At 37.6% G+C, this 72,089-nt stretch overlaps 1 protein-coding gene across 1 annotated transcript; it reads right to left on the reverse strand.

Annotated features, from left to right (window-relative positions):
• Window positions 1–29,668: 29,668 nt before the first annotated feature.
• On the reverse strand, window positions 29,669–52,462 carry CXXC4 (CXXC finger protein 4). Its single transcript, XM_047092161.1, has 3 exons — window positions 52,255–52,462; window positions 48,427–49,763; window positions 29,669–30,251 (listed from the first exon to the last, which is right to left on the reverse strand). The coding sequence occupies exons 2-3, from the start codon at window positions 49,504–49,506 to the stop codon at window positions 30,207–30,209; spliced, it is 1,125 nt and encodes a 374-aa protein (XP_046948117.1). The 5' UTR covers window positions 49,507–49,763; window positions 52,255–52,462; the 3' UTR covers window positions 29,669–30,206.
• Between the last annotated feature and the right edge of the window lie 19,627 nt (window positions 52,463–72,089).

A 72,089-nucleotide genomic window follows, 5' to 3' on the forward strand; every position in this document is an offset into this window, starting at 1 on the left:
CCAGGTGGCTCAATGGGTTAAGCCTCTGACTCTTGATTTTGGTTTAGGTCATGATCTCACAGTTCATGGGTTCAAGCCCCACATTAGGCTCTGTGCTGACAGTATGGTGTCAGCTTGGGATTCTCTCTTTCACTCTCACTCTTCCCCTTCCTTGCTCATGCACACATGCATGTCTGAACTATCTCTCTCTCTCTCTCTCTCTGTCTCTCTCTCTGTCTCTCAAGAATAAGTAAATAAATTAAAAAAAAAATTACTTCATGGGGCCTATGGCAGATTATTCAACCTACCTGAATCTCTATTTTCTCATACACAGAACGGGAATAATAATGCTTATAGTGCACAAATTCTTATGACATTTGAATGACTACATATAAATTAAAACACATATGCCAAAAACCTTAAATAATCAGGTTAAAAACAAACAAAAGTTGGACAAGTATTTGCCAAAAAATTAAAGACTTAATATTATATTTAAATTTTATAAGCTGTTAAGAAATAGACTGAATGCTCACTAGAAAACCATAAGAAAGAACTTGATAACTAACTAAATTTAAGAGGCTAAAATTAGGGAAAGATTTTAATCATACTAATAACCAAACACATGCCAATTAAAGTATCTATAAGATACTGTTTTATCATAAAATTAGTGAAGAATAAAATAATAAAACCCAATATTGAGAAAAAGATGTATTAAACAGAGACATTAACTGTTAGGAGTTTAATTAGTACACACTGAAACCATTTTTGTAAAATTTATCAGAGCCTTCACTTTTTTATAATTTTGACTTAGTAAATTTACCTCTCCAGAAAGCTCATACAATTGGTATTCTTAGAACTCTCCTTTCCTAGGAGAAAATATAAAATAAAACATAGGGCAATCTTGCAAAGAAATTATGATATATGGGATTATATAGCTAAAATAATTTCTTGGCTAGCACCCTTTGAAAATGAGAGCCTTTTAAACAGACACTTAGCATGCCTTAGTCTCACTTTATGTGATAGGTTTACTATGTACAAATCAATTAGAATCTAACTGTGAGATGTTCACGCATTTATATGCATGAAACAAACTCACTTTGTTTAGCAGATAATCAAGAGAATACTGTTCAAATATGTACTTTTAGCTAGGTTACCAGATGTGTAGCAAAAGGAGAAAATGTCCCTTATGTCTACCCTCACACCTTTTTACTGCAATATTCTCAGACAAACTTTTAACATCTAGAATATTTGCTGTTCTTTTAGTTGTTTTTCTTTCAATTTCTCATTCAGTGATTTAAAATTTTAAGACAATTATCTTTCTAATCTATCTAATTCCCTAGGGTAGTCCCATTCCAACAATTTTTTGAATCCATCACCAGTTTGATCTACTCAATTTTGACTACCCATAATCTATTCATGTTCCCTTTCCCCGCAATGAGCTTAGACTCTGTTACATAATTAAAATCATTATATCACAGGGGTGCCTGGGTAGCTCAGTTGGTTAAGTGTCTGATTTTTTATTTTGGCTCAGGCCATGATCTCACAGTTTTCGAGTTTCTTGCTCCATGCTGACAGGCAAAGCCTGCTTGGGATTCTCTCTTTCTACTTCTTTCTCTGCTCCTCCTGTGCTCACGAGCTCTCTCTCTCTCTCTCAAAATAAATAAATAAACTTAAAAAAAAATAAAATAAAATCACTATATTACATAAACTCCCTTGCTTCTTCTATCTCTTCACAGTTCTTTCTTGCTAAATTTCTCTATTTATATCAGATTACACACCTCTGGTGAACATGGATGGTGGAAAAGTCACAGCCACCTTGACAGGTTTTCCTTCTAACAATAACCACAGACTTCAAGAGAGCCTTCACCTGGCCTGATAAACTTGCCACATTCAGGCAGTCAATTTACATTCTTCTTCCCCTAAACCTCTACTCATCTGCATTTTCCCTTCCTTTCTCTTCCAATCATCAATACCTTCTCACTCCTTGAATTTCAGTTATGACTTTGTTCCCTATTAAGAAAATAGAAGCAGTTGGAAAAGGCTTCCTTACCCTCTTCTCTCCAAATCTGCATCCAATTTGATGATGGAAGCATTCTATTGGATTCATTTTTTTTTCTCATCTGCAGAGTGAAGCAGGCCCACATGATGGGTCTACTTTTATTCAACCTGTTTTCTTAAAGGTAACTTTGAGTCTTCAGCAAAATACTCAGAGATTAGCATTAGGATATGGCATTAGTGTAAGGGTTTTTCTGATTCAATCTCTTCCTTTAGTAAATCATGAATCTATCCAGTGGTTTCTGTGAAAGTCAGCAATAAATTACTATATCATGGTATCATCTGTCTAATACGAATATTCTAGTTTATGGGTCATGTTGCATAATGCATAGCATTAACATTAATCTAAGGACTCTTATCTTTGCATTTTTCCTTCACAAAGCATTTCCAATTCATTGCCTTAGATTGTGAGTCAGGAAACTACTACAGAAATGTGAAGCAGGAACATGGCACAAATGCCCTCTCTGTTTCCAAATTAGTTTCAAGATCTGTAATGCTGAAGTATAAGTGGAAGCTGTGGCAGTTCTGAAAGAATATGCCAGTCTTTAGAACCCCGGCTCTTTTAACTCAGCCACAACATGCTGTGTATGTGAGACAATCAAAGGATGGTGAGTCAAGGCTGCAGTGGCAGTCAGGGTGAACAGAGAAAATATAAAGTAAGTTGAGGTTAAGAAAATAAAAGCATAAAAAGGTTAAATGAAATTGGAAACAGTTTCAAACATGTAAAATAAATAAGGTTGCATTCTTCAAAATAAAATGTTTTAAGTAAGGGTACCTTATAAAGTCCAGACAGACATTTCTATCACTAGAGCCATTTTTGATGGCTCCCAATAGCTCTTTGTCTATTTTTTCCTGTTTTTTTTTTAATTCCTTGCCTTATGTTTATAAACATTGCTAAAATAAATCCATAAGAAGGCGGTATGACATATTCGAAAAGAGGTAAAAGATCTGAATTCTAGCCGCCTGTGCCCTGGTTTATGGTGTTGTGACCTTAGCTTAACTCTCTAAAGCAGAGTTTCTTCATTTGTGAAATTAGGAAAATAAGATGTCTATAACCTAGCTATATGGCACACATCTAGTAAGTTGTGTAAGAAATTGACTACGGATATGCTTGGCATACTCTGAATGCTAAATACCTTTATTTTTTAAATCATTACATAAACGTTGCTGGTTCTGTTATTAAGTGAAACACCCTTCCTGAACAATCCTAATCATGTCTATAGCAGCAGCTCCCTTTATTTCGTGTTGACGCTTAAATCTATGTCATTGGTCCAGAGGTCTCCTCTGCACACTGCAGTTGCTACATGTGAGTGTCCCACAAAAAACAACCCCAAAGCTAACTCTTTCCTTAGTATTTTATCCCAAAACATACCCTTCCCTTGCACTGCAAGTCTCATGAAACAGTGATATCAACATCAAGCCAGAAGCCCGGGACCATCCTACAGCTCTCTTTTTCTTTCACCTCCATTTCCAATCCATGGGCCACTTTTAGTAGCTCTACCTCTCTAACATTTCTTTGTGTTATTAGTGCTTGAATTAGTCTCTGTCTTCTTCCCTGTTTCTTTTCCTCTCCGTGTCTCCAGTTGTGTTCTTCAGATGAGTTTCACTGTCATCGAAGAGCTCTTAATCTAAAGACAAAATTCATTTTTCCACTTTTTAGCATACAAACTTCCGTGGCTCCCCGTGACATACAGAATGGGGTCCAGATTCCTTAGTGTGATATATTGGCCCCTCTAAGACCCTCAGACTCTTCCAGACTCTCATGCTCCTTCTCTCCTGTGAGCTCTGGTGATGAGGAATTTGCAGTTGTCTGCACACGATAATGTTCCAGGCTTTCCTGCTTCACTAGGTCTGTTCCCTCATCCGAGAATGGCCTTTCTGCCCCTGCTGCAGCCCAGCCCTTTCATCAACCCATTGATAACCAGCTCATCTTTCCAGGTACCACTCAAGCATTACTCCAAAAAGCCCTTTCTGATACCCTCTTCCCAGATAGTACCAATCACTTTCTCGTCTGTATCTTATATTGGCTTCTATCTGTCACATGTCCCATAATTCGCAATTCATAGGTTTGCACGGCTGGCTCCATTGCTACAGTTCAAGTTCCTTAAAGGCAACGATTAAATCTAATTCCTTATACTGTACTCGAAGTCCATGTCAGTTCAGAAGACAGATGCTACACTCAAAGTGTGTAATTTGAGGAATGCCCAATAATGAGCCTTATTTTAAGGACTGTGGCAGGAACTTGGGGGGACCAATAATGGGTACCTCAGAACTTGGAAGCTAACATAGAGGAAATCCATATCGAAGGATGAGGTTGCGGCGTACCCAGATTGGGTGGAGAGGTTTTCCTGTGGCCCAAGAGCTGTGGCCTTTTCTGCAGGGATCCCACCAGCCGGAAGTAAACTCCATACGGAGAGAGCTAAGATAATCAATACATCCTCTTCACTGTCCTTCCTACCTGCTAGTGTCTCCCATATTCTGAACCTGATTCAGAAGCCAGGGGGAATTGCAGCCCATTGATGTAGTCCATATAGTTAGCTTTTGCAGGGGCTCGGAGCACACTAGAACAATAAAGAATAATATGCAGTGCAGGATTTAAAGAGGTTGACGAGTCCTAATTGCTTAAAAAGTGTATGTTGAGTGCAAATTCATGTACCTTTGTACAACTGGTACAAAACGGACAGTAAAGAGTTAAACACGAATGCTCTGAAATAGCATTTCTGCCAGCTTTATACAGGATTATGTTGTGCAGCCACTTAGCTGCTTCAGCAGAGACATGCTTTAAAAGGAAAGAACAGGAAGCACTGGAGAGAAAGGTTTTGTCATATTTCCTGGGGGAGAAATGTATTCCTGGTGGTGTTACCCAGAAGGTGGTCCTTTCTGACAAAATGGTGATGTTTACGGAGGATAGATGCAAAAAATTAGGAAGGCCTGCATGTAACCACAAATAAGCGAGCAGACATAACAAGAGTGATGTCTAAATGAGAATGCCAACAGCACAGGGATAAAGAGAAGTGAGTTTTGGTGATAGGTGAAAAGAAGCAGCAGCCGGGTGACTAGAAAGAAAGGAGAAAATGGAGAAATAAAGTGAGATAATAAGGATTTACGGCAAGGAAAGCAGGCAGTGGTATCAGCAGGAAAATGAGGTATCTGCCGAAGGAATCTGTAAATCTCCCACAAAACTCATAACAACTGTGAGAGTCTTGGAATAGCATGTCTGCCAGCTTGGAAAGATTGTCCAAGAAATGACAGCCTGCTCAGCCAGCAGGATCTGCAAGGACAATGTAGGCTCTCAAGAAAGACAAGGAAATAAGACCAAAAGGAGAAAAGACCCGGACCCAGGCCATCCAAATATAAACTGACGCCTTTTCAAGAATGAGTTACAGCTAGTTTTCATTGATTGTACGTGTACAAATCAATTCTTTGTTTAACTGGCTATCATTTTGACATTCTGTGTATATGGAACTGGTTTCAAACAAATCAAACAGTTGATTAAGGTTCTAATCATATGATGTCAAAATTTCCTAACCAGGTATTGTCTATGAAAGAAATAAATGACTTGATGCATTCTATGAGGCATGTGACGCAACGCTTATAAATGTGGACTTCACAGAAGGCAGATCTTGATGTCAGTTCTTCCTCTACCAACAAGCAGTTACGTTAACTTGGTTTCTTCAGTCTTAGTTTCTTCTTCTGTACAATGAGGATAGTAATAGATGCTCCCTCACAGGTTTCTTATGAAGATTAGAATAATTAAGGCATTTTGAACTATACATAGTTGATGCACGGTAAAGTAATGCCTGGAACATATGAGGTTGAAAGGAAACTTGTGAAAATCATTACATTGCAAAGACTGTAAAATATTACACAAGTTTAAGATACCATCATTATTACATTTGATTGTTTATGGTCTAGGGAAACTGCTCTAAAATAGATTTCGAAAGTAGCAATTCGTAGTACATCAAAATGCCACATCCATATTGCATTGTTAGATCATAATATAGCATTATGGTTATAATGATAGATTAACACAAAATGTTATTTTATGAATTAACTATATATTAATCATCACAATGTCGTAAAGTGTCCAATTTTTTAAATCATATTTTCCTTGATTCTCAGGGTTTTAACAAATAAAGTAGAGAAGCATACCATATTTGTGTCATCTAAGTCCTAGTTTCAAGAGTTATTCCACTTTACAGGGGTGCCTGGGTGGCTCTGTCGGTTGGGTGTCTGACTTCAGCTCAGGTCATGATCTCACTACTCCTGGGTCCTGGCCCTACATTGGACTTTGCACTGACAGTGCAGAGCCTGCTTCAGAGTCTCTCTGTCTCCGTCTCTCTCTGCCCCGACCCCACTCGCTGTCTCTCTGCCTGTCTCTCTGTCTCTGTCTCTGTCTCAAAAATAAATAAACATAAAAAATTTTTTTAAAAGAGTTATTCTACTTTACAAATAAAGCAAATATGTGTGTTAACACATAGTAGGTGTTTCACATTGAAATTTTCTGATTAAATAGGTGAGCCTGTTTTGATCAAAATTTTGGTATAAGTCAGGAGTCAAACACATGAAATAAAATCTTAATGTTTAATCACTTTTAGCTAAGTGAAAGTCTTTATAAATATAACCAATGTATCCAGCTAAAAACTGAACAGGTTTTAATTAATGAGTTTGAGCCAAGGAAAACATTGTAGCACACTCCTTATTCCCACACCACCCTTCCCAGCTACTTCCTCCAGCAAATGAAAATCGCAGGGAAGCCAAAGCCCATTCTTGCAAGTAATATTTATCATTGTGGAATTTCTTTGCCATAACTGAAAAATTACGATTTGGGGGTTAAGACATTGGATTTTTCCATTCATTTCTATTTTCTCTTGATCCATTGTAGGAAAACGTTAAGAAAATATAGTCTTTTTCATTGTAAAAATCCCAGAGGAATGGATTGATTATGGTGTCTTTACCGGAAGTCATCGAGACCATAGCGTACCCAGAACAAGTGTACCCCCTTGGCCTTTTCTGAGTCCTTGCAACACGACAAACTGGTAAAACAAGAAACCTGAGGTCAGGTATATCAGCTATTTTAATCTACAACTAAACTACCCATTCTGTATCCAGAACATCTCTAAGGTTAAATTCAAAGTCTTTTTTTTTTTTTCTGTCCCAACATCCCTGAATAAAATGTCACACTACACTTTCCGCCACTGATGGTGATTCACTAAAGCAGTAACAATACTTCTGAAATTGGGGGGAAGGAGGGAAGCCAAATGGACGTGTGATTTTATTTTTTTAGTGTTTATTTATTGAGAGAAAGAGAGAGAGAGAGAATGAGTGGGGAAGGGGCAAAGAGAGGGGGAGAGAGAATACCAAGAAGGCTCTGTGCTGGCAGCAGAGAGAGGCTCCATCTTGTGAACCACCGTGAGATCATAACCTGAGCCAAAATCAAGAGTTTGACGCTTAACTGAGCCACCTAGCTGCCCCTGGATACGTGATTTTAGAAGATCCTCCAAATGATTGTGCTGAGTGTCCTAGGACAGTGGACCTTCTTCCTATTGTCTCCCTATCATCAATCTCTGGATGGAAGCAAGGATCTCAGTGATGTTCAGTGAGAACTAGTTCTTATGAAAAGTTGTAAAAAGAGAAAATGGCATTTAATCTTCGTTACCTAAAATTTGCTGAGCACTTACTGTGTTAGATATTTTTGAATGCTTTACATGTATGGCTTTATTTGAAGCTCAAAGACATTTCTAACCTTATAGGGTGAAGTGCCTAGGCACAAAAAGGATGAAAACCTTGACCAGGATCATAATGCAAGTTAATAAGTGATACACCCGAGATTTACACCTGAGCTGTCTGGCTCCAGATTTCACACTCTAAATCATAATCCTATGTTGCACAGAAAACGTATTCCAGCTAAAATATAGATATATTTTTTTATTTTTTATTAAACTGTATTTTCTTGTATTAAATTTTATGAAGTTTTATTTTTTTAAACCTAAAGTACATAATTCTATTAATTTACATCACCATGTTCTTGCTTATGCTGCAAGTCTGCCCCTCCCTTTTCTTTCTTTGACTGTTGTCAATCCTCTGAGACTCAGCTTGGTCACAGCCTCCTTTAAGACTTCCTTGGGACAAACCAAAGGCCTATGCTCTATGCTCTCAAGTAAACCATGCATAACCTTATCAGAATTCCTTATTCATTGCATCCCTAACAGTTCTCATGACTGCCTTGTGTCAAGCTCTGTTCTGGGTATGCATTTCATTGAAATTGCTTGTTTTAAGAATATCTTTGATGGCAAGCCTCATTCAGTTTTACATCTCACAAGTCTGGTGAAATGGATGGCACATAGAGTGCTTAATATTTTTTTTTTATTATTTATTTTTTATTTAAAAATGTTTTTAAATCTTTATTTGATAGAGAGAGAGAGAGAGAGAGAGAATGTGAGCAGGAGAGGGGCAGAGAGGGAGACACAGAATCCGAAGCAGGCTCTAGGCTCTGAACTGTCAGCACAAAGCCCGACACAGGGCTCAAACTCACCAAGTACAAGATCATGACCTGAGCCGAAGTGGGACGCTTAACTGACTGAGCCACCCAGATGCCCCAATATATTTTTTTAACCAAAATCATGATTAATATGCTGTAGTTAGTTACATCAATATCAATGATGCATAACAACAGATAAGGCCTATTGAAGACCAAGAAATTATAAGGAGAGATTCAAACAAAATTGTAAAGCTTCGCCATAACCAGCTTCCTGTAGTTTGTTCAATTAATATGTTCAACATTTTTAAGTACTTCTATGTGTCAGGCCCTATGTTAGGGACCGAAGAGAATATACATACCAAAAATGAGTAAGGTTTCTTGCCAGTTCGTTCACAAGAAGCATGTGGTTAGTGGAAGAGAATAGAGTATGTACCAGGCCATTTGAAATGAATGTGGTAATGACTGCTTTAAAAAACTTAGAAGAAGAAAGCACTTTGGAGTGGAGTGATAGAGTGTTTCCAACAAGAGAAGGCATTCAAAGTGCAACTTGAATATATAGAATTCCAATTAGTAGCAAGAAGAGCCTAACCAGAAACATTGTAGAGAATAATATTGTGAGATATTAACTAAGATTTGCCTCTTGTAATGTATTTCCTTTTACTCTTTGATCCCTCTGGCATTAGAGGAGAGATAGGATATCACAATATACAAAGAAATACCTTCTGATTTAAAAAAAAAAAAACCAACAAAAACAAAACTTTTAAGTCTCAAAAGGCAAGGCTTTTTGCAGTGAAAGAAACTAAGCCCTGAACATTTTAAGGCATAAAGTTTATGCCATAAACAAGGAATAAAGAACCAGGCCTCCTGCCTCAGACTACATGAAGATTCCACAGAGTGAGGAAAATGGAAGATAACCCAAGAGGAAAGTAGAGCTCAGATTTTGTTACCTTCCTGGAAAGGGCCCTGTACTCGGCCACTCCCCACCCCCCCAACTTTGGAAGGTAAAATTAAACACTTAGGACTTAGATACCAAAAACAAGATTGGCCGTAATCAAATCCAAGTATAGGAAGAGTAACAGCCAGCCTTGATCAAGCACTTAACAAGGCCAGGCATTACTCTTACCAAATTTTGAATCACAATCAGATTAAAAGAGATATGCCATTATAGTATCACCATTTTATAGATGGCACACCTAGGTCATAGAGAGTTTACGTTTTTTATCCAAGGTCATCTAATTAGAAATGGCAGAGTTGGTATTTGAATCTCAGGAGTATAATTCTAAATAGTGCTTATAATCATCGTGCTGTCTAGGAAGACACAGAATTACCCAAAATTTAGTGTCTAACACCAGCTAGGATTAGGGATGGACATGAAAACAACAAGTTCAGTTATAGAAAAAGAAAGAAAGTTGCATTTTTTTTTTGGAATGACTGAACTGTGAACATAATCGTCATAATAATGGCAACTTTTATGTGAACGATCTCTTGTAATCCCTCCCATGGCTCATTGAGTGCAAGCATTATTACCAAGTTAAAGACGAACAAGTGGAAGATTATATATTTTAATTTGGCCACCTTACCATGGTAAGTAGGTGGCCCAGCAGAGTTTGAACTCAGGCTATCTGACTCCCAGATCCATGTTCCCAATCATGATTATGCCATCCATTTATTCAGGACGTGGCTACTGTGATGTCCATGAACATGCACTCCTTACATCTCCTGCTATAGGGCACATAGTTGACTGATGGCCCCAACTATGTCCCTCTAGGTCTACTTAATGTTACATCTGCTACTTGTTCTCCCCCAATTACTGAGCATGGCAATGCAACACGTGGGACCCTCCAATGTGGACTTTGGCTCAAGGACTACCATCGGCCTAAGCAAATCTTTATTAGAACTGCGCTATGGGCTGAGATTCTTTCTACTTAATTCCCCTTCCTGCCTCTCTTCTACCACAGCTGTTAAACCTATATCATGATCTGAAGCTCACCCTCACCTGCTGCTGCTCCTTTCCCCAATAAACCTCTTGCATCCTTAACCCTCTTTTGGCACCTGCTTCTCTGCAGATTCCAACTAATGCAAGTGGTGCTGATAAAACAAGTGGTGGTCTGATAAAACAAGTGGTAAGATGAGGATTTACCTAATGGTTCATCTTAACCCCTCAGTCTGATTGGAAGGTGGGTAACAGACAGTTCCTTGTATAAGGCCCAATTGCTAAAAATTTCAGTGGGTGATGATTTGTCTTTCAGGTATAATGGTTCAGAAATTCGAAAGATGATACAGTTGGTTGGTTACTGCTAAACCGTATTGACATTGACACCCTATAAGTGGTGACGCATTAAGGACAATTAATAAGTAGTTAATAAATGTGAAAGCCAGAGGGACTCTTGGTAACCTACAAAAAGCTCTTGTCTCCTGGAATGGAAGAACAGAACAGCTAAGCAGCAGATCAAGATCTGATGGAGTCACAGAGTTCCAGAGACCATGGAATGCTCAGAAAAAGCAGATCTGTTATGCCAAATTCAGGGTCCTAGTTGGGAAAACCAGGGATTTTGAAATACGGGATGAGAGCACACAGATGGATATTGTTGAGAATATTGGCTTTGCACTGACCCCTTGCAGAGTTTGCCTACAGCTTTCTCCCCATGTTAGAAGATGATGCAGAGGCCACTATTCTGCAACATTAGCAGGTGTCTCCTAAAGACTTATCGTCGTCACCACCTCTCCTGGCTTTTGGGACCATGACTAAAGTTAAATCCCAGAATTGCCCACCAGAGTCCTCCTGGGCTTGATAAGGGAGGAAAAAGACCACATTCAAATGTACTTGTAAGAATTAGCTGGCATGTACCAGGGAGAGCCTGGAAAGCAGCCCTGGGGGTGCATTTAGAAAGTGTTTAATCAAGAAGGTGAGAATGTAAGACTGAATAAGGAAGAATTCATTGACTTGGGGGAAGGGAGGCTTTCTTCATACTTAACTTTCTCCAGATTTAGCATTCCAACAAGGTCCCTTAGGGCATGGGCAAATCTGCTGCTTGTGTGGTTCAGCCTAAGCAGATCTTTCCTGGAACTGTGTTGCAGGCCAACACATTCCACCCAATTTTCAGTCCTATACTGTCTCACACAAACCTCACACCCCTCTGTGTTCTGAAGGTTGTCCCGCCTTCTCCTGCTCCTCCCCATGATAAATATCTTGTACCTCTCTAATCCTGTTGTATTGTCTGCTCCTGGATAGATCTATGCTAATACAAAAAGGAAACGCGCCCATAGATTTTATAGAATCAAACATAGAAAATAAGGTTGAAACTGAAATCTGGATCTGATCATGCACCTCAAAAGCCAGGCTGAGAAATTACGTCTTAATTCCCCAGTGAAGTGTCATAGTGAGAAAACTGATGAAGATTTACAGTAAGCATTTAACATAAACAAATGTCAGTATGAGTATAATTATTTGGGAGTTAGGGTGAGAAAAGAAAAATTTTCGGGAAAAATCAAAGAAAATGTTTGATTAGAAATCAAACATTTGAAAATCATTTAATTTTTCTTTTTTTTTTTTAATTTGAGGTAATGTTTGTAAGCTTTGTGTGAATGGGTGAGGTAATTACATTAAAATGCTTAATTAAGAAATGGCAAATAATGGATCAATAGTTCCCCTGTTCACAATGCCTTGGAGTTATCCTAGAAACTCAAAGGCCTGGTTAGGAGGCCTGTGGTATACCATTAGCAGACCTCTGGTAAAGTAGAGACTAAGAGATGGACAAGGGTCCATTTAAGAAAATGTTACCTTATTAAATATGAAAGGTAACTACATTTACAGATTAATGTATTTCATTTGCAAATGAATCACCACACACGTTGACATCTGACAAAAAAAATTAAGTTATAATTAATCAGGGTTTGCCACCAGATGAAAGAGTGCTTCCGGGGTTACAGGTGGGGGAGGGGAGGAGACCTCAACAGAGTAGGCTTCTGTCAAAGTTGCTAAAGATTGTTTAGTTTTCTTTTGTGTTGAGTACTTTCCACTTTTTGAAACATTTTCTTGCTTCAAAAATAAAAAGTAAGTTATAAGGATATCAACTATTCCTTTTAAAAAAGCAAAATGAACTAAAATAAATGTGCTGATAATGCCAGCATCTAATATACATAAGACTTACTAAAATGTATGTTTGTTTGGAGTCTACTTTAGTTGTACACTTTTTGTCAGCTGGGAGCTTCTGAGAAATGTAATATTTCATGTAATTACATACGTTTGTGAGCTATTGGTGACATTCACGCTAAGGAGTTGCCTTTCTAGGAATGAATTGAGCACAGGATCCACTCAGTTGACTTCCTCACCCTAAAGAAGAGACATGCAAATAAGTGACTGAACATGAACATATGATAAATATTATACGACAATAAAAATAGCGGTAGTTACATTTGAACTATCCACTATCGAATGACATAAGAATCCTTTCTGTCAACTAATCAGTTAGACTTTGAAATATGTGAATTTATTAATTCTATCAATGTTGTAAACATAAGTGTCTTGCTTTTAGGATGAATGCCATCACTTTTTTTTAAATCAGTGTTTATATATGAGTATGTATTCTACTAATGACTCAAGAATAATAAATAATTTTTAAAATTCATAAATATGGATATAGACTCATTATTAAGCCTAACCATTTATTTTAAATAAGGTGCTCCAATTCGATTGAAAGCATTCATTGTCATAAATCAAAGAAAGCATAATTAAATTTCCTACAAGCATATTTAAATGTAATATTTCTTAGATTTTACAGCAGTATTCCTGGAGCAAACTTTTCATGTTGGTATCTGTAATAAAGATCTTTTTTTTTTCCAAAATAAATATCAATGTTTCAGTCCAAAAAATTGTCTCTTCCTATTCAAATATAGAGAGAACCCTAATTCAGGATTTTACAAATTATTCTTTCTTAACATTACCTATTTTAGATGTTTTATATTCATACATGTATATTTTAACCCCTGTACATGTTTATATCAACATAAAAGTCCAAATTATCTAAAGTTTGCAATCCTTTTCTTCTATTCCAAGTTGGAGTGCAAGAAGAAAAACACTTATATACGTACAAGAACTAAATATAAGCTGTATAAAGCAAATGTATTTACTTAATGGAGGATTTTTGTTCATGTTGGATGTTCATGTTTCCTTCCATGTTAATGAATAATGAGAACTGACTGACTTGTATAACTAAAACCCAGCAATAGGCATAGCTGAATCTGTGTGTTTAGGAGGTCTTGTTAGATGTTTTTCTCTCTGTCTTACGTCTAGGCTTGAATCTGTTTAGCTTTATTTTCAGGGAGATTCCCACTCCTGGGAATGAGCAACATGGTAACCAGGAGCTCCAGTCATACCGTATTGATTTTGGCAAGCTTAGCAGAAAAAAACGTGTCACCTTTTGCAGTGGTTTCTGAATAGGGTTTGGGGAGAGAGAGAGGAAGAGGGAGAATATCCTGGTTTCGCTAGACATGTATGTTGTACCTATCGCTGAATCACCGGTCCATATATTTACTAATCAAGATGGGCTCATGTAATCCCTCCCTCACCGTCAAAGCTAGCAATGTGAAATCAGTCTACCTGAACTACTGGGGCAGAGAGCAGAGGAGCCTCTCTCACATGTTGATAACAAAGAGAGTATGGATTTGAACACTTGGGAATACTGCCTGTTACTCTAACAAGATTACAGGCCCACTTACTGTGTACTTCTTCCTTCTCTAGCTACGAGATTTAAGTGCAGGCAATGATGAGAGTTTCTATTTCTCCATGTAGTAGTTATCGCATTTGCCTGTCCTGCATTTACTCCCCCATCTTGTGGTTTTGACTCCACTTTTCCTCTGACACTGATCCTCCTCTTTCAGTAAAGTTTAAAGTGATACATTTCCTAGATCTCTATATACCTAAGTGGGAACCAGAAGTCCTTTATGCAGGATTTACACTTTTCAACAAAGAACAAACACATTAAGCTGTCACTGCCACCCATGGTACAGCTTCTCTAAATGTGCCATCTTTGTTTTCATAGCAAAGTTGTTATAATCATTTAAGTGTTTATTATATATAGTTTTGTTATTCGATAAAATAATAGCATACAATGGGAAATATGACTTTCCTTTTCCTAGGAAAAACAAATATGAATTTTCTCATGAGCATAAAGTAATTGAGTCCAAGATGAAAAACATTAAGTGTGCTGAAACTAGTCAACCTTTGTCTTCAATCATACTCATTGGACCAAATCTGGTGAGATATAGGTTTGCAGAAAATACAATTAAAGAATCTGTGTGAAATGCATGTTAGAGTTGGTGGCTAAAATCTGGCTTGTATTCTGAGATTTTGTGATCTTGTCTTACTTCTCTGGAACAAATCATCGCATATATAAACCTATAGCTAACTTCTACACAATCAATATTTGTACACATTTCTGTAAAGCAATGGGGTAACTCATGTGGACCCACAAACATAACGGTGTTGTGTGTGCCTGTGTGTTGTATGTGTGTGTTTATGCATATACATGACTAATTAATAAAAACGGATCTTTCAAGTTAACCAAATAGAGTTATCACACAATTATAGAGAAATTAATTATCCTTTTAGGATTCCAGTGAAGATCTCAGTCTCTCTGCCTCCTCCCTCCTGCTGCTTCCTTGCCCATTAACCCTTCAATAAAACATAATGTAGTAGACCCTTATCATCATTTCCTCTTCTTTTCTCTCCTTTCTTCTCGCTTTCCCTTTCTTCTCTTTCCCCTTCTTCAGTCCTTCCTTGCTACTCTTCTTGCAGTTATTTTTTATTTTTATTTATTTTTTTAATGTTTGTTTATTTTTCAGAGAGAGAGCATGAGTGGGGGAGGAGCAGAGAGAGGAGACACAGACTCTGAAGGAGGCTCCAGGCTCCAACCTGTCAGCACAGAGCCCAACGTGGGGCTTGAACTCATGTACCTGAGCCGAAATTGGATATGCAACCAACTGAGCCACCCAGGCATCCTGCATATTTTTTTTCCCTTGTCCAATGTCATTTTCCTTTTTGTTTATATAGTCATACTCTGATTTTCCCTGGAGACATACTATTCTTTTGTTCCCCGTAAATGTGGTTGGAAGAGGCTTATCTCTGCCTAAGCATAGGTTAAACAAAACTTTCATATTGCGTTTGCATAAGATTAACCAAAACTTCTCTGTTAACAGTGACTGGCTAAGCATGGAGCACATGATCTAACTTAGGCCAACTGGACCTACCAAGAATTATTTCTGGGATTTTTGCTGGATTTGTCTGAAAAGAAAATTTTTCCCTGTACAAGAATTCTTAGCAATGGAAATATATGTTTAGAGGTGCTAGGGGGCAACTTAAACAGATGAGGCCTCAGAATACAGCTGACTAGGAATACTATGGAGACAGAGAGAATAAGATAAAATAGTGTGATCCTGGCTTTAGTCTGTTCAGGATCTTTCAATTTTTCTCAGCTAATGTATTCCCTTTTCTCTTATTTAAGCCATTGCAAGTGGTTACACTTTCTACTTTCTTTAAGGAGTAAGTAACTATGAAATAAAAGATTATGAACAGTGCCATTCTCAGAAACTGGGACTTCATTTACTCTTCTAAAAAATGCGAAGGCTAATTATATTGACTCTAATCCTCTGACATGGTGGTTCAAACTTGGCATCTCAAGAAAGGATGAGAAAGTTGGGAATAAGGTTATGAAGACATGAATACATTAGTTTTGTTATATTAGCTGTTATTTATTTTTCTATACTTTTCCTATGCTAAATTGTAACTTGACTGGGAGCATAAAGCAAGGACTGACACCGTTTACTTCCTCTTAATGCTTTAGGACTTCTGGTGAAATGTCTTTTCAAACTATAACCCATAATTTAAAAACATATTAACTCATTATTACTCACCAGTCTCTGAGTAAACCAGTAAGTAGTTTAGAAATCACTTTTTACCTACATTTCTTTTTAAAAGTAGATAAGACAGTCATCTACTATGTAAGTGTCAAAACGATAAAAAAAAAAAAAAGGCTATTCAGTGATACTCCAATGGCACTGAATAGCTTCGCTGCCTTAAAGTTCACAAAGTAAGACATATTAACTTCATGTCATGAATAAAATGCAAATTTATCTTCCAATTACAATTGATATTCTAGAGTTTACTATTGGTGGCAGCTGTAGGGACAATTAAAGAATTCTAATTAAAGTTAGTTGAAGCGGATGAATCCTATACCAGATTCCTCCATCTGATGCAGTTTCTAACTTTTAAAAACAGAAAAGGATCGACAGTCACTTTAAATCTAAATCAGGAGCAGGTTTATTTACCTATTACACGCCACTTCCACTAATAACATAAGGAATGAATACATAGATTATGTAATGGAGGATATAAATGTACAACATTGGCAGCATGTGTGATGATTACCGACAAGAATTAATCAGCATTCCTCATGCCATACACAATGCAGTTAGAATAGAAACAGCAAATCTGTTCAAGTAATGCAAACAAGCTGCATAAAAGGCTAAACAAGTAAAAGTATATCATCAGCCATGACTCAAATTACATCTTTAAATTGTGTGCCAGCTTCCCTCAAATTGGCCATTGAAGAACCCGATCTCTGACAGACTTTACGAACTAGAAAGTACTACATTTTCTCAGGTCCACAGTTTTGTTATAGTGTGGGAATACATTTAATAATTCAGCGTGCAGATTAACCCTTACTTGATACAACAGCTAGGGTGCTGTGGATTTTTATGTGATGTTTTTCTCATTGATGAAATTGGTTGATAAACCTCAGAAGTTCTACATCCATGGTGACAATGTTGCCCAAGTTCCTGAAGCAAGTGTAGATTACAGTTGTATCGCTAAATTATTTTCAACTCACTTTTTTTTTTTTATTCTTGACACTTCATAAGATCCTCCACATTCTCCACCAAACTGTGAAATCAGGCTCTTCAGATTTTGTTGCAGTCATTGCTGGTTTCCTTTCTTGTTCTGGATATATTGAGGTTCGTCAGGATTTTAATGGACTGAAATAATTAGCATTCGGTTCTTTCGGATTTGGATCTACTCACTGTTTAGTCCTCAGAATGTGGTAAGCATACAGTGGTGAACTTCTCATATGTAGAAATTTCTGTCAAATGGTAGGCTTGAAACGGAAACTCTGGTCTAAAGAGATTCTAGTACAAAATGCTTTCTCTTGCATACAAAATATAAAGAAACACCTCTCTCTTAACCACACTCCCTGTAATTCATCTAGGCTGTTAATGAAAATATGCATGACTAATTCTGTGAAGTATCAATGGTAAATAACAAAAGCAATAAGTATTTGAAATTTCAACTCTAATATTGTTATACTAATGAGCTAACTTCTTCCCTTGTGAAGGAAAGTTTAGGCAAATTAAAATCTTATTCTTATCTCTTGACTAGGAGTCAAACAACTTAATTCCAATTCTCGATTTGTAGTTTTAACGTCTATCCACTTTCTGTTCAAACATTTTGGTCCCTGAGATGTTAAATAAGAGGTAATAATTTCATCTCCCTTAATGGAATTGCTAACAAAAATTTAAGAACAGAAAGATAAATTATGTGATATCAAGTACAGTAAAATTATGCTTATTTTTAATGGTACTAATCCTGGTCTTCATCAAACTCTGAACTTGATGTATTTCTATTTGTGTTAAGAGAAAAGTCATGTGCAATCAACGCATTAGAATGTGTGGATAAACATAAATAGTAAGTGCAAGCTTTTGTGTGCAATGGAAACAGGATAAATTGAGGGGGATGGTCACCTGTGAATGAAGGGTAAGGATTGGGCTAACTAAAGGTTCAAAGAGTGGTGCCTGCGCAGTTCAGTTGGTTGAGCGTCTGATTCTGGATTTCAGCCCAGTTCATGATCCTGTGGTCCTGGGAGTGAGCTCCATGCACAGGATGGAGACTGCTTAAGATTCTCTCCCTCTGTCTTCCTCTGCCCCTCCCCTGTGCACTCTCTCTCTCAAATACATTTTTTGAAAAATAACCTCTAAAACAAATAAAGGTTAAAAGAATACAGGTTACTGGGATGGGGGAAATGGGAGAGTACACCTGCAGAATTTTCCTTGGGTTTCTATATCTTCTCTACCATGGTCAGTGTGGAAGACAGGCACTGATCCAATAATGATTACAATGAAAATGGAAGTATAACTGTGGTAGGTGAGTCCAAGATCTCAGTCCTTGTCCTTCCTCTCCCTTGTCTATCCACACTCATTCCTTTGAAAAGCTCATCCAAGCTCATTATTTTTAAATACCATTATTTTTGATGTTTCAATGTTATTTTGATGTTATTCACATCAAAACCATGGGCATTGGGGCTCCTGGGTGGATCAGTTGGTTGAGCCTCCGACTTCGGCTCAGGTCATGATCTCACCGTCTGTGCGTTCGAGCCCCGCGTCGGGCTCTGTGCTGACAGTTCACAGCCTGGTGCCTGCTTCAGATTCTGTGTCTCCCTCTCTCTCTGCCCCTTCTCCGTTCATGCTCTCTCTCTCTGTCTCAAAAATAAATAAACATTAAAAAAATTAAAATAAACCCTGGCATTATTAATTTTTGTCTTACATATGTAAAGCCCTGCCTTGTCTACAAATGCTATTTCCTATATTTCAAACTATATGCTGAGTTCAACCTCTTTTTACAACCTCCACTGCTAACATTCTAGTTTCACCATCTTCTTTCACTTAGGTCATGGAAATGTCTGCACCACAAACTGGTCTCCCTTCCTCTGTTTATGGCCTATGGTCTACTCTCAACACAGTAGCCAAAGCTGTCCTTTTATAATACATGTTGGATCATGTATCCCTCCCATCAAACACTCCAAAGATTTCCTTTCTGCTTCTGAGTAAAAGCCAAAGTTCTTAACATGATTCCATACAATCTCGTCACTCTTACTTCTCGAACCATAGTTCCTACTATTCTCTCTCTTACCCATTGCACTCAAGACACAATAGGTTTCTTGCTGGCCCTTGAAAACTCCAGTCCCACTCTTGTTACAAGGTCTTTGTACTTCCCATTCTCTTTGCTGGGTTTGCTGTTTCTAAGATATCCATATGGGGTATTTATTTACTTGCCTCCTTCAAGTCTTACCTCAAATGTTGCCTTTTCAGTTAGACTTTCTGTGACTATCCATTTAAAATTCCAACTCATCCTCTCATACATTCCTACTCTCATTCCCACTCCTTATTTATACCCATGGTACATATTACCTTGTGACATTGATATTTGTTTACTTCTTTGTTTTGACCCCTTTCTTTGTGCTAGAATATAAGTAAGTTCTATAGAGGAGAGGGTTTTTTTGTCTTATTTGCTTATGCATATATTGTAGTTGCTTGAATGAGTGAAGGGCACATAGTAAATGTATAATATCTATTTATTGGATGAATTAATTCATAAATAATTCCTGTGAAGAGATACAGGGTACTTTAAGGGCCTATAACAGGTGAATTTGACAGAGTCGCAAAAGTTAGAGAGAACTTCCTTTTAAAAAGTAAAGCTTTCGGGGCGCCTGGGTGGCTCAGTCGGTTGAGCTTCCGACTTCAGCTCAGGTCATGATCTCACGGTTCGTGGGTTCAAGCCCCGCGTCGGGCTCTGTACTGACAGCTCAGAGCCTGGAGCCTGTTTTGGATTCTGTGTCTCCTTCTCTCTCTCTGCTCCTGCCCCACTCATGCTCTGTCTGTCTGTCTCTCTCGAAGATGAATAAACATTAAAAAAAGTAAATAAAAATTAAAAAAAAAAGAGTAAAGCTTTCGTGAAGTTCTGAAGAATGAAGAGCCATTATCCAGAGGAAGAAAGTGGGAAGGAAGATTGAAAACGTTAAAAACAATGTTAACAAAATGTCCTGAGGTGGGAAGAAAAGTGTAAGTGTAATCCCCGTAAGGGTAAGGATTAGAAAAAAGTTGAAGCAGCTGGAACAGAAAGAGAAAAAAGGACGACATGATACGTGATGAGATTGCAGAGCCAGATCACAAGATCCTCACAGATGACATTTAGGTGTTTATTCTACGAGCAATGGGAAACCACTGACAATAAGCATGGAATCACACGAACTCCGTGTGTGTGTGTGTGTGTGCATACTCAGGCTACTGCATAGAAAAGGTACTGAAGACAAACAAGAATGAATTGAAGGAGAATGTTGTGGTAGCTACTGAAGTACAGGCATACCTCATTTTATTGCACTTGATTTACTGCGCTTGACCGATTTTTTTTTTGAGGGGGGGTTACTGTTGTTTTACAAATTGAAGTTTTATGGCAACACTGGATCAAAGCAAGACTCTTCGTGCCATTTTTCCAAAAGCATTTGCCCACTTCAGTTTCTGTGTCATATTTTGGTGATTCTCAGGATATTTCAAATTCATTATTATTAATTTGTTATGACGATCAGTGATCTTTGATGTTACTATTGTAATTGTTTTGGGTACCACAAGCCACACCCATATAAGACAGTGAACTAAACAGATGCATGTTGAGTGTGTTTTGACTGCTCCATTTACCCATCTCTCTACCTCTCCTTGGGCTCCCCTATTCCCTGGGACACAACAATATTAAAATTACACCAATCAATAACCCTACTATGGCCTCTGAGTGTTCAACTGAAAGGAAGAGTCACACATCTCTCACTTTAAATACAAAAACTAAGAATGATTAAGCTTAGTGAGAAAGGCCTGCCCTAAAGCTGAGGTAGGCTGAAAGCTAGGACTCTTGCACCAAAGAGCCAAATAAATTAGTGAAGGAAAAGGAAATGTTCTGGAAGAAAATAAAGATGCTATTATAGTGAACACATGAATGATAAGAAAGTGAATCAGGCTTATTGTTGATATGGAAAAAAGTTTGAGTGGTCTGGATAGAAGATCAAACTAGCTACAGCATTCTCTTAAGCCAAAACCTAACCCAGAGCAAAGGTCTCACTCTCTTCAATTCTACAAAGGCTGAGAGAAGTGAGGTAGCTGCAGAAGAGAAGTCAGAAGCTAGCAGAGATTGGTTCATGAGGTCCAAGGAAAGAAGCCATCTCCGTAACATCAAAATGCAAGGTGAAGCGGCAAGTGCTGATGTCAAAGCCACAGCAAGTTCTCCAGAAGATGTAGAGAACATTGTGAATGAAAGTGGTTACACTACACAACAGATTTTCAAGGTAGATGAAACAGTCTTTTACTGGAAGAAGATACCATCTAGGACTTCAGTAGCTAGAGAGAAGTCAATACCTGGCTTCAAAGCTTCAAAGGACAGACTAACTCTCCTATTAGGGGCTAATGCAGCTGGTGAATACCCATTAAAGCCAGTGCTCATTTACCATCTCCCAAATCCTTGGCCCCTTAAAATTATGCTAAATATACTCCATCTGTGCTCTATAAATGAAACAACAAAGCCTGGATGACAGTATATCTGTTTACAACATAAGGTATTTTAAGCCTACGGTTAGTCAGGGGGAAAAAAAAAGTTTCCTTTCAAAATAGTACTGCTTATTGACAATGCACCTGGTCACCCAAGGGCTCTGACAGAGATGTACAATGAGATTCATGTTGTTTTCATGCCTGTTAACACAACATTCACTCCACAGACAAGCTATCAAGGAGTAATTTCACCTTTCAAGTCTTTTTATTGAAGAAATACAGTTTATAAGGGCATAGCTGCCACAGATAGTGATTCCTTTGGTGGAACTGGGCAAAGGAAATTGAAAATCTCTGGAATGCCATTCTGCATGCCATTAAGAAAATCTGGGATTTATGGGAAGAAGTTAGATATTAATATGAACGGGAGTTTGGAAGAAGTTGATTCTAACCCCCATAGAAGACTTTGAGGGGTTCAAAACTTCAGCAGAGGAAATAACTGCAGATATGATAGAAATAGCAAGAGAATTGATATTAGAAGTAGAGTCTGAAGATGGGACTGAACTGCTGCAATCTCCCAATACAAATGGATGAAGAGTTGCTTTTTATGGATGAGCAAAGAAAGTGGTTTCTTGAGATAAAATCCATTCCTGGTGAAAATGCTGTGAAGATTGTTGAAATGACAACAAAGGATTTAGAATATTACATAAACTTAGCTGATAAAGCAGCAAGTGGGTTTGAAAGAACTGTTTCCAATTTTGAAAGAGGTCTACTGTAGTTACGATGTTTCAAACATCATTGTTTGCTACGAGAAATCATTCATAAAAGGAGAATCAATCACTTGGCAAACTTCTTTGTTGTCTTAATTTAAGAAATTGCCACAGCCACCCCAACCCTTGGCAATCACCACCCTGATCAGTTAGCAGGCACCAACATCAAGGCAAGACCCTCCAGCCAGCAAAAAGATTACAACTCTCTGAAATCTCAGATGATGATTAGCATATTTTAGCAATAAAGTATTTTTTAATTAAGGAATGAACATTGTTTTTTTTTAAAGAAGGAATGCTGTCACACACTTAATAGACCACAGTACAGTATAAACATCTTTTAAATGCACTGAGACACCAAATTAGTTTGGCTCGCTTTATTGCAATATTTGCTTTATGGTGGTCTGGAACTAAACCCACAATATCTTCAAGGTATTCCTGCAATCCCCATGAGAAATTATTGCAACTTAGTCTAGGAAGGTAGTATCTCTCAGGTCTTTTGAACTTTGTCTTTTTCTTTCCTGCAATTCCCATCTCTTTGGCTCACTACTTTACTCTCAGGTTTGATATCCCAGGAGTGCTCAAGCCTTGCCCTCTTCTTTCAACCGTGAAGAATGTGAAATTCAAGAGCTTCACTCTATCTCTTCTTGCCACTCCTTCACATGATGCCTGCTCCATTCACAACACTTTCCACTGTTTTTATTTATTTGTGTATTTATTTCAACCATTTGATTGAGTTCCATGGTGATGGTAAATGTGTCAGGAATCATGTTTTATTCATCTTGATATTCCCAGTAGCTGGCACATTGAAGATACACAATAAAACTTGTTGAATAATGAGGAATTAAATCAATTGCTGGTTTGCCAACACACACACACACACACACACACACACACACACACACACAATATTCACAACATTCTTCTTACTGCTGCTCTGTAGATATCATGAATTTGGGGGGGAATACAGGCTTTTTCCATATGGTCAAAATATATAAGCTATGGATTAAGTCATCTATTAGTGGTTGGATGTGCACTTGACACTCAAATATACATACAGATAAATAACCAATAGTATATAAATATACCTAAAATGTAAAAATTATATAAAGGGAAGTAATGTATTTGGGGAACAAATTGTATACATAATTTTGAGTACAGTCCCTTAAATAACTGAAAGTAGGACATAGTGAACTGAAGTAAAAGCACTTAAGAAGACCAAAAGATTCCATGTAGGTTCCCCAAATTTTCTGATTCCCAGAGAACAGATTAAGTATTGTAAGATGCCGAGTCATCAAATTCAATTGCAATGGCACAACACTGACACTCTTAGCCATAAAACATGTTTAATGAGACCTACACTGATCCTTAACTACTTCAACTCTGCTGCCTGAAAAAACCACACACACATATACACACACAGATTGATCTTTCTATATCCAGCCACACACACATATTAATTCAACATTAATAAATAAAATTACAAACTATAAACATTTACCAATAAAAGTTATAAATAAAATCATAAGGCCATTCATGCAAACATGAGAAAAGTTCTTGAAGGATACAATGAATATGAATTTTCAGCTACCTGTCTTATGATGGTACCAAAAGTAAAAAAAGTATCATTTAACTGTGTTTTTTCTAACTTCCCTTTCAAATTGTGCAGGTTTCCTGAAGCCATATAATTTAGATAGAAGATCACTTTTCAGAAAAGTCATAAGCAGAAGGTCATAATTCAAACCAGGCAGTCAGATTCTCCTACCATCTAAATACTGGACAAGTCATGTAATTCAGTCCTGTATTAAAAATGCTTTACATGCAGGATTTATACAGGATAAGAGTAGCTTTTAAAAGTACTGTTCTTGGAAAGAGATCTCTACACTGCTTCCAACTTGTGAAATTATAACACCTGGTACCAGAATGATTTTTGTCTTAAGTAACATATGATAAACAAAGCGACTTAGACTAAAGATAATTTGGTTGACATTTAATTTTATATAAGTACATTAAAAATAAGAAATATTGCTTTAAAAATTGGCCAAAATATGTGAATTGCAAAGGACACAAAGACAGATCTTAAGCCAAGATACTAGAAGATTAGAAATAAAATTGCCAAATAAGAATAATTTTTTTTCATAACTACTCTACTTATGTAGGGCATGCAGATAAAACAAATTTGTGTTCAGCCCGTTTACCTCAAATAACAATTTTCACCATTAAAGAGAGACAGAATAAAGACAAGAGTAGAAATAAAATGGAGAATAGCTTCTGCATAAAACATGCAAATAAAGATAACTTTTACCAATAAACACTCTCAAAAAAATACATGATTTTGCAGAAACCATATGAAACTGTTATCTGGCTCAACGTCTAAATAAGGTATAGAACTCCTCCCCTCTCCCTTCATGGTTAATTCAAACTATTTTGAAGCATTATTCTCTTATCACTACAAATAAACCTTACTTGAAGATTTCAAGTAAGGAAAGTATTTTCTATGAAAACCCAGTTTTATATTTTTGCCCTATTGTTGCTTACTCCAAAATGTAATAAACAAGCACAACAACTCACCTGAAAATATTGCTGAGTATCCAGAAACTCTCGTAATTCAAGTTACCTAATTCTTCCTTCGCACACTATGCGATCTAATTCTGTTGCCAGGGCCAAGGTATTTTACATTTGCGGTATTATAGTAAAAGAACACACCCTGAAATTTATAAAATCAACAAACATCTTCTAATGTGGTATTATTTTCTGTGGACATGGACTCTTTCAATTGTTTGAAGTTCGGTGTTTGCCATCACATTAAGGATTTCCAAGATATAAAATTGTGTTCTACATTTCTTGTAGTTTATGAGGCATCGAAAAAATTAGAGCTTTGTTCTGAGAAACAGTGAGGTAAGTAGGGGTTAAGCACATTCACCACCAAAACAATAAGCAGCGTGGGCAGACCATCATATTCCATAAAAATTTTTTTAAAAAGTACGACAATAAAAATTTAATCTCAGAGTATTGCTGGGAATGGCTGAAGATAGAATTCCAGTGTTGCACATTTCTTCATGAACTTTAATGCTTTCAAGTATTATCACCAGGACTTTCCATTCATGGCACAAGGGATTCATGGGATGCTTTCTCCTGGCACACTTAGGATGGAGAAGGAAGGAGAAAAGTTTGGATACATTCATTTCTTCCTCTATTTAGGTGACCTTTTAAAGCTTTCAACAACAACAAAAAATATCCTCTAGAAATGTGAAAAGAACCATGTTCTTCTTTTTCCTTTTCTTTAACTCTCTGAGAAAGACAAAAATCTATGAGGAAAAACAAAATGAACAAAACTGCCGTATTTTATGAAAGATTTATATACAGTATTCATTCTGCTGACATAAGGGCAAGTGTAGAATTATACACTTTTGTTTTATCATAAACAAAATCAGATTATCAGGATCACATGTCCATTACTTAAATTCCCACAAATAAAAATTTGTTCATGGAAAAATAGAGATATTTTGAATACTAAAGTCCTTTATTCAACAACACAGAAATTTCACAAAAACAACTTTACTGGGCAAATCGAATGTGTTTTTTTTTTTGTAGCTTTTTTTTTTTTTACAGTTTTGTACATGCCCCATAAGTAATTTTCTTTAATAAATACACTGTTTTCCAAAACTGCTTTTTTTTTATAATTGCACAAGCATACATACACCTTACACAAATATCTATTAGAAAATTTAATAGATGACTGCACAGTTCAGAAGAGGGGAACACTGAAAGGAGTACATTTTGTGGCCCACGTTCCTGAAATCTCAGACTTCCTTGCCATTGTGAAAATGGAATCCCTCCGAACATAGTAGCTGTCTTTTATTCACTAGGAATACAGATCTCAGTGTGAAACTGCCAAATTTAATAAAAACAAAATGTGAAACATTTAGCTGTTACATGAGAACCAACTGTTTGATATCACTGTGAATCTAACCATGATCAAAGACCCACCACGGCTTTTTGCTGAACATATTTGACCCTGAATAGTGTGTTCATTTAACTGCTTTCCCTTGTTCATTATTTGATTACAGATACTATCGGCCTAAAGACTTTGTAAGCTTTAGTATTAATTGTACAACTTACATGCCAGGGGTTCTAAATGAAAGGAAGGGGATATTCCTTTCTGTAGTGATTGCTTAATAGGAATTCATAGGAAGCCCACCATGTCTTGTTCCCTGTGAATGTGTATAGAAGGAAGTTGGCTACTGGGGATTAAGCAACCACGAGATGCTCTTAAATACTCTTACACTGGAGGAAGACTATCACTGTTTTCTCTCCTAAAGATGGACACATTTCTGATTTGTAAATATGCCTCCACTTGGGAACAGACAGGCAAAATCCATCAGAAAGCCACTTTGGTCTGAAGGCCTGGAAAGAGGGAAATTTGCATGATGATGCTCTTGGGATGTTTAGGGTGCCGAGTGACAGCTGACAAGGAAAACACTTCACTGTACTATGTACCAACATCCTACGTATTTTCCAGCTCTCCCCAAATGCTTACGGTATGTGCGTCTTCTTATCTCCTTACTTCGTAGGGAAGGTAAGACATCTGTGTATGTAGATCTCTCTTACAAACTTTTTAATTGGACTTATCCGATACGTAATTTTTAAGTTGTATAGTCCGCCATGATCTATATTCTGATTGCCATGTTCTGAATTTTCTTGGTACTGAATATGAAACATACAGCAAGGAATTTTCAAAAGTTACATGTCATTGGGTATTTTAGAATCATGAAAAATGTAAACCTTTAAATAATTCCCTTAGGGTTATAATGACATCCTTTACAAGTTCTCAGTATATGGACTTACAGGGAAGAGAACCAGAGGGAGGCTGGAAGAGTAACATCTTTCTTCGACATCACCAACGAGAACTTTATATGCACCCTACATTATATAAATAGAGTTTTACCAAAATCATTAAAAAAATGGGTGACGTAAAAGAACAATATCGAGAACAAAAACATGTAAGAGAATTAAAGAAAAGCTGCACTTTTCCATTTCCATAATCAACATTTTTTCATTAAAAAATTGAATTGACATGTAAACACCACATTTTACAATATACAGATTCATTAGTTCTTTAAGAAAACAAACAAAAACACATTGAGACATGCAACTCTAGCATGTATTTTAGACTCTCAGTACATTGCTGTGCGATCTTTATCCGTTATTGTATGCCTGATACAGCCCGAACGGACGTTTGCTTCAATCCTATAGTAATAATCGTCGTTTTCCAAATAGCAAGGCAAACTTACCATTCAAGTGTGGAAGTAAGTTTTCACTTACTTGTAATTAATTCGCAAATTGGTTTAAAAGTAAGTAAAATCAAATAAAAGTGGACAAGAAAGAACTCCTATAGTTCTCATTGGTCCCACAGCAGAAACAGAAATTATAACTAGAAACCCTCAAAGGAATATACATCAAGCAGAGAGCTATCTCAAAATTAACATACATTTTAAGCACATTTTAGCTTGTGATTATTTAGTTTTCTTCTTTAAACATGGATAGGTGTAATATATAATAAAATTTCCTTAAAAAGGCCATTCAACCATAAGTGGAGACCTTGCGTTCATATTCTAGGCAGGTTTAGTCACTTGTTTTTCACATTGGCATTTGCAGGTGCCTTCTCCACCCCTCCCACCCATGCTCTGATGAGGAAGTGCTCCTTCTGTGTTTTTTAAAATCTCCTGTGATATTATTTCCCATTCACAACTACAACTAGCCTCTTAAAATTATTAATCTGCTAGTCTTTCTAAAACTTTACAGTCCTTTTCATCACCCTTTCTCTTCTCAGGTTATTTTCCTCTGTGTGATCCATCTTGCTAACATTTTTCAGCAGGCTAGTGGATGTTATAGGCTGAAGTAGCTGGCTAGTGGATAAAGAACAAAAGTTACAGTAACATGGCAACTTCGATCCTCCATGTATTTTCACTAAACTCTATTTTATTCCTAAAGATGAGAATAGACTTTATAATCTGGCAAGAAACAGAAATGAAATAAACTCCCTAGGTATCATGGCATCACAAGTAACGTTATCTGTCCTCCTGGGACAGACTTAGGAACCTTGACTGCCTTAAGAAAACCAAATCCTACGTGAAAAGGTAGCACAGATCCTATGAAACATTAGCTTCTTTGTGTTTGGGGCTGTTTGCATTTATGGAACTCCACAGAATGTGGCCCCGCCTTCTCAGGAATGAAAGCATCAAGTGACAAAAATGGGAATAGGAGCAATGGAACATTCCACTGAGGGCCTAGGGGAAGGCCAGTGGTCCAACTGGGAGGCTATGAGAAAAGGAGATAAAAAGAGATTTAAAAGCCTCACTTCTATAAATGTGTTTAATTTTTTTAACTTAAAAATATACCTAGCCATGTCTCAATGCAGGAGGTCTTTACGTAGTCAAGTTTTAAAACAAACTACCCATTTCATTTCATACATGGAATTAAAACATTTGGATACATTTTATCAAAAGTTTCTTTTTCCTACCAAAAGAAAGAGAGAGAGAGAGAGAGAGAGAGAGAGCGCAAAATTTAAACAAACAGAAAATACATATACCCCATGCTGGGCTGAGAAAAAAAAAATCAATCATGAATTTCTCCCCTAAGATATGATACTTTTCTCTGTATCCTAGAAAACACTGATTTAAAAAAAAAAAAGTTATACAACTGATGCTGCATGTTCCAACTACTGTGAGTACTCCGCCTTACAGTGCAACCCAAGACAAGTCAACTACACTAAGTATTTGGGAGGTATACCCTTCTGTACAGCTCGTTTGTAAGCAATGCAAGTGCATAACCACTACTCTAATATAGTGCTCAAAAGATTAATTGAAACTTTCATAACATCTTCCCCCTCTTATAACAATACAACTGAAGGTAATTGCTGGATGCATCATCATCTTTTAGTCTTGTAAAACTTGGCATCAAGTCTCTACGGAAAGATGCATGGCAAAACATGCCACTGCTGTTGCTGCTTCTAGAAACAACTGGCAAAAAATAGTTAAAGCTAAAATTTATTGCTCCAGATTTAACTCGCAGAACCATACTGTTGTGTACAAACTGTTAATCTCCATAGATGCTCAGACATGATTGTCTCCTTGTGTCTAAACACACAAAATACAAGCTGCTATCTGTACAGTTTACAGTACTGAAACACATATATTTGAAAATGAAGTATAGATATGTACTTTGCAAAGATACATGATTTTACAGCAGGGGTTTACCCAAACTTATTTTTTTACAGCCACTTCCAAAATAGACAACAACTTCACTAGTATAGCTAAATTACATCAAAGAAAGAATCAGTGTATTGAAAGTAAATAGACTGGCCAATTCCCCAAACTCCCAGATTATTTTTATATGTCTTTTTTTCTTTTCCTTTGTTTTGTTTTGTTTTGTTTTGAAGAAACCCCTATACATAAAATGAAAATAATATCTGGATATTTTCTTCAGTGGTGGACTAAGCAGTTTCTTAAAACAAGACATTAGTTTGCCCTTCACTTCCAAATGCCTTGAAAATAAGATATACTACTGCTTTAAAAGAACCATCGGAATGCTTCAGCGCTGGGAACAGGTGTTCTCTATAAAAAAAGAGCAAGAAAACAAGTTAAGCTTTTTTTCTATGCCAATATAAAATTAGATTTTTCTCCTTTACACTTCAGCAATATTTTTAGTCAGCAATACACAACATAATGACTTGTATATTTCAACATTTAATAAAAAAGAAATGCTCAATCTTAGAACATTACAAAAATTAGAATGTTGAAATTAATGATAATTTACTGAATATAATGATTAAAACACATTAGTCTAAAAAATACCAGAAACATAGCCTAGAACATGGATAACCATCAGAATAAATGGGAAGGTTGAAGCTATTAATCAGTAGTAGGAAGTCCAGCCAGAAAGTCTGTATCTGCTGTGTACCTATGCACCTCTATGTAAGGTTGCTGCTTAGAGAATTCAGTGAAGTAGTTTCTTTATTCTGGGGAATTTCTTTTATAACAGGACAACAACAAATATTACATCGATGTTACTTCTATCATTTAACAACTATGTACCACTATTTTAAAGTCTGCATTTTCAACAAATTAAGGTCATATGTATGAAACAAACTTACACTAGCCAATGATACTCAATGGAGCATAACTTTTATACCATAAAAATACTATCGTTTTTCAAAGGAGTAATAAGTTAGCAACAAAAGTATGAGCAATTCTTTTAACAAAAATGTTAAAGTCACTGTGGGACTTTTTTTTTTTGTCAGAAAAATGGTATAGGATTGAATTTTCTTCTATATATTAACATTACAGTAATTCATTATACTATACTCTTCTTTAAAAAACAGAATCACATGAGAACATACTGAAAGTACATAAGAAACAATAAGCTAAGAGTAAATTTTCCTATAGGGACTAATGAAAGAGAGCTGGTACTATTCCTTAGACCAGTCCAACAAGCCTGTGTAGAATATAAGATGACTGCTAGGATAATTAAGTATATAAATTGATATGTTGAATGCTACCAAATTATTGAGTAGGTACAGAACGCAAACACACACACACACACACACACACACGCACACGCACTTCTTGTAAACACATCTTAAGACAGTGCTAATAGCACTTGAACTTTATATTTCAGAATATACATGAAAAATTCTACTGTAAGTACTCCTTAATAATTGAAACTAGCTTTGATTTACTGTCTCACATTTGACTTATTTGGTTGACACAGTCCTATTGTGTTAATGTCATCTAAAAATAAGAGTGTATTAATTAAGATGTCCACTGAAATGTAAATGAAAAGAATAACCATTTTGGAAAGCAAAGCCACTGTTCACTATTTGTACTAGAAAGAGTTTTTAAAAACTTGTCCCTGCAGTCAACACAATAAATTTGAAGATGAAAATGTAAGAACAAACTAACGATTCTTTAGTTATTATTTTTATTTTTTAAATGTTTATTTATTTTGAAAGAGAAAGAGAGAGAGAGTGAGCAGGGGAGGAGCAGAGAGAGAGGGAGACAGAAAATCCCGTGCAGGCTACGCGTTGTCAACACAGAGTCCAAAGTGGGGCTCGATCTCACGAACCAAGAGATCATGCCCTAAGTCAAAATCAAGAGTTGGAGGCTTAACCAACTAAGCCATCCAGGTGCCCTGATTATTTTTTAAAATAAACTCTGCTCTCAATGTGAGGCTCAGACTCACGACCCTGAGATTAAGAGTCCCATGCTCTACCAGACAGGTGCCCCAAACTGATTCTAATGCAAGTTTGTACCCATGTATATACAAAAGTATTTAACTTGTGAAGTATTGTTTAAAAATGCAAATAAGGAAGTCTATTATTCCCACATAACTAGTACTTATTAATATTTTAATCCTTACTCCTCATGGTGTAATGTTTTCTTCTCTCCAGCTCACTATGCATACCGGAATCTCCATCATTTGATTTGGTTGATAAGAAAAACTCCTTTCCTACTTCCCAAAATTAACTTTTGAATGATAAATATAATTATATATGCTCATTACATTTATTTAATCACTATTAAAAGAACGATATGAACTCATAAAAAACAACATATTCATTCTAATATTCATGCTTTACACACACACACACACACACACACACACACACACACAAGCAGTAAATGAAAACTTAGACGTTTATACCAGATGCTAAGCTTGCTGCCTGATGCCAACTAAGAATAAATTTTATATAAGTATGCATACTTATATAAATGTAGTCATTTTTAACAAGATAAGTTAGATCCAAACATATCCATGCAATTACAGATTCACATATGAAAAATAAACATGTGCATATATATTCATATATATTCACATTTACATGTATAGAATATGACATAGAGATGCCAATTTACTCTCAGATGCCAACTGGAAACAAGACTGTAAGTATATACTTAGATAATCTTGTATCTTGATAAACATATATGTTTATGAAGATAAACAGAAAAATGTATGGAGTACATTTTTTAAATGAGGTGAACTCCTTATGTCTTAGATAGATTTTGAAATCTCTTTTCCAGCTCTTTGCTCTTCCTGTGCCCTTTTCCATTACTCAGTTTTATTTGCAATATTTAGAAAAAGCAAGCTTTATAAAATGCCACCTGAGATCAAAGGTCATTATTGTGAGGAGAAAGATAATCATTTCTCAATGCTTTTTACCACTAAAAATTAATTAGATAATGCAAATATGAGAAAAACAGAGAGCTGGTTTTCTTTACTAATGCATCTTGTCACAAAATAATAGCACTGGGATGTGTGTGTATTATTATGCATACATTGAGACCAGTACGTATCTCCACACCTAAGGTACAGACCATGCACCGCTGTAGAGTAAAGGTGAAGATTAGCAGGGAGGCATCTTTTAAAAACGATTTCTCCCTTATATGAAGATTTATGAGGTCATGAAGCCTAAAAATGATTTGTTGGGAAATCACCTAAAATGTGTGAGAAAACAGGAAAACCAATGGTGCGTTAATTAGAACAAATTATCAAGGCATTCACCAGAAGCTTGAAGTGAGGTTCCTCTAAATGTTATTTCAGGATTAAAAAAGTAATAAAACTCCTTAGTGTCCCCCATAGGTCACACGAAGCAGAAAATGCATGCCCAATCTCCTGCCTGATTTGTATTGGTTCAGTGGAAATTTACTTTATATCTGGACTGAGTTCTTTTCTGCCAAGATGGGTAAGGCAACACTGTTTGTTTTCATACATAAAATATTGTTTAAATTATATATTTTTGATTAAGTCTGTACTCATTTGGGGACATGTCTTCTCTAATCCTGTCAATGAATGAGGTCATCTTTGTAAGAGAACTTTTATTTCAAATGTTGTGTGGATTCAACACACCAATGAGGGACTAAGCACCCTGCCTAGCTACCTTCGGGGTTATATAAATTCAAGAGTCCCAGCTGGGGAATCACACTCTTGATGAGATTACAGTGACTTTCTGGATCTCAGTGATGCTTGCAGGAAATCATTATCCTGAGTGACAGGAAAGCCAGATTCCCCAGGAAGAGAAGGGGGTGGAGAGGTAAAGAATAGAATTGAGTTGATCAGCATTGTTTAAGACAGCCTTCGCTGCTCCTGCAGGTGCAAACACTGACAAAAAACAGCCTGCTCCCAGGAGGACTGTGGAGAAACCTGCAGCCCTCAGTTCTCCTTCCGGTATTGCTGTAAAGCATGGTGTTCCAGAGAATTCATCCCTATGAAAGCCAGAGCCACATACCGAAGAACTTAAACTAATGAGCTTAAAGGGCTGGCTTCTGTTTCCCTCCTAAATAACTTTAAAAAGCAATGATACTTTCTTGAATAAAAGAATGATATAACCCAAACCCAAGTACAGTTTACACTGACATTAAAAAATGAATACAAAAAATTATCAATCTGTTTCTGGCAATGGTATTATTTAAGTTCTGTTAAATCAGCAATGAAGACATAAACAACCTAAAATACACAAAACTACCAAAAGCTGCCACCTTAGAATTTCAGTATTTTTTTCTTTTTTTGTGCCTGTTGAGCAGTCACGTGAACTGTGACATCTTCAGGTTGAGCCTGCATCTACACACTTTTGTTTAAAATATGGCAAGTCCAGAGGTGGCTGGGTGGCTCAGTCGGTTGAGCATCTGACTTAATTTCAGCTCAGGTTATGATCCAACGGCTGTGATTCCAGGGTCATGGGATTGAGCCCCACTGCGGGCCCCCCTCTGAGCACAGAGCCTGCTTAAGATTCCCTCTCTCCCTCTCTCCCTCTCTCTTTCTCTCTCTGCCCCTCTCCATTTGCTCTCCCTCTCTCTCTCTCTAAAATAAAAGTTTAAAATGAAAAAAAAATATGGCAAGTCTAAAAAAATTCACCTCCTGAAAGCTGAAAATGGGATATCTATACCTTTTTTACAATATATAAAGTACAGCACTAAACAATACTCATCATTTTAATAAAGCTAGACATGAACTTTCAAAGGGCAAATTAAAGGCAACTTGATGTTGAAATTTACTTCAGAATGCATAAGACTATAAATTGAGATAATAATTATGACATTTGAAAATTCTGTAACTAAAGTTAAATATATCTTTCTAATATTTATTCATATACTTTTGAATCCAAAAATCTCAGTGATTCACCTGGGTCTTCGGAATTCTACTGTGAAACAACAGGATGGTTCTAATACAATGATTTCCAACCTGGAGTGTTTTGGGGGACTGTTATTCTTCTACTAATCAGAAAATTATTTCTAGTTTTCCCATTTATTATTAATTAAAGAAACGGAAATCATCCGATCATTTTTCGATTCTCATATAATGATGTGAAGTATACTTTTTCCAACCAAAAGCAAAGCAATTTAGAACTGCAGTTAGCCAATCTGCTGAAATAGTTTTCCTGTGAGGAATCCCCTATGTTTCTTAGACTCCAAGCATCTAAGACCTTGAAACTGGGAACACCTCACAGCATTTGGCTCACCTTGTCACATAAGAACTTGACACCTTAATGAATCACTGAAATTTTGCAATAGAAAGTATGCAAGTATGACAAAAGATAATAGTAGGTACCAATGTTTGCCTTTAGATATTTGATTATATTTTGTTTCGGCTTCATATGAAACTTCAAAACTTTAGAGTATTTTGCGTTAAGAAAAGGAAAAGGATTCCTGATGGTGAAGAAAACTACATTTTTTTTTCTGATTTGGTTCACAAAGAATGCTAAAACATCAAGTTATATAGGTTCTCAATTTCTTTTACTGACAAAATTTCAAAACCTACTTGGAGAAGAAAAAATTTTATTCTATATACAATATTGTGGATGGGAATACACACAGTACATCGATAAAATTAATAATTATGATCTAAAATGATACCTAGAAAATGTTAGAGACATACCAAAAATTTTTTAGCAGAAATATTTTTCTATATCCTATTTATAATTAATATATTGTAGAAATCATAGACCAGTAACCCACTAACTTTGCTAGAACTTTTAGCAAGCACAAGTATAGCATAGATCAGTAAATCTGAGAGAACAATTATTTTGTGATATATGATAATCTCACAGTCTAACAACTTACTGTTATTACAGTCATAAACAACTTTATTTGTTAACAATACCTCAATTAAAATATATAAATTAATATAAGTATAGCTTCTACTTTTTAGATTACACCTTTCTTTTTCTGTTCTATTGTAATATATATGCCTTATATACTATGTGATATATATCATATGTGTGATATGATATATGTACGATATCTATTTGTGATATATGCATGATATATATATATATATATATATCACATATGTGATATGCATCAGACTAACTTTCCTCATAATTCAGATTCATTTATCATATAACTGTATAATATATACATTATACTCACATTTTTGTATACTCACATTTTGTTTTGGCCATTATCCAGATGTCAACTAAAAATACTTATCAGTATTACCACTAACTGGAATATTAGGCCCCTTTCTAAATGAAAGAAAGAACCAAATGAGTAACTGGATATGTTTTATGACCCACTTTTTTGGAGGCCTTAAATATGATTATAAGGAGAACTCAACTTTTTTGGTTTTCAAATTGACGTTTATGGCCAGGATTTCTCTGATTAATGGTGGAGAACTCGCAATGGTTTTTTCATTAGTATCCATTCTCTGCAGGCCATTGCTCCTACCACTCCTCCTGCTTTGCCAATATTGACAGTTCTTCCTCTTCCGCCTCCTCCTACACGAACACCACCACCCTCACCATCACCACTGTGATGGTTTTAGACTATGACAGCATGACGTTTTACCAGACAAACCTAGCTAACTTTTGTAGATGGAAAGCTGAGTTGTTATAGTATGTAATACAGATGCTAAAGTCACATCAATGTGGTGGTAGAGCCCGTTAGGAAAATAACTGCCTAAAGGAGAATGTGTGTCTAAAGAATAGGAGTGGGTTGGTAGGAAGGAAAGTAACAGCTGAACGCCATGACTTGGACATGGGTCCCAAAGTGACAAAAAAGGCGCCCACTTTTGGTCCTAGTATTTAATGCAACTACTGTATTTAAGCAAGTCTCTTGATAATGCTATGTAGGATTATATTTCAACTGATTTTGGTAAAAACACTTCAAGTCACATCTTTCTAATAAATAAGTAAGTTTATTGTGTTATAAATGAGTTGTTTAGTGATGAAAATGTTCTTGGACATATAAAAATAAACTGTAATGGGATGGTACGCAGAAAGAAGAAAAAATTTCAACAGTCCACAAATTAAAAAGGTGTTTCTGAAAAACAATTATATACAGTATTTTTAACCCTATGTTAAAAGTTCTTAGAGGGAGTGTAAAAGGAAATTAAATGTAAAACAGATTAAAAATCAAAAATTAGATTAATAACATCAATACTATAAAAATGATTAGAATTAATTCTACTTATATGTTCCATATGCTTAGATTTCACTTATGAATATATATACAAATACATGTGGTTATATGATAAATGAATCTTAATCTATCTACCTACCTACCTACCTACCTATCTGACAGAGACAAAAGTTAGATAATTCTATGTCCCCTCAGAGTCACTCTACTAATCCTGTTTCATGCAATGATACCTTTAGGTAAGATCATTGCTGATCAGCTATTGAAAAACGACCACCATTCTTTTCTTGATCAAGTTGTTGGATCATTTTGAAGATGCTGATTGATTTTAAAGTAGACAGTGAACTGTGGAAATATTCTTGTAAAATGGGAGGAAATAGGAAGCCACATTAAAAAATATGAAGAGGTGACTTTTTAAAACTATCAAAGCTATGATTTGGATAGTCTCTAACATGTATTCAAATGAAACACAATAGTTACACCAAACCTCTATAATTACAGTGCTTATCTTTGAATTATTATACATCTGAGAATTTCAGAAATATTTTTTTCTGTATTATATAAAAAGTGAAAATAACTTTAATACAATTTTTTCTCACTAGGCTAAGTTCCTTAGCATCTTGGATGTGGTCACTGGACTGCATCTGGTTTGGAATCCTCTATGACAAAATTCCAACCACTTCTATAGACCCAGCCCAAAAACAGAGAATGTTTTAGGTCCATGAATTACTTAGAGGAATTTAGAGTCAGTTCCAAATGTTTTGGTCATAAAGATGTTATCACCAAAATAATGTACTTGGTTAAAACCTTATTTCTGAGAATAACATGCAGTTTTTGGTCTCTCTCCTTTTTTCTTTTTAAATAACAAAATTAAATGCCATATAGTCAGTAACTATTATCATTTAACTTTATCAAGTTATTACATGTTTATCTAGCTCTTTAGAAATATATTTTGGTTAATGTCCCTCATTAAGAGGATATATACTCTTAAGCATTCTACACTACCATAATATCAGCGAATCTTGTGCTAGAGCAAGTCCTCAAATGTTTAGATTGAAATTTCTCCTCAGAGAGTTTCCATATATTACTTCTTTTTCTATGAATATCTTTTGCCCCATCTTTGTGCAAACATAGCCACCTTCACAAAGCTAACTAACCAGCAGAGTATATTAATAAGCCTAACTTTTTTTTTCAAGCATAGAATTTATAAGATGTAGTGATTAATATTCTTTCTGCCACTTTTCTGGAGTCTTTTTTGCATGTACATTCTGTATTTTCCAGGAAGTTCTCTGTATAGCCACAAAAAACTACAGTTATTTTTGAAAAATGAGTTGTTTATAGATAGAGGATGGCCTCTGTCTCCCGGAACACTATTTTTCATTTTGAGCATTAGTTTTCTCACCTTGGCTTTGCTACATTTCTAACTGTAGACCTGAGTTAATTAATCTTAAAGAGAAATTAAAAGGAACAAAAAAAAAAACACAACACTAAACAAAACCTAGTTTCTGTGAAACTATTTTTTTCATTATGGTAAATGAAAAGAAACAATGCTGAGGGGTTCTAGAGGGTCTAAGCTCAGACTTACGGCATCTTTCCAGAAATTTTGAGACATTAACTATTTCTACCAATCTCTTCTTTAAACCAGACTCAAGAAGATGACCTTGAGCATGACAATCCTTTCTACCAATATGCTTCTTTCTGATTTCCCTTTAATCTGTAACACTACACTCTCCCTGCCCTCCCTCCCTCCCTCCCTCCTTTTCTTCCTTTACTTCTTTTTTATTCAGGTCAAACAAGAGTTTCCAGTACTCTGTAAAATACACTTGAAATAACAAGTCATACTGTAGATTCTCAGTATGTTCAAATGTTCAAGGCAAGTATTCTTTTTGTTTTCTTATTCCTTGACAAATTCTAGAACACTAAAGAAAACTTAATACTTCATCACATAATCACGTGAGGTAACCAAGCAGAGATCATAAACAGCAATTTGTATTTCTTATTTAAATCTGGGGAAGAACTAAGCCAAGGATGAATCAAGGAATCCCAAGGCTTATACATAGGTACGAGATTGCTTCCAGAGCGATTATATCATTTTAATTCAATTATATCATTTTAAATGTGTCCATTTCTTGGATTGAGAGTTGAGAATGAAGTAGGAAATTAAGTATCTTAGATGGAGGGCTGACTAAGATGTAGAGTTAGGGATTTCGATGGGTATTGTAAAAGGTAGAAATAAAGAAAATTCAAGGTCCTTAAGCAACTGTGTGTGTGTGTGTGTGTGTGTGTGTGTGTGTGTGTATGGACATATATGTATGTATACATCCACAGCACTTACCACAACCTTAGAAAATAAGAGTTCCTACCTGAAGATTTGTTAAATTGAATTGAATTTATCAGGGGTTTTCTATGTGCTCAGTAACATACCATGTATTCAGGATTATACAGCATAGGTACAGACCTGCCTAGGAGAAGTAAAGACACACTATTTAAGAAGGACATTTAAATTTTACTCTTTATCTTGTTAACATTGTTCCATTTACAAATATAATTTCTTTCCTCACTACAGACTTGTTCAATAGTGTTGTTGCTGCCACTAAACTAGTGTTTTTCAAATTTTTTTGACTGCAACCAACACTTAGAGATACATTTTACATAGCAGCCTAGTACATGCATACACATACATTTATGTATACATACAAACTGAAACAGAAGTTTAACAATATGTACTCTTACTATATGTGCTGCACTCATATATTTTATGTTCCACTCTGTTCTGTTCTACTTTCTAAAAATCCTTGTGGTAAGCCAACACATGGACCACTAATGTTCTGTCACCTGCAGTTTGAAAAACACAGCTCTACGCCACACAAATAACATATTCATGTGAAGAGAATCACATGAGGAAAATCCAAAAACCACTCCACTTCATAAAGAATTTAATTCTCTACAGCAGACTTACACAAAAGATCTATATTTCTTTGGGGACGGAAAAGGCCAGTGTTCTCTATTTTGTTTTTCATGGATGAAAATTAGAGCACACGAAATATTTAATGCTTACTAGAAGATTCCACATCTTTTCAATTTTCATCCATCTATATACAACTGAGAATTTTAGCTCTTTCCCTTATTCTTGACTCCACCAAAACCATCACTGGTCTCATCTTACCTACACACAAGAACATTTCCCATAGACAAATCTTTCACCAGCACAGTTATTTTTCTACCACCAATTCACCAACACTCGCAATCATCCTTTCTGCACAATTAAATGAATTAAATGTACATAGTCTATCTTTCTTTTAAAATGTATTCCACTTTTTTTCACTCTGTAAGGTTTTGAAGAAAATATACCTTCTCTGGAATTTGCCAGAATTGCTGAAATATACAGAAATGCCATAAGTCTTGGTGATGTATAAACATATACCCTTTTCCCCTCTCATCCTCTTAGATCATTATCCTTTTGATTCTATCAGTCATCCAGGTGCGTGTGTGTGTGTATGTGTGTGTGTGTGCGTGTGTGTTTAATTTCTGACCAGGAAACTGCATTTTCAGCAGAGTTTTCACCAATTTGACACTTCTTCACGTTCTCAAGAATGTCCTCTAAAGTATGAATTTAGATGCAGAGGAGATCCAAATGGGACACCATTTTCCACCCATCTTGGAAGCATTCTCTTTTAGCTACACTTTGGAATTATTCTACCAAATGTTTCAAAGACATAAGTAAAAATAATAACATCAGCTATAACACAATCTGTTTTCCTTGTCTCTGGTTCAGCTGCCACTCCACTGAACTTGAGCTTTAGCTCTGACTCCCAAACCAAATGTATTGAGGGAAGTCATAAAAATATTATATTCCCTCATTTTATAGCTTCCATTCTTTGCAAAACTTCTGTAACTGCTGAAGCAAAGCAGACATCCATATCCTGCCTTGACAAAGTTCCTTCTAGATACTGCATTGCATCCTGACTTGGATATTCCTTTCTACTTGGTTTTTAGTGCTTTCTGGGTTAGTATCTCACCTGTCTTAGGGTTTATCACTATTTTCCCCCAGAAAACCATCAGCCTTCTCTATTACCGCTCACTAACTTTCTTTACCTCACAAATATTCTCTCCTTATTAAGAAGAAAAAGGAAAGTTCTTCATAGTTACTTTACTTTTTATCTCAGAATGTATATCTGTTTTACGCTCCCCCCCCACACCTATCTTTCAAAACAAAAGTAAGTAAAATTTTCCAATATTTATTAAATATGTTCTCCAACTAGAATTCACAAGCATTTAACCATTTCTTTTCACAATGATTTTCTTAAACTAATTCACATTTAGAATAACTCCCCATGTCTGCCAAATAAAGAAAAGAGTAACCAAACGAAGGTATTGAGTTAAAGGGAAACACACATACACTCTCCCCCACCCTCCGCCCCCATTAAAAGTTAGAGAAATTAATGGCAATGGTGTGCCTTTGGTGAGGAAGCAGGAAGCACACTAATGTGTTTAATTTGGCTCATCACATTGACTGACTTGACTGGGTGAGTTGTGCAGTTTTCCTGGGCATTTGACAATACAAGAACAAGGAAAACTTGTTTATCAGGTTTATCTCTTTCCAAGTGAAATCAAGCCAGTTATTTGGAGAACTGGATGATTAAAGCAAAAATCCAGAAAACACAAGCTACAACAGAGTTTATCTGGGCTTTAATTTCTGAAAACCATAAGTAGCCTGCCTGTGTACTGAATTATCTGTAAACATAATTGTCTTATTCTCTACTTTTCATTGACGACTTTAAAATAGGAATGAGAAATTGCATAGCATCTTTCAGTATGCAGAGTATACAAACCTACATATAATATCAAAAAGTTGTAAGTTAGTGGGTATTATTATCCCCATTCTATAGATGAGGAAATAGAGTTCAGATAAGTTATGCTGATGTACCTGACATTTCAACTGTAAGTTACCCAATACTATGGGCTCTTCCCATAACACATCATCTAAATGTGGCCACATGGCCCGAATATAATTTTCAATTATAAAAGAAATGAAAAGCCAAGAAACTAGTAGTATACTTTCCTAATATAATCTATATTTGGTTTTATATCAAAGAAATACATCTTGAATATTACTTCCTTAAAAAAGTAATTTTTGCTTTGCCATTTGCTTTAGAGTAAGTAATGTAATGTGAAATAAATGCATTAAATATTAAGAAAAGGAAAAACAGGACAAATTTAACAGGCTCGCTCTCATACCTGGCTTCAGATTCTTAGGCTGTTAAAACAAATTAAGGGAAAGCTCCGAAGTTTCACAGAGGAAAAAAAAAATTCTCATAATGTTTTAGAGTAGAAGTTAACAAGCCTGCTGGGATCCTTTTAGCCCCTGCAGAGCTAAGTCTTCAACATTATTAAATGGCTGTCGCATCTGAAGTATGGTGCAACATAACTCAATAAACAACAGAAAACATATGATGCTGAATGGAGGGAGGCTTGTCGATTAACGTGCAGAATAATTCAATTTCAGGACAGGTGTTTGTATGTGATGGAACGAGATACGACTGAAAGATAGACCACCCTTGTGCCGCTCCCCCAAATATTTTGAAACTCATAAGGACAAGAGCATAATGCCAGATGAAAAACTATGTCAAGAATGAACAGAAGCACCACAAAGCAAGTGAAGGAATAAAATTACACATACGCAAAATCTTCAAAATTTACACTGATTACAATAAAAAGTATTCTTGAAAACAAATGTTTGTAAAAGATGGTATTTTCTCAAGTGTTCCACGTTCCCAATCAAGATCATCTACATTCTAATCAGTGACTGAAAATCCCACATAAAAATGGAAGAGTTTACCATTATTTTGGGTGCATTTTTGCCTTTTAATGACTAATCTGAAAATAAAGGAAAACTAAAAGAGATGTGAGTCCTTTATCCAATGTAGATATATACTTGGGCCATTCACTAAATCTTGAATTTAACCTACTAATTTGATTAGATATTTTTACATAATGAATGTATGAGTTTAATGTTTTGCATAATGTAAGAAAACATGTAAAAAATGGAAGCATATACACTCTTGTGAAATTTATTGGACAGTAGGACATTTTGTTATGCTTTCTCAAAGCAAGATTAAAAGGTGAATTGTTTTCAGGTAAAAACGAACTATGCATTCAGACAATCTAACCAACTGAGTCTGAACAGTTTGAACAGTTCTAAGTACCAACTATTTCAAAAGAGTTTTTAAAAACACATTTCGACCTACGCAAGTAGTTTATATTACTTGTGAATCCAGAAGGAATATCCTACAGGGTTTCCAGGGTCACTCCCATATAGATCATCAGTCTCCAACCTGGCAAACTAGAGCAAATATGGATGAAATGCCCACCTGTTTGCACTCCTTTCCATTTTTAGTGGACAGACGATTTTTTTTTAATTTACTCTGTTAATATCATTCTGTAAGTCTGACTATACAAAACTCCTAACTGTTCACCCAGGAAAACAGCTGACTAAGGCTAACCAAAATATACAGCACTGTTTCTGTAATCAGCTCATCAAAAAGTTTAGGAATCAAGTAACTTTTGTTTATTTTCCTAATCAATAGATACACTCTTCATTCTTATTTAAAATGTCCAATATTTTTATCTGGTTAGTCTAAAATTTGTTGTCGTTTTTACTGATTTGTTCTGATTGGCTTTCTGGTTGCTTATTGGTTTGTATTTTGTTTGAGGACCGTTGAATTTCACCCAAACATTCCTACAGGACACCTTAAATATGAATTTTAATTATTTTTATTTTACTATTCCTAATTGCCATGCCAAAGATTGCTTAGAAGTTTCATGATATTTGGATGGGTGGGGGTATTATTTTCATTTAGGAATTATTGAAAATGTATGGTCCTTTTAAAAACAACTTTGGACCACCTTGCACTAAATCTAGTGATAGAAGGAAAATCACACTGGACTTGTATTACAGTATGATGCCTTGACCACAAATCTAGTTGACTTTAGTCAAAGTTAAACTTTTCTGAACTTTTTTCTTATCACTTATGAAATTCAGGATTGTTTTCCTACATTATTTCTATATTACCCACCTGTTAATATCCTATCATTTTGTTTAAGTTGATTGAAAACTTTCCTCTTTCCCTTGATAGTTATATATTCGCATTTTGAGAGTAAAACAAAAATTTACGCTTTTATAAACTGGCATGTTTTTGATTTTTGAAACTGAAAATTGAGAACTCATTTTTAAATTATGATATAAAATGACAAACTGGTGGATGTTTCACTTTAAGATAGGAAACATCCGTATTTACCTATAAATTTTTTATGTAAAAGTCACCAAACTTCAAAAACTTATTAACATGGTCAATTATTTAACTAGACAGATGCTGAGTGTGAAGGACACCCTATTTTATACATGGTCTACAAATGAATTTCTTTGGGAAACAGGAACCATCTCCCTTGCAGACAATGCTTTGTCCAGAATTCTACAATTGTCATTTGGGTGGCTGGGGCTCTCAGAACCTAATAGCATATATAAAGAAACGTGTCCCTCCTCCCCTAAAACACTCCTCAAAAAAATCAAGTTATCAAGTTTGGGGCAATATTTGGATGTTTTCCACCAAACTCCTGAGAAGCACAACCAAAATTGTTGGCCTGTATATTCAGCAGATAAATTTTTTAATGAGAGAAAAGAGAAGAAAGTGATTGAAATCGTTCTTTTTCTTGAGTTTCTAGTTTCTCAGTCTCTTCCCTCTAAGGTACCCTTTTCAAGTCCCTTCTCCAGCTTGTGATGCCAGTGTGTAACTTAGAGCTGAGAGCCAAGGGTGGGGGCAGGGAAATCTCCTGAGGTGCTGCTTACTAATGTAATTCCATAAATCAGCTAATGGGAGAGAAACCAGATCTGTGTGGTCTCTAATGCTGTCCCACAGAGATCAATCATGTCACCTGAACAATGTTCAGGGACTAAGAGGCTGGGGTTGCCCAAGGGATGATTCTATCCCTTGAGTCATATGAGGCTGAGATATTTTAAAAAGTTAGATCTTCATATCAGAAATGTAACTACTGTGAATCTGAAAACTGAAGGATTGATTACCTTTCCATGAGACAAAGTGCTATTATGTAACTTATTATCATAATGCATAATCACATGTTTATTAAAATCTCTCAATTTAATATTGATCATTTAGGATGCAAGTTTTTAAGGTAAGTTTTGTTGCAAAAAGGGCATATAGTATTTGCAATAACTGCTTTGAATAATTAGTGACAAGTTTTTAATACAGTAATTGACTAAATGAACAGTGTTCTATGCAAATACACAGTATCACAGACTAAATTTGTTTTATGTGCATTGTTATCTTATGGAATATTATCAAGAGAGTGATTTTATAAACATATTTCCAAGGCATTAAGATGCTCTTAACATGAGATGAAGCAGGAAAATGTGAAAATAAGTTAGGTTGTTCTAAAAGGAATGCCAGAGAGGAGGCTTTAAAAAATGTGGGCAAGAATCCCAAAACATCCATGTGAATCTGTCTTAATTTCAGTTTACTCACCCTGAAAATCTGATTAAGCCTCCAGTCTTTGGGAGGAGAATAAGTCAATGGAAAGAAGGACTCATGAGGTTTGAAATGATAAATAAGAATAAAACTAATGATTATGATGCAATTATTAATTGGTGTCCATAATTTAAAGCCAACAAATACTAGCTACTGAACTTAAACCTGAAGTCCACAGGTAATACCCATAATGAAACCCCGAATCATTACCCTCAGCCAGGGAGTCTATCCAATCTCTAAAACATCTCCACAGATGATGATAACTTACAGGAACCAAATTAGAGAGGGAAGCAGGTCAGCAGGGGACTTTTCACCCACCAGCAAACACTGCTCCAGCTTTGGTTCAGTCATGTAAACCCTGTCACTCTGACATGCATCCAGCTGGTTTCCTACAACCATAACTGTGTGGTTACACATGTGCTTAAGGCTGCCATTGCCTTTTAAAATAAGCTAGATAGAGTCTTAGCCAATTAAAAAACAAAACAAAACCCCTCCCCCAAACTTTTTCTCTCTGCCAAATAGCATTCCACTAACAATCTTAGCCTTGAACCATGACCTTCTTGTAGGAAGGAGTATGTAGTTAGGAAAACATCTTCAGAGAGCTCCATGAAGACTGAAATTTGTTTCCCTTCTCACCCACACCCCATTTTCTGAAGATCAACAGAACTTTTGTGCACGTGGATTTAAAAGAAAAGGTAGTACTATGGGATCATCTGTGATCAAACTGTCTAAGGAATTTAAACATCACAACAAGTCTGTGGGAAAACTACCCAAATGAGAAAAAAATGGACATTTATGAAATTTGTCTAGACTGATAAATCAGCATAGAAACTTGTGCAGAAAACCTATTGATAGCCACATTACGCTCCTTCAGAGCGGTTATTTACTAAGTAAATCAGAATTATTCAGTGGCCCTACCCACTGCATACTCTAAATTGGGATGCAGGCTGGGCCATGGGTCTAGCTGAAGGTGTAGCCTACTTGCAACATGAAATCTATTATGCTACATACTATATAGTTAAAGAGGAAAAATAAAGCCATCTAGTCCTTATCAACTGGGCATTAACAGGAAATTTTATCATGAACTGAATTTTAATTCCCATAGGCCTTAGAGACCTAGAGGTAAGTTGCAATAAATTAATCCAGAAAAACACAATTCAAAAACTAAAAACTAGTTTTTGCCACCTAAGAAAACAGATAGACCTGCATTTTGATAATTGCTATTATCTTTGTTTAAGCAGCGTTGCCAAAGGAAATGTAGTAAACCACTCTGAAGTAAAGTCAAACTCTTGACAAAGAGATGGATTCTCTTATAAGGAGGAGTAAGTGCAATGTTTTGATGGACCTGATCACAATCAATAATGATAGCAATACAACACTGTGGTTTTTTTTGGAATCCCAAAGTGCCATTTGCTTTGTATATTAATAAAACTTAAAAAAAAATCTGTATCTTATTTGTGTTCAAACCTGCAACAGAATTCTTTAACTTTCCTCTTTTAACCTTTTAAAGAGGTTCTCCTTCATGGAGAAAACTCCTTGAAGCAGTGCTCGCAATTTTTAAAAAGAATGTGCAAGTGCCCTCTGATAATAAGTTGTGAGAGCCAGTCTCACTCTATAATCTGACCCATAGAACATTCCCAAATGCTAAATCCACTATCTACATTCTCAAGTATATATGAACATCCTGCCATCTACTCTGCAAATTTTATCAAGGGACTAAATACGATTACTTTTCCATATTTCTTTGTTAAACATTCCACTAAAACCATTTACCTATGATTGTACATTTTTTCCCTTTTTGTTTTGATCAAGTTACCATATGAAATTTCCACCAGACACATCACTCCTTGTATTTAACATAATTAAAAGCCTAATTTAACAATTACTTTAGTGGTAATCAGTACATGCCTGTTGTAAGGTCATATAGGAAAAAGAAACTATTATTGACCATCTTGGGTATCAGTCGAAACTGTGCTTGGTGTATAGAACAATTTTGTGACCACAAAAATGGTTACTTTGTCAGATGCAGAGCCCAAAGGAAATATACTTTGGTAACCAAATTTTTTTGGAATCATTTGTTTCTGAAACTACGTGAAACAATTCTTAAATAGAATTACCATCACCTGCCCGAACTGAACTAATTTCGTCCCTTTATTCTTAGACACATCCTTCTTAAAAATTGCAGGTGGTGTTCAGCTTTCCATATTATTTCTGCTTTCTCAAAAAAAAAACACCAGATATGCAGAAAATGGAAAATAGAAACGTTTTTTATCACGGTAGAGAGAAAAAAAAAAACTATTCTAGAAGGGGGTAGAACACCCTTTTGAAAGCATGTATTTCAGCTTCAATGATCACTCCGATTGTGTTTTAATGGAACTATAGGCTTTTGTGCCACAAACTGTGCCCTCACTGTTATAACCGGGCCACTAAGAAGTCTCCCTTAGCCTATAAAAGTATATAAAACGCGAAGTGTCCAATCCTTTGGGCAGAGATGCTTTTAAAACTAATACTAAGAGGGAGGGGGGCATTTTTGACCATACTGAATGTGAAACTTCTGATTTTTTAAACCAATTACATTAGTTTACCACCACAGATAAAAAGGAGGGGCGCACCCCCCCCCATCTGGAGGCCAGTTCCACGCGAAGTGCAGCTGGGGAGGGTGGTGGAGAGGCCGTGCCCTCGCAACCACCTGCGACTGTATCTTACAACCTGAAGGAAGCTTCAGGAAAGGGGTACTGCATCTTCAAGCCAGACAAGAAGCCCTGAAGGGGAGAAGAGAGGGGAGTGAGGAGGGAAGGGGGGAGACTGGGAAACAAGAAATCATCTCCTCTGACCTCTAGTGAAGTGCCAGGTTTTTTCTTTAGCTCTTCACATTTTCTAAATTTGCAGATCTGGTGTCCCGTTTTGCGGTTCCTGCAACTGCTGCAGACGCCACAGTTGATGAGCCTCTTGCAGGGCACGCAGACCCCACACCTTTTCCTCTTCTTCTTGGCCGGGTTGGCTCCGCTAGCTCCCCCTGAGGAGGACGAGGAGGAGGAGGAATGATTCTGCGGGCAGTCTGCCAGATTGGCAATTTGAAACGCACTGTCTGTGACGGCTGCTGAGGCTGCTGCGGGGGAGTGAAGGGCTGTCATGACGATGACCCCTGGAGGTAATGAGATGCCCCCTAAAGCCGGGATAGCGGAAAAAGTCCCCACGCGCTCGGGGAGATTCATTATCTCTGCTTCAGCAGCGCCGCATTTGAGCTTGTTCATGCATTCCCCCGCCAAAGGTCTGCAGTGTTCAGGGGATAAGGTGGAGAGGAAATTAGTATTTGCCATTTGCAACGACGGCTCTGGCGGGCAGCCAGCTTTCCCCAGCCTCTGGGAGTCGTTTCGGTGGTGCATGCTGGTCCTGCTGCCGCCGCCGCCGCCGCCACCGCCGCCGCCGCCGCCGCCGCCGCCACCGCCGGCGGGGAGGATTGCCGAGGAGGAGGCGGAGGAGGAGGCGGCGGCGGAGGAGGATTTCCTGCCGCCCCCGCCGCCCCCGCCACCGCCCCCGCCGCCGCCCCCGCCGCCGCCGCCGCCGCCCCCGCCGCCGCCCCCGCCCCCGCCGCTGCCCCAGAGCATGGCGGTGGCGGCGGCGGCGGTGGCCGCGTTGTCGCAGTTCCAGGGGGACATGCCGATGCGCGCGGCGGCCGCGGCGGCGGCGGCGCTGCTGGGGAAGATGGGGGTGGTGATGCGCGCGATCTTGGCCGCCTGCGGGAAGGCGCCCCCGTTGGTCTTGTAGAAGGAGGTGGCAAAGGAGCGGTAGCGCTCCATCTCCGAGTTGTAATCCACAAGGCTGTTCAGGGCCCCCTCGGGCAGGTGGCTTTCCTTGGGCAAGCCCGGGGCCTCCGGGCTCGGCCCGGGCTCCACGCAGACATTGGTGTTCATGGTGCAGGGGGGGAAGAAGGGGTGCAGGGTGGAAGTGGGGACCGCCTGGTCCGACACCTGGGTGGGAAAGGGGGGGAGGTGGGGGGGAGGGAAGGGGGTGATGGTGGTGTCGGGGTGGGGGCCGAGGCGGGAGGGGAAAGTGGGTCCGGATGGGGAGAGCAAGGTGAGGACTGCTTTATTCCTCTCTGGGGCGCATTTCCACAGACGGTGAATTCCCAAGCAGCGTCTTCCTTAGCATTATCCTCCAACTGTTACAACTAAAATAAAGAAAGTCATTCCAACGAGCTGCACGAGGAAAAAGATTAAAAATAAATAAACAGCCTCCCTCACCACCCCACCGCAGACACTGAGAGCTCCCGCATTCTTCGTCAGGTCGTTTGCATGACAATCATCAAGACGTGACCCCCGTTTCCCGCCCACCCCCCCACACACGCTCCCAACCCACTCCCTCCCACCCCACAGCACACCGCAGCTCCTCCCCCCTATTCTCATAACCCTCCAGAGAAAATGTATTAATAGCCAGGATACCCAGGGAAAGAGGAAAGACGGGGGTGACAAATGCCGAGGGAAAAGGGCAATTGGAGTGCTAAAGACATGCAAATCAGGGGTGGGAGGGCGATACTACCTATAAGCAGAGGGCATTTAAACATTATGAAATGTGTGAACAAGTGCTGCCTGGGCATGCAAATGCTGTAAAGTAGAAAACAGCAATGGCCCTATGAGGAAAATGAACAGGAAATTAGCAAATGAAGTACTGAGAAAGTCTACAATACATCCGAGTATAAACTGTAAGCAAACACAATACAACTGAGAGCTGAGAGACTGCCCACATACAATCCGAACTAAAGAGGCAGGGAAAAAAGAACTACCAGCTGCCACAGTGTCCTTCTGTGTCTGCGGTCATTAGTTTGAATCCCAGCACAGCTGGCTCTGTTAGGGTCTTAATTCAATGGACCAAGGACAGGTCTCAATTGTACAAGCCATTTGGTGGTGGGGCTTGGTGGGGGTAAGAGGGTGGTGTTCTACTTGTTTAAAAGAAAGAAAGAACGAAAGAAAGAAAAGAAAGATGGACTAGATACAAATTTTTAAAAATAATACAAACAATGTCACAGGTTTTAAACCAAGTGCCTGCAGCCTCTGTAAGAATATTCCCAATAATTCCAAATGGAGACTCCTGTCTCTTCCCAAGACAAGAGGAAAGCATGGGACTTTTTTTTTTTTTTTTTTTTTTTTTAAGAATCTCTCATACTCACTGCTTTTTACATTGAGTAAAAGATGGGGGGGGGAGGAAGGGAGATCTCTTAAGGTGTTGTTTACCTGAAGAAATAACCTTTAAAAAGATTTTTTTTCTTTTGCTCTTTTTCAAAGGAAAGTTTAATGTTAACTGGGTATTTGCATTCATCTCTTTGCTTATAGGCCATTATTATGCTTTAGGAAGAGATATTTTAGTTGTTTATCACAGAGGAAGAGGTACATCTCAGCCCTTTAAGAAGTAATGCAAAGACATAAAGTGTATATTAACCTAAAAAACCCAGTTTCTTTGTTTCCAGATTTTGGGGGGGGGAGCAGAATATCTTTTGGTGACATCTTCTGAAGCCCACATATTGGCCTGGAATGTGGAGTTCAGGGAATTCTAAATGGGGGCCCAGTAGTCTCAAATATTCAGTTCAAAATGGATATCAATTATAGTAATTATGGTTATAATTAGATTAATGAACCATTTATGCCCAAACTCCAAGTGCAAAAACTTCAAGACCTGCTGATGAGGTGCCCTAAAAAGAGGGGTTTACGTAAACAAATCCCTATTAGGCAAAGTAAATCAAGATAAGGAACCTCACCCCAGGCTGGATTAGAAGCTAGCAGGCATCTTTCAATCACAGCAAAAGCCCCTAATCACTCAGGAACCACCTCTGTGGTTTCGCATTAGGGAAAACTGCTCCCTTCAGAGGTCTGATGGCAATACAAAGGGTGCCCCCCAAATGCTCCTGGCTAAATATTCTTGATGGTTGGAAGGGGGTAGGGGAAGACACAGCAAGATGATGCATATAGCTTCAGTTTCTGCGAATCACATTGTAACTGCAAGACCATAATAACTGCTACTCAGTAAAAACTAGTTATGCCAACCATGCATTAGCTATCACATTGAGTGGAGGGAAAAAATTCAGTATTTTAGTCTTTTGACCTTGTTCCAAATAAAGAAATAATTTAATGTCCCTTTTCCAGAGTATTAGAGGGCTGTTTCCAAACACAAGCTTTCCTTGCTTTTCCTATTGCCATCACCTCCCCCTCCCTCCCTCAAGGTTTAATGCCACCAGAAACTGTAGAAAATGATTGTGCCCAGTATCCAGGTCATTATTGTTTAATCAATGCATCTCTGGAGCATGAAAAAGGTACCTAAGCCACAGCTATTGTTTGGATTTTCTTTAAAAAACAAAATAAAACACACACAAATAACTATAGTCCTATTCCAAAGCTAAATTAGACAACCGTACTTCATGATCCTGTTTTGCCTTTAAACAATGTGACTGTCCATGCCTAATATTGTATGTCTGGTCTACCAGAGACATAGAGATCAAAGGTCATATTTAACATTCAGGAGGAGGGGCGGGTGCAGATTAATTAATAAATTAATACAGCGACGCCTTTTATTGCTGGACTCCAGCATTAATAATCTACTTTTACAATCCCAACGGACAGCAAACATTTAAGAGAAAAAAAGCCAGAGAAAGAGAAAGAACAATCACTTACCAGTCTCTTTTTATTTGGGGAGCCTTAGAATTTGCAGACGCTGCTAGTCTGCCTTTAATTAGTTGCACATCACCCCCTAACACAAAGAAACACAAATCCAGATGTGTCTTGGCAGCTCCCAATTACAACTTTAATACTTGTAAACAAACTGTTGGGGGGGGGGATAAATAAATATGCGGATCAAAAAAAAAATACCTGTAAATGGCTTTTTTTTTTCTTGTTGCAGAGAGAAGGAGGAGGAGATGGTGTTAGTGGTGGGGGTGGAAGGAGGAGGAGGTGGGGGGAGAGGAAAGAGCCGAGTGTGAGTGTATGTGTGAGAGCGCGGGGCTGTTCTCGGTGGTCTCTCCTCTCCCAGCGCGTTGCTCTCCGTCCGTCTCCAGTCGCTGTGTGCGAGGGAGGGAGGGAGCCGGGGAGCCTCTCTCTCTCCCCTCTCTCTCTCTCTCCCTCTCTCTCACCCTCCCCCCTTCCCTCTCTGTTTGTGTGTGTGCGTGTGTGTGGTTGCTGGGGGAGGGGAGCGCGAGAGAAAGGCGAGGGAGGAGGTGTGGAGGCTGGGGGCGGGGGCGGGGGCGGGGGGGTGATTGGCGCCGAGGTGAGGAGGACGCAGGGACGTGGACACCTACTGATGATTGGCTGCAAATTACACGGGGAACAAGAGGCGCACGCGGGCCGGCGCTCCCCTTCACAAATCCTCTCCTCGGCGGAGGAGCCACGTTTCCCTGCTCGCCTGCCGTTCGCCCTCCCTCCCGGCGCCCGGCTCTCCGGCTCAGACGCCCAGCACCGAGGGCCGTTGATTATTTTCTTTTGCTCTCGGAGATAATTGCTTGGAAGGGATGGAAAGAGGGCGTTTCCGCCGCTCTCTCTCGGCGTGTGCGTGTGTGTGTGTGTGTGTGTGTGCGGGGGGTGGGGGGAGCGTGTGCGGGTGTGTGTGTGTAAATAAACTTGTCTGGGTTTTCTGGATGGGTTGAGGAGAGGAGTACACGAAACAGAAAAGGTCGCGTTTGTTTGAAGAATGCTCTTAGTTCGCACCCTGCCGCATGGCTTTTAAATAATTCTCCTGCTGTACCTAGAAAGACTTTTTCAAAGATCTTATCACTTGGGGCTTTAAAGTAAGGGAAAACGGATCAGGTTTCTTGTTGTCCACATCTTTTAAATATTTGTATACCAGAATGTAAAAAATTGGTGATGTGACGCTTGACCGATCTCCAAATCAATCTCAGTCCTTCTCTCCCTCTCTTCTTTCTCCCCTCCCCTCCTCGCCTCTCCTCTCCCCTTTCCTCCTCTCACTCTCCCTCTCTCCTCCAATCCCCTTCTTTTCTGTTCCATCTGGTGGTTCCAAGTATTAACTCAGATTTTTAACTTACTGCCCTATTTTTAATTTCAAACTTTACTCAAACAAAACTACTTTTATATCTGCATTAATTGATTTTATACTACTATGACTTCTTGACACTCAGAGAAAGAGCTTAATAATGGACAGATAAATCTTTTACCACAGGTCATGTATAAATAAAACTCACTCATAAATGCAGCTATGAATTAACTTTTTCACTGCTGCCTTCAACAAAATGAGATATTCCTGGATTCATGCTATCCTACTATTGAAATGAAGTATGCTCTAGTGGAAATGGTTATGAAATAATATATAAAAGCATGGATCTTTTTTGATAATAATTTCCTAAGACCGGCTAACATTAAGCTACAAAAGTAAAAAAGAAAAAAAATAGACTGTTTAACGTGGTGTTCTAAAGTTTTGTATTAAAATTCAAACAATATTCTGAAATAAGGCAATAGTGTATCTTCAGCAAAGGAAGAAAAGTATCATAATGAGTTGTTTCTTTTATAATAACAAAATACTGAAAAGATATTTTAAACCATTTTATATTTGAATTTTCAAAAGATTAACCTTGACCATATCAAGATTCTGCCAACTATACAGGATTGATTATTGATAAGATGTTAAGAACTGTGGTGTGTATAAATGAAGTTGATGTCCCAAGAGTGGGTAACTACTGAAATGAGGGGAAGATTCTTTCATGACTCATTGATTAATATGAATGTTTTGCTGTTTTTTAAACATAAAATAAGTTGTTATAAAATTAAACAAATTGGCTATCTGGCATTTACAGACAAAATAACTGGATGGTTAATAATTACTTAAATTCACTGATAAGATTTTTTATACTTTTGTTAATTCCTTGTAAAAGCAAGGAAGGCCATTTTCTTTCTTTCTTTCTTTTTTTTTTTTTTTTTTTACTTTTTTGAGCCTAGCATCGTAGAAAATTGATCAGCAAAATGTAGGCACTTTTTAATGAATGAAAACATACTGCAAAGCTGATAGATTCTTAACCATCTTTTCAAGATATTTATAATATCAGTCCAATAATAAAAGTTTTGAGGTTCGTAAATAAACAGTTTTTTAAAATCAAAACACTATGCTTTCTCATGCCATATTTGCTTTCATTTTCAGAATACACCAAGCTCACTTCCAAAATGAAACTCTAAACAAATGAGAGAAAATAGGCACCAAATTCCAAAGAATTTTATTTTCTAGCTTATAAAGTAAAAACTCCAGACCATTTAGTCTTAATTGGTAAGAGATGCTATTAATGACCCATCCGTATCAGATCTGTGCTAAGTGGTTTGCAGATACTTTATTTTAATATATATTTATGCACTAACCATATGAGGTAATTATTTTCATTCTTACAAATAAGTAAATTGAGGCCCATAAAAATTAGATAACCAAGATTGAGTCTTAAATTTTAATGTATAACAAGGCAAAATCTGCACCCAATCCTGTCTCCAAAGCCTTACACTTCTAATCTTTATCCTAGTCTATCAGTAATGAATTAATTAATCAATAAACCCTCTCTGCATACTAGAACCTTAGTTTTAATTATGATCATAGGCCTCTAATTAATATGACATTAATTGAATATATAGAACAGATGATAAAATATACCTCATGGCTCTGATATTACATCATCGTCTTTCGATTAGGGAATTGATTACATCCTTGGCCAAATGGGATAAAGAGAAATATCTCTTTTCTGGTCTACCTCTTATCCTTTATTATTATTATTTGTTATACTAGTTTTGCCACTTGCATATCTGTCATGTTTCACACCAGTCCTTGTCCTATGTTGTGATGTGCCAGTGTTTTGTAACAATTGCTGAGAACACTTAGTCCTCTGTTAACTCTTCTTCGGAATCCACAGTTCTACAAGTACGAAAAGCTAAGGTTTGTTCCCTCTGCAAAACGCCTGCTACAGCTTCTGATTACCTGAAAGTGGGCCTTTCCTCTGCTTTATGTGTTTTGTGATCTGAAGCAGGAGTACAGGGTCTTCATTGATATCTTCATGGGAAAATGCAAAATTACAACTTGAGTATCACCTGAAAAAGTATCTTCTCCTCTGAAAACATTTTGTAATGTGCTAAGAAATATCATTAAAGCATTGCTGCCTTTCATCATGATCAGTATCACCATTATCCCGGAATCTCTAAAAAGGTAGCATATCTGTCCTAACAAAAAGACTCCAAAATGTATCAGCACAAAAACCATAGGAGTATATTTTTTGCTTCTGAAACAGCCCAGGGTGGGAATTTCAGATCAGAGAACCATTCTCCTCTATGAGTGATTCATGGTTCCAGTTTCCTTCTATATTGGCACTTTGCTGTCCCCAAAGGACTGCTCACCAACTACAAGGAGCAAGCAGAAGGGCATGGAGAAGGCACCATCCCTTCTTAAAGACCTTGGTCTTGAAGTGATCCACAGTGCTGCAGCTCACATGCAATTGTCAAGAATTGTGACGTGCCACGACTAGCTGCAAAGTTTGCTGCACAGTCACTTCCTAGATGTAACTCTATTACTGTGGAGTAGAGAAACGATTTTGGTGGACAGCTGGCAGTTTCCCACACAGAGTAACACTAAAAGGAGAATAACCGGCTGGAGGGGTTAAATAGTCCACACAGCCCAGAAGTGACCTTAAGATTCCTCCTTCCCTAAGAGCATTTTTGCTGATTATCACCCTAAGAGATTACCATTAAGAGCAATCTCAATGACTTTGGGGGAAAGTTTGGCAACCAGGAACAAACTATGTTTCTTAAATACGTGTAGGACATCCAAACTATGGTTAGAATATTCAAACAAGAATTTACTAAAGAACAAAGAAAGCATAAGTAACCAAAGCGGAGGAAATACCACAAACATAAAATAAACTTAAAGATAAATTGTAGTCATTAGCAGCTTACTCACTGGTGTTTTCAAAACCCAGAGGTACCATTTAACCCTCCAACCAGTAAGGTGCTCCCTATTAATTGCTAAAACTAGCCACCATCCAGGTTAGGAAAGGTGAGCAGAGCTCTCTCACCTAACATTGTAGAAGCCACCTTCCCAATTTGTGTTTACAGTCTCTGAGAACTGCCTCTTTCCATCGTAATCCACACTGTGAATAATAATAACTGTATCCTTCACAGAAGGAATATACCTATAAAATGGATAGGGAATAATTTTTTTTAACTCTTCTTTGGAGCTACCTGGGATTTTTATTTCTCTGTCTTCTTTACCAAATTTGAGATCCTTGGTATCAGGAATTGTGTCTTACTCAATTTTGTGTCCCAGCTCATAGAAGCTTGGCACATGGTAAGATCCTAACCTTCTGTGCCTTGCACGTTGAAGGAAAGTAGCACACACAAAACATGGAAATAAGCTCTCCATTGCCTGTAGGATAAAAATGCAAAATTCATAAGATGGCATTCAAAGCTCTTCTCTGATTGGCCCCATCTTTTGAATCTCATCTCTTATTATACCTTACAAGAACTCTCTACCCCAGCACATCCGTTTCTTCCAGACAACATTCCTCACTTTACCATGACCTTATAAAAAAACAAAGACGAAAACAACAACAACAACAACAATAAAACCCTTTACTTACAGAATCATAAACTAAGAGGAAGTACTGCTATTTATATAAAAGAGACTTTTTTGCTTGTGGCAAATTATTCTATTATAATGAAATAATATTTTTAAATCCCTTAAGTGAACATATTTTAGAAAATTTTTAGAGATTTTCTTGGTGACTCAAGAAGTGGAATTTGATCAAATTAGTTCTTAAAAATCAATATTCTGCACACCTGTTATTTTCTTTCACTTTTAATTAAATATCGATACATCATTATCACAATGCTGACCTTCATATTCAAAGCTGGTACTCTTAACCTGCCAACAGTAGGTCATGTGCTTTGAGCTGTTTTCCAGCAATAATAAATTTGTCTTAAGCTATCTACACTCTCTGGCCTTGTCTTTCTAATGACTAACAGGAAGAATTTATGAAATGGCTGGCCACCGTTAAGGATAAAATCTGTGACTATTGAGGGTAATGAAAATAATGGGTTCACAGGGTTAAACCCATTACCTTGGCCTCATTAGCACCATATTCAAATCAACTATCCTCATAAAGTACACACATTCACCTATTTTTACATACAGTCTGGGCACTAGACAGAAATGTACCAAATGCTCTTCTGGGCATTGATTTTTAGTATCGTTCTTCACAAGGTCTAATTTGGTCTAGGCCCACTCTTATTTCTTTGCGGCACTCCTTGTTATATAAATTCTCATTTCTATAAAATTACATCTTTGAGACTCCACTTTGAGACTCAGCTGTGTAACAGTTGTCCACAAACACAGAATCCCATACAAATGAAATAAAAACAGGCCAGAAAGGGAAGTCTCCAGAAGAACACTTCTTCCATAGGCTTCCTAACCGGCTTGATTTTGACGAGATACGGGCTTCCTTGTACTTTACCATAACTACTTGGTATGTTTTGTTTTTGGAGTATTAGAAAGCACAAGCAATAACCTTACAGATTTTTTCAAAGTATTCACTCATAAAGGAAATAATGGTCAATTTTGGTACAAAACACCAAGTCATGGTAAGTATCTCCCAGACACCAGCAAATCTAAGCATAGTTTTGCAATTTGAGCCCCAAGTTTCTCTTTAGGGTCTCTCTTTTTCTCTGCTTGGCAGTATCCAGGCACCCTTCATTGGCCCTTCTCCCAGGAAAATTTGCTTCAGGCATGGAGCTGGGTGCTTTCCTGAAAGTGTATTTCTTAAGATAGATAAGTAATGATAAAATCATATAAAGTTTGGAAATCTTGTGAAGTTTGCAAGTGTGAGCTGACCAGAAAACACTTCATGCACCTCTGTCAGCAAGCACTCAGTGTCACAGTGGCCCGCGTTTCCTGACGACAGTCCAGAATGTGGCAGCCTCTGTTCCTTCTGTTTTCAGCCATTCTCTTCTGCACACAAGCCTTACCTGACAGGATTTACAGAACACTGGCACGCAAGTAGCAGAGTCCCCTCTCTCACTCCCTCTCTTTATTCTCACTCAAAGCCTCAAACCCAAATGTTCTCCTTTGCTCAAAGACAAGAGGCAGGCTTTTGTTTAAAATGAATTTATATGCAGAAACTGGACATTTTGTAAATAGGCTTGTGATCCTTCAAATCACCAGACAGGACTTGCCCAGTTAGTCAAAGCAAACAAAAAAACCTCCAAGAATTTTAATAATGAGGTTATTTCTAAAATTTGCTTTTGTAAAGACATAAAATTAGGTTTACAGCCATCATACTTTTTAAGCTCTATAAAATTTTGAAATTAAATTTATTTTAAACCGTTTTCTATTAAGCAATGTTCACTGAAATCACCATTTTTGAATTTGACATTTTTAAAATACAATAAAGACATTTTTTATAATATGTTTGTGGTTTTTTTCCTACTAAGCTTGAGATTTTGACGTCCAATGTAACCTGGATATCCCCATTTGCAATTACATTTCGAATCAAAACCTTTTTTTTATGCTTGCTTTTTAAAAATGTATGTTTCCACCATTTAGTTTATCTTTAATTAACCCTTTTCAGAATAAAAGATTATTATCTTTCTTTGTTAAGATGAAGAATTCAGGATAATATCCCTGAGTTGTTAATGTTCAGTCCAGGAAGGTTTTTTTTGTTTTGTTTTTTTGTTTTTTCCAGTGCTGACCTTTGTTATGCCGTAGTTATAGCAACAAGAAGAGTTCCTTCTGTCTGTCTGTTGTGTTCTCTTTCCAAACTAATGACAGTCTTTTCTATGCTGCTGTGTAATATGGCGAATGCTTTATGTGCATCAGTTTCTTGATTTATTGATGTATTTAGTGAAACCAGCAATTTAAATGGAAATATTTTAAATAAATGAAATTAATTGAAATGGAATTTGCATATTATGTGTGTTTGTGGAATATGGCTCATTCATTTAGGTATTTTTCCATATTGTCTTTAAGCTTCCCTAATCAACTTGCAGTTTAACTTCTCAAAGATCTAATTTATTTATCCTATCATTATATCCTTAATCTAAACACGAAGAGAGAGAGAGAGAGAGAGAGAGATTGAAAGAGAGAGCTAGGGAAGCCCTCCTTAGGGGAGTGATGTGTTGTGAGAACATATAGGTTGTCTGCCAAACTGGGCCACACAATCTTCCCATGACCTTGGGCATTCTAAGCCTCATTTTACTGATCTGGAATATCAGTTTAATTATAGTAATTACCTATCTCACAGGGTTTGTGAGGTTTAATTAATGTTAGCAAAGTGCTGGAGCTATTTAGTAGAACAGTACTATAAAAGGCAAACTACCTGAAAATCACAACTGCTTCCTCCCCGCATAGTACTTAATTTTCTACACTACTTTTCTCTTCAGCCTTAATATCACATTTATTGCTTTTTCCCTCCCCTTCAGATCTCAATCCGTGGTCCTTCCTACTTGAGACTTGCCGTGGATGAAGCACATGGCCTCTGCCCCACTTCTCTCAGGTATACCATTTCCCCCAGGAGTTGAAACATTCTGGAACCCAATAGGAACAGGAGAAATGTAGTATCTGAGTGGCGGTGCCCTTCTCTTAAGTCAGAGTCTACAGTCTGAATTTGGGTCTCAAACACCTTCTGCTTGGGTGTTATTGGAGTTAGATTTCCAGTCTTTTTCAAAGATTGAGAGATCTGAAAGCCCTGTGTCTACATTCCCTTCTGGAAACAGTAGCTGGAGCTGTGATTAGAGATGGGGTCTCTAGTTTGCCGGCATTCTTAGCACTCCCTATTATCTAACGCTTGTCCACCTAAACATTGGAATTTGCAACTCAGGGCCTCTGAGAACATTAGTGCTAGCTGTTCACTGCACAACAATGCCTGGCCAAATGGACAAGTAGGGCCTGGAATCCAGCCCATTGCTCTGCTTGCCAAGCCATGTTCTGGTGGGTCTAATTTGCACAAAGGCATTCTAGGGACCAGAAGTGGCCTTGTCAGTATCCCAGCTATAAGTCAATTAAATAGAACAGTGACTGCCACAGTGACCTTAATTAGTATTAAAAAATTAGCATCCCGTCTTTGAAATTATACCCCACAAGACTATATCAAACTTAAAATCGTATTCCATTTTTATATTTACCCTCTCATCTTGTGGACCCATTTGTACCTAAAACGCATTCCAACATGAGCTACTTTTCAAATACAATGTAAATAGCATGAAAATTTTAGTTGTGTTAACTCACTGCGGCTGAAACAGAATTATATTTAATTAAAAATTAATAAAATGACCAAAAGCATAATGTGTATTGGATCGTTGTAATAATGTTATATTTCTTTCTTTGGGGACAACTACCTTTTGAAATAGGGGACACTATTTATACCCTATTCTCTGTTAACTGCTAACATTTTACAAGGGTAGCACTGCTTGAAAGACCAGTTGTTCTTACCTATTAGGAACTTGGCTTTTTTTTTTTTTAAGTTTATTTATTTATTTTGAGAGAGACAGCCTGAATGGGGGAGGGGCAGAGAGAATATATCAAGCAGGCTCCGTGCTGCCAACGTACAGCCTGACGACCACGTGGGGCTCAAACTCACAAACCATGAGCTCATGACCTGAGCCTAAACCAAGAGTCAGATGCTTAACCGACTGAACCACCCAGGCACCCCAGTAACTTGGTGCTTTTAAAATGATGATGATTTGATGGCTTTTCCTTTTGAATGTCTCTACTTTTAGAACTATTCTTTTCCTGTCATTTTGGCTATGCTATATAAGCAAAAAAAGAAAGTGAAAAGTGAAAAAGAAAGTTACCCAACGGCAACATTCATTGATTTACACTTCTTTCCCAAATTTCACGAGTCCAAAATTTGAACAAGCTCCAATGAAAGCTAACCTCTAGATATTTTACTGATCACTAATCTATTTGCAAGAGAACCCAGATACTACATCTTTCCCTTATACAAAACATAATGTAACTTTTACTCTTCCACTATAATGGGAAGGAAAGTTGTCAGATTTCTACTCACTACATGTAAGAGAAAATTACTCAAACTGGCTTAAATGATGAGGTCCCAGATAGGCAGGCTTCAGGCATAGAACAATGTGTAGTTTCAGTGTGTCATGTATGGTACACGTTCTCCCCATCTCTTTCCTCAATCATCCCCATCACCTTGGTCTTCCCTCAGGCAGATTTCCCTCACAGTTACTGTTGCAGCAATTCCAATCATCATTTCCAGGCATCTCAAGGAAAGAAAAGGACTGCCTTGTTTTGTGTCTATGTCTTTAGAGCAATAAAATCTAGAAGCACTAAGGCTGATTTCCGTTAAGATCTCATTAGCCAAAATGAGGTCACATGTCCACACCCACACCAACCACTCTCAAAGAGAATGAGGTTGACTTAGTCTTATTTTTTTTTATTTATTTTTTTTACATTTATGTATTTTTTGAGAGACATAGAGAGACAGAGCACAAGTTGGGGAGGGGCAGAGAGAGAAGGAGACACAGAATCCGAGGCAGGCTCCAGGCTCCGAGCTGTCAGCACAGAGCCCGACACAGAGCTCGAACTCCCAAACCGCGAGATCATGACCTGAGCCAAAGTCAGATGCTTTACCGACTGAGCCACCCAGGTGCCCCTGAGATTGACTTAGTCTTATGAGTATTTACTATCCCAGGAGCTAGCAATGAGATCATCCTGAAGCATATGACGGTCTGGAGGATAAGAAATATCTAAACATAGAGCACCTGGCTGGTTCAGTCAGTTAAGAGTCTGACTCTTGTTTTCGGCTCAGGTCATGATCTCCCAGTTTCATGGGTTCAAGCCCTGTGTCAGGCTCTGGGATGGCAGTGTGAAGCCTGCCTGGGATCCTCTCTCTTCTCTCTCTGCCCCTCCCCCACTTGCATTATCTCTCTCTCTCTTTTTCAAAATAAATAAATAAACTTAAAAAAAAAAAAAAGAAATATCTGGGGTGCCTCAGTGGCTCAGTTGGTTAAGCGTCCAACTTTGGCCTAGGTTGTGATCTCACTGTTCCCTGAGTTGGAGCCCCATGACAGGCTCTATGCTGACAGCTCAGAGCCTGGAGCCTGCTTCAGATTCTGTGTGTGTGTGTGTGTCTCTCTCTCTGACCCTTCCCCACTCATGCATGTCTCTCTCTCTCTCAAAAATAAACATTAAAAAAAAACCAGAAAGAAAGAAATATCTGAACATTAATCATCATTCAATTGAGAAAGAGGAAGAAGGAGGTGGGGGACTGGATGGCTGTTAGTGAGACAAGTATCAGTGTCTGTTGTTGCCTTGTATAATTCCATTACTTTGTTTTTTCCCTCTTGAAAAGGTAAGCAGTCCTAAATCTCATGAATCATGCCAGATTATATTTGATAAGGAGAAGTCAGTTTATGGATACTAACATTGTATCGTGAGTAAAAATTAAAATTCCAGTTTTGACTCTCTGTAAGTAAGAGCTCATTTTTAGCCACATGGCTTTCTGAGCAAAGCTTTACCAACTTATTACTACTGAATCCTCTTATATTTGTCTCAGAACTTGTATGCTCTTCTACACAAGTCAAAGAGTATTTGAGCTCCAGAATAAGGGATAGGGTTAAAAACTCTGGAAGTTAGGAGAAATCAGAGAGAATGAGGAAATTAAATTAAGAGAAGTGGTGAAATTTTCATGGTATAGCACATCTATTTCCATAATTAAGTCTATCATAAATAATTTCCTCTTATACCTTCTGCTGGCCCTTACAACCGTTACTTTAACATATTTGCAAGGTATGAAAAGCAAAATAAATAGCCAGTCTTTAAAATTTCAAGTTGATCCCCAAACTGACTCAAATTTGCAAAAATCTGGCATAATTTAAAAGTAAATAAATAGAAGCAACACTTAGCAGAAGGTTCCTAACATAAACAAAGCTGTGCACGTTTTGTTTATTTATGGGATCCATGCAAAGTGTCATATTCATTTAAAAATATTCAGCACAAGAGTGATTGATTTAAAAAATTGAATAGAATTAAGGACTATAAGCATTCTTTAAACCTAAAAGTTTGGAAAACGGAGACTGACTAGTTTTTGTAATATTATACTTGGGAAAACATTTTTCTCCTTTATGTCTGTTCAGATTTTTTTTAAAGGATGATTGTGAGAAAGATAGTCACCATTTCTCAAAAGGGCATATAAATTGGGATGTGACAAACTCCACCCTTCATACAACACCTGAATGTTGCTCAAGGTTAAGTACTGAAACATAAGTATGAAGTCTCCTATATTAGTCTTTTTCATTCAAGGAATTTTTATGATGCTCCTAAAAGACAAAACAGTTTGAAATCCTTATCCCTGTGGGACTCACCTCTACTGCCATTTCTTTATTCAGCTGATGGCTATTCACTCTTCCTTTCCAGCCTGAATTATTCCCTATCATTTTAATTGAATAAACATTCCTTAAACACCAGATATGTGCACAGCATAGTATGTGAAGTACTGAGGGGAGGAAAAACTGCCCTGGAGAAACTAATAATCTGACAGAAAGTACTCAGATGAGGAGAAAATACATACACGTACACACGCAGAGATCTAATGACAATTATCCCATTAAAAAAAAATTATCCCATAAAAAAATTTTTAATGTTTATTTCCGAGAGACAGAGACAGAGAGCAAGCAGGGGAGGGGCGATAAAGACAGGGAGACACAGAATCTGAAGCAGTCTCCAGGTTCTGAGCTGTCACCACAGAGCCCTACGTGGGGCTTGAACTCACAAACTGCGAGACTGTGACCTGAGCCGAAGTTGGCGCTTAACCGACTGAGCCCCCCCAGGCACCACTATCCCAGTTATTTTTTAACAAGAAGAATTTAAGTGAACAAGTAAAGGGTAACATGAAGTGGACTCTGAAAACTTCTATATATCGGAAGGGTAAATAGAGGGTAAAGATAGCAAACAGGAATGATTGGATAATTTGAGGGTTAGGATGCTCTTCAGAAAGACCTCACAAAAGAAGTCTTCTTTGAATTGGAATGACTAACAAATGGGGAAGAGGAGAAAGAATATTTGGTGTAAAGGAAATAGTGTAAGCAAAAGCTGAGGGAACACAGAGTACATTAGAGCCCACAAATGGTGTGTTGTTGAACGTGACTATTGTAAAGGGTCTCCCAAGAAGAGAAAAAGTGATGGGTAATGAAACCCTGGAAGAAGAACAGAGTCAAATTGCATAAAACCTTTAACGTTATCCTGAGGAAAAAAGCCTTGTTTGGTAGTAAAAAGGAGCCATTGAATGTTTTGAGTACAGGGCATTTACTATCAGCACTTTTGTTTGTTTTTAAGGTCCCTCTGACTTCCACTGGAGAAGATGATTTGGAGGGAGGAGAGACATCATGTTCCTGGAGGGCATTTTAGATTCAGATTCCTGCTACAGAATAGAACAGGCAGGAGACCAAGCCGAAAATTTTTGGAATGCCTACATTTTAATTAAGGGACCAATAAGTTTCAGAAGACAAGGAAGGTGACTCAGAAAGAGTCATCAGGAAAGGAGATAGTGACAGAAAATCCCAAAAGGAAGGGTATTCCTCAATTGCTAAGTGGTCCACAGAAATAATGATGCTGAGAAATCCAAAAAAGACTTGAAAGAAGCTGCCAGGGGCAATCCTAGGGTCGTATTCAGAGCAGTTTTATTTTTACCACTAATTGGTTTGGGAAGAGATGGCAGATTCCCATTACTATTACTGGTCTTAGTGCAACCCCACAATTGGTATCTGCTCACTCGTGTGCCAAAATCACGGTTATTTTATAATTAATTTTATGGGAAACTATTATTTATTTTATATGGTAAAACAGAAACTAGACGCTCTTGCTGTACATTTGAGCTTCCCCATAAAGAAGCCAACACATTTGGCCATAAGAAGAATTTTTTGCAATTGAGAGAGGGTTTCAAAGGTTTTGTGGTTACGTGATAACTATGTAGTAAAGACCATCTTTTTCCAGTCTCTATACCTCTATCAAGACGATGAAGAGAGGTTCACAGATTCCAACCTTTGTGTATTTCCCAATACTCACCTCATCAGAATTCATCAGGAATGTCAGGACTCATCTCTCTATCTCTTTGGGTTTTTTTTCCTAATGTTTATTTATTTTTTTTTTAATTTTTTTTCCGTTTTTATTTATTTTTGGGACAGAGAGAGACAGAGCATGAACGGGGGAGGGGCAGAGAGAGAGGGAGACACAGAATCGGAAACAGGCTCCAGGCTCCTAGCCATTAGCCCAGAGCCTGACGCGGGGCTCGAACTCACGGACCGCGAGATCACGACCTGGCTGAAGTCGGACGCTTAACCGACTGCGCCACCCAGGCGCCCCCCTAATGTTTATTTATTTTTGAGAGAGAGAGAGAGAGAGAAAGGGGGGGTAGGGGGAGAGAGAGAAGGAGAGAGAGGATCTAAAGCAGGCTCTAAGATATCAGCACAGACCCCAACACAGGGTTTGAATCCATGAACCACAAGATCATGACCTGCCGAAGTCAGACCCTTAACTGACTGAGCCACCCAGGCGCCCAGGACTCACTCATCTCCTGATGCACTTTGTCACTATTTTGTTCAGTCACCATGAGAAACCCTGATTCCCAGGACAGAGTTCATTTTCCACATTCTCATTTTCATATAGCACTGCACATCCACCTTTCAGTGCCCATCTCCCTGTCTCCTGAGACTGATGGTCTATTAGTAAAATCCTGCATGTCCTCAGCAACCTCTCTGGAGGCTCCTTTCATCTGGCTCTTGCTCAAATGTGGTTCCTTTAGCAGCACTGCCTGCCCTTTAGCTCTCACAATTGGCAAACTGGGAAGGGTTCATCCCTGCTCTTCGGTGCCACTTACAGACTTCCCCATGCTCTCCAACCACCCCCCCTTCCCTGCTTTAAAATTAATGTCATCACACTGTACCATCTACTTCTGGTTCTTTTGAAAAATCATCTAAAGGACTTGGAGGTTTGTCTGAATCTTCCACGAATTTCTCTTTAGCTCCTGGCTCACTCTGTCACAAGTCTTTCCTTGATTTTGAGAGATTGCAGTATTATTTGGGTATGTAATTCTCCCAGGACCCTTTCCTCCTTGACATCCCCTTTCCATGATGATTTCTTCCACCTTACCTCAATTACTGACCTCTGTGGTCACACAACCACTCTAGACCCACTGTCTATTTGTCACGTCCTAACTTTCTAGATCCTCAGATCCTTGATTCTCAAATATCCTTCAACCCTCACCCACCAGACCACCAATCTATTGATCCTACTACCACCTTTTCACTCATCCATCATGGCCTTCGCTTCCCTACATCCTCAGCTTAGTCAACATTATAGGCCCTCCCTTGCAAACTTTCTCAATTTTCTGTGATCAATCATTTTGAATATTCTTTCATATACCTTAATCTGCTGGCTTTCTCTTCACTAAACTTGCTAAGCAAACCCTTACCCTCGTTAAACACAGCTCTGTAACTCCTTCATTTGTGTATCCGAATAGCTGAATGTGGCCGTTTGGTATTGTGATTTACAAGAAATTTGTATTTCTCATCTGAATGACCAAAATATATTCTCATGGGTATTTGGTCTTTGGCTACAGTTCCTGGCTCACAGTTTCCAAAATCCTTGGAATGTCCTAAGTACTGAGAATGATAAATGTGTCTTTTGTTATATAAATGAAGGTGACATTTGGACCCCATCCAAGGGTGGGGGCTGGTTGCCAGGAGGACCAACCACATGCTTAGAAGTTTGGAACTTTTAGTTCCACACTCTTTCCCCCACAACATGGACCTCTGGGCAGGCGAGAGGGGCTGGAGGTTGAATAATCAGCCAATAGCCAGTGACTTAGGCAATCATGACTATGCAATGAAGCTTTCATAAAAACCTAAAAGTGGGTTCAGAAAGCTTCTGGGTTGATAAACACATGGAGATTGAGGAGAGTGGTGTGCCTGCAGGGGGTATGAAGGCTCTGACCCCTTTCTCCTCCATACCTCACTCTATGTATCTCATCATCTGGTTGCTGTTTGTATTCTTTATCATATTCTTTAATAAACTGGTAAACACAAATGTTTCCCTGAATTCTGTGAGCCACTCTAGCAAATTAAAAGAACCTAAGGAGGAGGTCACTGGAACCTCCAGTCTGTGGCCAGGTGTTCAGAAGCACTGGTAAGAGCCTGGGGCTTGCAACTGGCATGTGAAGCGGTGGCAAGAGGGAGGGGCACAGATTTTTATGAGTGGACCCTTAACCTATGGAATCTGATGTTATCTTCAAGCAGATAGTGTCAGTATTGAGTGGAATTCAATTCTCAAACACCCTGGTGATGTCTGGGAATTGCTGTGTGTTTGTGTTGGGGGGGGGGGCGGGGGGGCTGGTGTGGGGAAGACCTGTACATTGGAACTGAAATTGGGAAAAGTTGGTGTCAGTAGAGACCAGAAAAAAAAATGCACAAATCTCTGTCTCATTTTAACTTCATAGCAATTACTTAACGTGGGCATTTTATGTTGTAGAGCAATTACGTTACTTTCACTCTTCCTCTCTGTTTCATATTCTTCTCAAATCCCTAACACTTCATCCCTATTGTTTATTCTAGTTCTCTGCTTTCACTGAGTTTATAGAAACTATGAGAATAAAAATTCTATGAGCTCCCACCAACACATCTACTCATCTTCTAGAAACAGTACACAGACATTTTTTTCCCTTTCCTTTTAGTGGAATAAACTCCAAGTGTTCCTATTCAAAGTCAAACCTTCCACATTTTCTCTAGATTCCATTTGCTCTGGCCCTACCTAAAAGCTTCACTCTTGAATTTTTTGTCTCTCCTTCATCAAATTATTTCTTTCAATTGTACTATTAACATTAGTAAACAAATATATATAATGATATGTATATATATATATATATATACACACACATATACATTCCCATTTTAACCCCATTCCTTGTTTTACCTAGCTCATCCATCCTTTAACAGCAAAATTTCTTGAAAGAACTATATATATATATATATATATATATATATATATATACAATGTCACAACTTCCCTCTTTCTTTTACCTGTTGAACTGACTCCAGTCAAGCTTTTGTCAAAATTTCCAATGACTTCCACTTTGTTAAATCCAAAATCATTTTCATTCTTCCTCTTGTTTGACTCATCAACATCATTTGGTATTTTCTTCACATGGCTTTTAGGAAACCACTCTCCTGTTTTACCTTCTGCCTTGCTAACCTCTTAACACTTAAGTGACCCAAGGTTTACTCTTTAGAATGCTTTTTCTTATCTGTCTACACTCATTCTCTTGTTGATCCTATCCAATTTCTTGGCTTTAAATTTTATCTATATCCCAAAGACTCCAATATGTAAATCTCCAATATGGACTTTTATATCTAACTATTTGAAAAGTCCACCTAAATTTTCTAAAATTGAGTAGCTCTCTTTCTAATGCCACCAAAACTGACCCTCAGTTAATGGCGACTACATTACTCCAGTTGTTCAGATCTGAAATTTTGGTGTCATTCTTGACTCTTCTTTATCTGTCATGTTTCTCTACTATCAAAATATATTAAAAAAAAAAAAAAACAAAACAGGGGCACCTGGGTGGCTTAGCCAGTTAAGCACCTGACTTTGGTGCAGGTCATGATGTCATGGTTTGTGAGCTTGAGCTCCACATGGGGTGAGCTCAAGCCCCGCTTCAAATGAGCCCCACTTCTCTCTCTCTCTCTCTCTCTCTCTCTCCCCCCCCTCTGTCTCTCATGGGATTCTCTTTCTCCTTCTCTCTCTGCCCCTCGCTTACTTGCGCCCTCTATCTCTCAAACAAATAAACAAACAAACACCATACCACTTCTTACCACCTCAACTGCAAACACTCTCATTCATACCACTAGTATCTCTTGGTCAGAGACCCTCATGACTGGTATCTTCTTTCCCCATTCTCTTCTACAGTCTATTGTCAACACTGCAGCTACAGTGGTTATATTAAAACAAAAGTCAGATTTTTCATACCACTGTGTGAAAATCTCACAGGCTTCCTACTTCCCTCAGAGTAAAGCCAAAGTCCCTATACTGGCTAAAAACGGCTATAATCTGGCTTCCTTTTACCTTTTTAACTCATTTCCTCCATGTTCAACTACTGCAGTCTCCTTGCTATTCCTGGATCAGCTGAGGTTTGCCCTGCCTAGCGACTGGGCAGAGTTGTTCCTTTTGCTTCATTTGCTCTTCTCCACCATCCATATTGATTGTTCATGTCCTTTCTTCCTGCTTTTATTCAGATGAGCCCTTCTCAGTGAGGACTTTACCTGTCCATGCTTTTAAAAATGTCATCCTGCATCCTAGCACCTCCTATTTCCCTTTCCTACTTGTGATGGTTAATTTTATGTGTCAACCTGACAGGGCCACAGTTTTATGGTATATGCCCAGATACATGGCTAAATGTCATTTTTGGGTGTGTCTATGAGAGTGTTTCCGGATGAGATTAGCATTTGACTCTTTATGCTGAGGAAAGCATATTGCCCTAACCAGTATGAGTGGGGCCCATTCAATCCACTGAGGTTCTGTATAGTACAAGAAATCAGGGAATAGAAAATTGGCCCTCTGCTGGATTGTTTTCAAGCAGGGACATCAGCCTCGGGCTCAGACTGGAACTTACATCATCAGTTTTCCTGGTTCACAGATCTTCAGACCTGGGCTGAAACTATACCACCTGCTGTCCTGGCTTGCAGATGGCAGATGGTGGGACTTCTCAGCCTCCATAATAGTGTGAGCCAGTTTCTTATTATATCTATATTATGTATGTCTACCTGTCCACTTCTCTGGAGAATTCTGACTAATATAATACTTAATCTCCCCTGATAGTATTTATCACCCCTTAACAGTTTAGAAACAACATATATTCAAAAATTGTCTCTCTTCACAGAAGGTAAGCTACATGGGAACAGGGAAATTGTTTTGTTCAAAGCTGTGAATAATGCAGGGCATGCAACAGTAACTGAATTTTTAAAAATATGAATAGATGAGAGTAATATAACATATACAAGAGAGAGAATAATTATAAAGTTAGCAATGGAAATTTAAGAATTGGGTCAAGAGCCCAAATGCTGGAACCAGCCTTGGGAATAAGTAGAAACAATCTTCTTCTTAAAAATAAGAGCAAAGAGAGAAGAAGAATAAAAGGAATGAGGGACTATAAAAGCAAATTCTAAGGTAGGATAGTGCGGATTAAAGAGATTTCAATTCTGACTACCCCTATTTTTCTATTAAGGCAGTAACCATCTATTAAAAATGAGGGAGTGAAGACAGATGCAGTGCATACAATCAGTGGTAAATATTTGAAACATTAACTCAGTGAGTATGCGTTGACTTCAATTAAGTAAGCTAGAGAAGAGTAAATTGTTAATAGCAATATTGATACTTGAGCCTAAAATGAGTGATTTGCAGTGGATTTTTAGCTGCTCAGGAGCAGAATAGAGGGAATGTGTGTTTAGATTGATACAGAAAGGATGATTAGCATAGTGAGCATGGCCAAACTTGGTGAAGATGATGGAATTAAGAATCCTGCAAAAAAATGTACTTGAAACTCCTTTGCATTTTAACAAATATTTAGAAATAAGCATATAATTGTTCACAGTGTTTCTTTATTATCCTTTTAATGTCCATAGGATCTGTGGTAATGCTCCCTCTTTCATTTCTGATATTAGTTTTGTGTCCTTTCTTTTTCTCCCAGCCTAACTGGAGGCATATCAATTTTACTTATCTTTAAAAAAAAAAACAGATTTTGGTTTTATTGATTTTCTCTATTGATCTCCTGTTTTCAATTTTGTTGACTTTTGCATTAATTCTTATTACCGGCATACATTGGAAATATAGAGGGTCGTTCCAGACCACCACAATAAAGCCAATATTGCTTTATTAAATATAGCTCCCTAGTTACATTTTAACATAGAATTATATTAAAATATAGCAAGTCAAATGAATTTTTTGTTTCCCACTGAATATGAAGTTTATGTTTACACTATATTATAGTCTATTAAGAGTGTAATAGCATTGTCTAAAAAACAACGTAATTCCTTAATTATAAAATATTTCATTGCTACAAAATGCTAACCATTATCTGAGCTTTCAGCAAGTCATAATATTTTTGCTGGTGGAGGGTCTTGCTTCTATGTTGTTGGCTGCTGACAGATCAGGGTGATGGTGGCTAAAGGTTGGGGTAGCTGTGGCAGTTCCTTAAAATAAGACAACAGCAAAGTTTGCTGTGTTGATTGACTCTTCAAGTTGAACACGTAGGGGCCATTGTAGGTCCTTAATTGGCCTAATTTCAATATTACTATACCTCAAGTAACAGGGAGACCTGATAAGAGGGAAAGAGACAAGGGAAAGGCTGGTCTGTAAAACAGTCAGAATATACTTAAAATTTATTAAGTTTGCTGTCATAAATTGGTGATGTCTGTGGTGCCTCAAAACAATGACAATAGTTAACACCAAATATCACTGATCAAAAATCACCTTGGCATAC

Source organism: Lynx rufus, unplaced genomic scaffold, assembly GCF_022079265.1.
Source record: "Lynx rufus isolate CCGP_SWC_20201006 ecotype Redwood Valley unplaced genomic scaffold, mLynRuf1.p SCAF_3, whole genome shotgun sequence".
NCBI lineage: Eukaryota > Metazoa > Chordata > Mammalia > Carnivora > Felidae > Lynx > Lynx rufus.

Excerpts from the sequence above, each read along its gene's own strand:
- CXXC4 (XM_047092161.1), bottom strand. The coding sequence starts at position 49,506 with ATGAACACCAATGTCTGCGTGGAGCCCGGGCCGAGCCCGGAGGCCCCG. Across the intron at positions 30,252-48,426 it reads AACCTGGCACTTCACTAGAG|AGAACACCTGTTCCCAGCGC; the intron begins GTCAGAGGAGAT and ends CTTTTTTTATAG.